Raw genomic sequence first — 71,219 nt, forward strand, 5'->3', positions numbered from 1 at the left:
TCCAAGACCCAAAGACCCACTGAAAATGTCCCTAGTTTTCCGTTCTGTACAAAGCATCACTTCATTCTACAGATGGGGAAACTGAGGCAGAGAGGTTGACCGGCCTGGGAACCAGCAGAGTTGGTTTCCAAACCCACACCTTTAGCCTCCCTTTCCTTGCAGCTCCCTTTGGCTTCCGATGAGGGAGTGTTAGGTGACAGGAAACAGGGAGACAGACTGACTTTGAGGTGTGAAAGCTGGGCCTGCTCCCTGTCTCCTGCTTGCTTTTGCTAGTTGTCCCTTCCCCTCAGGACTTCAGTTGCCTTATCTCGTAAGGGCAGATAATTATAGCAAGCGCTCTCCCGGGGTTGACCTGTGAATGAGAAGAGCCGGTCATCTGTCACACGCTCGCTCAGTGCACTGGGAGAAGACACTGACCAAGTGAACAGCCCTGTTTAGTCACTGTGATGACTTGAATGTAAAAGATCCCCTAGAGACTCATGCATTTGAACCCTTGGTCTCCAGCTTGTGGGAAGTTGTGAAACCTTCAGGGCATTGTACACACAGGTCACCAGGGGCAGGCTGTTTAAGGCCACAGCCAGGCCATGTCTCTAGTTTGGTGGGACTTCCCGATTCACCAAGATACAAACAAGCCACTTTCTTGTTTGTGTAGCTTTTCATTCAGGCACATCAAAACCTTCCTCTGTGGTGGACCCTTGTCCCGGATGAAATCAGCAGGCACACTCAGAGATGGCCAGGTATGTGGCAAGGATCCGGGGCCTGCTGCTCTTCATCGGAGACAGTAAGAGATGGAGGGGTCACCAGCCCCCAGCCTGAAGATTTATTTGCTCCCCTCTGCTTCCCTTGAGTTCATAGAAGGAAGGGAAACTGAAAGCGGGATTCTATAATCTTGTGAGGCCAACCCACAGGGATGTGGGACTTTCTGGTGACGTAGCTGAGTCATCCCTGTCTGTGAGTTTCCCTGCACTGTGCTCCTGTCAGGAAGTCTGAATGGCCTGCTGACCTACCAAGCTGGACTCTGGGTGACGCTTTCTTCCTTTCCTTTCTCTCTTTTTTGTGTGTTTCTTTTGTTTTTCAATACAGGGTTTCTCTGTGTAGCCCTGGCTGCTCTGGAACTTACTCTGTAGACCAGGCTGGCTTCAAACTCAGAGATCCATCTGCCTCTGCCTCCTGAGTGTTGAGATTAAAGGCGTGCACCACCTCGTTCTAGCTGCGACTCTTTATTGAGTACCTCATCAGTGGCCTCCCTTGTCCCAGGAAAAGCTGAGCCACCATGACACACTTGTTTGCTTTCAATAAGCCCATGTCTATGTCTCCCCCATACGTGTTGTAAAGGATACAGTCGGACTGGAGAGATGGCTCAGTGGTTAGAGCTCTAACTGCTCTTCCAGAAGTCCTGAGTCCAAATCCCAGCAACCACATGGTGGCTCAGAACCATGTGTAATGTGATCTGATGCCCTCTTCTGGTGTGTCTGAAGACAGCTACAGTATACTCACATACATAAATATTAAAAAAAATACAGCCATAGGTCTTGACATTAAGTCCCTTGTGTAATCTGAAGCACCCAGATATTGCTTAGCCTGTTTCCCACAGCACCTAGCCCTGTATCCTCACTGGCTTCTGAAAGAATGACAAGACACATGTCTTACTTCAGTGAAGGCAGTTCCTAAAATGTCACATCTTTTGGCAGAAGTGAGCCTAGAGCATTACCAGACACACCAACACAGCCTATAGATCTGTAAGAGACAAACAGAGCCCCAGAGAGAAATAGGGGCTTGCTCAAGTTCACCAGCAAGAGCTGAAACAGGTCCCAAGTTCTCACACCTGGACACACTGTTCCTCCACTTTCTTCTCAAAAGGAGACTGGCTCAGGAAAACTAGAACCGTTAAATGTTTAAAGACGACATCCATGGGCTGGAGAGATGGCTCAGTGGTTAGAGCACTGACTGCTCTTCCAGAGGCCCTGAGTTCAAATCCCAGCAACCACATGGTGGCTCACAACCATCTGTAATAGGATCTGATGCCCTCTTCTGGCCTGCAGGCATACATGCAGGTAGAACACAGTATACATAATGAACCTTAATTAAAAAAAAAAAAAAAAAAAAAAAAAAACCAACAAACCAAACAAACAAAAAACTACATCCAGGATGGGAGATTCATTCCTGAAGAAGTCCCCTAGGAAGGCCAAATGTTTTGAGCCCTGAGCCATAGATAGTACTGGCCATGGACCAGTGGTTTTGCCTAGTTGTAGGATAAGAACAGCATTTACAAAGGGTTTGTCTCTATGAGCCTGGGTTCAGCTCTTGTGATTGCACTTGACAGGGACAGGCTGTGGGGTTGAATGAAAATGACCCTCCCCCACACCCACATAGGCTTCAATGTTTGAATTCTTGATGCTTAATTGGTAGGACTGATTGGGAAGGATTAGGAGGTGTGACCTTGGAAGGAGTGTCACCAGGAGTGGGCTTTGAGGCTTCAAAGATTCATGCCATTCCCAGTATCTTGCTCTGCCTCATACTTTTGTGGATCACGATGTAAGGTCTCAGTGGTTCAAGCTAGCCAAGGCTACATAGTGAGATCTTGTCTCAAAACAAAACCAAAAATAACTAAGTAAACAAGACAAAAATGGCATGAACTGAGGATGCATCAGGTGGCCTGTGAAACTGTCCCTGGCTTCTGTGACTTCAGCCTTTTTACCACACATCCACAAACAGCCAATAGCACCCAAGGCTCCAGACTTTTCTACCTCTCATCCTGACTTTACCCTCGAGGGAAACACTTTCTGGCAAGAACTACTGTCCTATAGAGTGTGGAAGCCATGGCATGTGGCAGAGATGACAGAACACTCAGATACAGGATACTTCCTGCCACCTAATATGGGTTGAACCAAGGCTTAGAGGAAGAGGTGGGCTCTGGATTTGACAGACAGAACCCACATCCACCCAGTGAGCTTCTCAAGTAGTGAGTTTCTTCAGCATGAAGCTACGAACTGGAGAAAAATGGGTAGAGCTGGGTGAAACCCAGGGAAAACTTGTGAGGAGGAGAGAAGAACCCTCCTGCTTCCAGGGCAAAGGCAAGGTGAGAGCGTAAAGAAAGGGTTTCCTGAGAGGATGGGATGGGGTGAATGTGCGTGCGCACAGGAACTGAGTTCAGGGTCGTCCTTGGCCGTGCAGCAAGGTCATGGTCAGCCCGCTTATGAGACCCTGCCTAAAATAGTAACAGTCAAAAGGAAAGATAATGGGACAAGCACAGGAGTCTAAGGACTCCATAGTTTGTCAGCTCTCTGTGGTCAAGCAGGGATGAGGCGCCACCCAGTGGACAAATCTGACGACAGCTGGGACCAGGAAAGAATGGACAAGCCTGTTCTTGGGACGGTGCCAAAAAAAAAATTTGGTTGCTTTGTTGAAATGTGCCATTTGACAATGGAATAACACTAATAAATGAGACAGGATCTCATTATATTGCTCTTTGGCCTGGAACCTTCTATGTAGATCAGGCTGGCTTCCCACTCACACTGGGCTGGAATACATTCTCAGTGAACGGCTATGCACAGTGTGTCTCACCTTACGGTTTATACTAAGGTCTCTGTTTAATTCATGAAGACAGTATGGAAATGATGCTAAACAAAAATCCAAATTCTGGTAATGTCTGTGTTCAGAAACAGGCCAGGAAGTGACGGTTTTGAGATGAGTGCCTTGAAGATGTGGACCTGTGCTAACACATCCAGCTCCACTGAGAAGCTGTGTAGCCAAGGACTGCTGTTCTGTCAGGCTTCAGTTGAGAAGAAAGCAAGCTCATGAACTGAGAGGTCAGTTATAAATGCTCCAAACGTTGGGCTAAACAGAAACAAAAACTAGCGGCCGTCACTGGTTTATACTGGTAGTCGGCATTCTAGAAGCTGAACACTGCTTCTCCTGTGCCATCCGGGTAAAGTGTCCACTTGGAAGAACATGGAAAGTTCTGCACATGAAACTATTTGTTTCTCTGTGTGGCCCTGATTGTGCTGGAACTCACTTGGTTGACCAGGTTAGCCTTTTAAAAATTTCATGTATTTTGCCAGCATCTATGTCTGTGTGAGGGTATCTGATACCCTGGAACTGTAGTTACAATCAAGAGCTGTCCTATGGGTGCTGGGAATTGAACAGCAATTCTTCCAACCACTGAGCCATGTCTCCAGCCCAGCCCCTGGTTTTTTTATTTCCCCTTTAATGTTAACAAAATATATTATGAATTATATGAAAGATTCATTTACAGAAAAAAAAATTACTAACGAGAAAGCTGTCTTTATATGTGTAATTTAAGTTCCTCTTCCTAAAATTTCCCACAATTTTTTCATTGGCCCTCTCCTGGTCACCCCCTCCCACAATCCTTTCTCCCTTTCCCCCTTCCCCTCTCCTCTGAGCTGATGCAGGTCCAGATTCTTCATCCAGGGATTCTGAAGAGTGTTCCAGATCCCAGCCTGGTCTACTGAAGTCTCAAGTGTCTTTTGATTAAAAGCCATAAGTAACAAAATACCCTTAAGCGTTCCTGAAATTCAGATGTGGGCATTTTGTATTCTAGTTTCATGTGTCAGAAATCACAATCAAATTTACCCATGCCTCCAAATACTCAGCTCAGACTTCTGGTATCACAAACACCAGCTAATATTTCTGCCTCACCCCTCAGGTCCACCTCCAAGTTCTGCGTGGGAGTGTGCCAGGCCCTCCACACCTGAGCACACCAGACACCCTGCCTTAACCAGCCCTGCTTTTGCTGGTGAATAGGCCTCTTCCCACGTACCAAGAACACACCACACATTCCCTTGCTCCAAGCAGTTAAAGTAAGAAGGGGAGAGCCCGTTCCATCACTTTCTTTTTTCCCTGTCCTTCCAGAAGGTGAATTAAAATGAGTGGCAATGTTCTTAAATTTAGAAATTTATTCTGTTTAATCCACAAGCTTTATATAGCTTTAGTTAAAAAATAAAATAAAATAAAACAAGTGAAACCAAGACACTGCCCAGGCCCCTCCAGTCCGCCCTCTAGCCAAATACAGAGCTTTTCCTGTGTGTGTCTAACTGGAAGAGTAAGAAAAACATAAATGGGAGCCACAATGTTTCATAAAACAAATTATGTAACTGAAGGGTCCTTCCTGGGTCTAGTAAATCGCCTTCACAAAAGAGGAAGGGGGGGAAGGAAACAAAACAACACAACCTGAAGGAGAAAACCCAGAGTTCTCCAACCCAGGGCAGCCTAGAGCCCGAGCTCTGCTCTGCTGCGCTCTAGAGCTGGGATCCCGCCCCACAGCAGATCCACAGACAACAGAGTGATGCTCACCCTCTCAAAGCTTTGTGGTACTTCAACAGTGCTCTCGCTTCTGGGCAAGCTCACAAACCTATACAAGGCTGGAAGCATAATTTACATGGGTGCTAAGATTCAAGAGAATGGGGGGAGGGGGAAGAAAAACAAAACAAAAAAACCAACCTCTTGGGAGAGGCAAGGGCATTTAAAGGAACCACAAGAATGCCAACAGTATTCAAACCCCCTTTTTTAAAAAAGAGATTTTTTTTTTTGGCTTAAAATATTTCACTCTAAATGTCAATGGAAGAATGTCACTAATACACCTTGGACACCTTTGTAATGTAAATCCATGCCCCTCTTTTTTAAACATGGTGAACTTCAACCTAGCAATTATTACAACAAATGTTATAGTCTAAAGCTCAAACACATTTTAGCAATTTTGAAATTGAATTGAGTACAAACCAAATAAAATTTACAACGTAACAAACATGTCCACCTAGGACGGTGGGGACACTTGAGCCTTCCGCATGGATCGTAGGGCCTTCTCCCGAAGGTGCCTCTCTAAGTCATCAAGGTTGTCATCTTCAGCCTCACTCTCGGTCTCCTGAAATACAAACCCAAACCAGGCAAATATTAAGTCTTAAGACATAGTAGGAGACAGTGAGTACAGACCAGAACCAAACTGCACCAACTGCACAGCTTTGCACACACAAAACTCACACAAAGCTCTTGAGACAGCGTTGCTTTGTAGCCTAGGCTTGTTTAGACCCTGAGCTTCTGATCTTTTCGTGTCAGTATCCCAAGAACGGGGCTTACTAGCACGCACACCACTATAGCAACTGATCTGGAACTTGAGCATAGTTAAGAAAGCCCCCAACCAGCTGTGCTCTATTCCTATGCTTACTATGCAAGTCTGAGCACCTGAGCTTGGACCCCCACCCCCCGGTGGCAGCACAGCTCCATGCCCAAGTGCCCAGGAGCTGGTCTAGCTGCGGTCCAGCAGCCTATCTCAAACAGTGAGCTCCAGGCAAGACAGCTGAGAAAGCTTGCCCCCAACCCTGATGACTTGTGTCCCATCCTAAGGAATTAACTGCAAATTGCCCTGACTTTGTAAAGTGCAATAAAAACATGGAAGAAAGAGACAGACAGATACCAATGGCATCTATGTGCACACTGTTGGGTGAGCACACACAGATCTTGCCAAGATCACATTTTCCCATTAAGTGAAGTTTTTTTCACTGCACTTATTTCCTGTATCTAGGAGTATGACTCAGTGGTAGCACACATGCCTGATCTACAGCAAAGTGCCCTGTGCTCAGTCCTTTAATGTAGTTTTAAGAAGTTGGAACATTCCAGCATTAAGCTTTACAAAGCCATCTATACTCGTCTTGATACTAGCAGGTCACCAAGAGACATCAAGATGCTACAAAGGAACAGGCAGTTGCTAGAAAAAGCACAGCCACTTCTCAGACAGCAGGCAGAGCGCTGTGAATACCTTCCTGGGCTCTGGAGCTGTTGCAGGCTCCTCCTGTGCTGATGTGGTGGCGGCAGCAGAGACAGCTGCAGGGGCTGCAGGAGTGGGGGTGGCTACAGCCACAGCCTTCTCCTTCTTGTGTTTTTTGTGCTTCTTGTGTTTCTTATCCTTCTTGTGTTTCTTGTCCTTCTTCTTCTTCTTTTTCTTTCCACCTCCTTCTTGATCAGAATTCTAGAAACCCAGAAACAGTGAAGTAATTGAGCTGATTAATGCATGTCTCACAGGAATGCAAAGCATTCTCAGAGAAGACAGACAGACACATTAAAGCCAGGGTCCACTCATACTCAGTTTGAGAGTGTCTCATTGCTCCCAGTTTCCTTACCAACTCTCAGCCAAGTTTCCAGCTTTAGGTTGTGAGTGGGGTGTCAACAGCTGGGGTCATGAGCTAACAACACAAGCTGCCTTCCAGCTCCTACGCATGAGCATTCAATGAGGAACAACGATCTATCTCTCACAGCACTAAGCTAACACACAACAGGATTTAATTTGCAGTGCCATGAGCCCAAACAATGCCAGGACAAACCACACATATTTTAAGAGTGAGAGAAGTTTGTTTCACTCCTCTACAGAGACGTTCCTCTTATAGGAGTTAGTCTTTCCAATCTACCATGTGCATCCCAGGGCCTGAACTCAGGCTTGGAGGCAGGTCCCTGAATTAACTGAGCTATCTCACTAGCTCAGATATTCCATCACAACAGGACAGCATCTTCATAAGCCCTTAAGTTACACCCTCACCTATAAGATATCCAGACCTACCTACTGAACACTGTGTTATTCAAACTGCAACCAACACTTCAAACACAAACTGACCTACAGCCAGGCAAAGTCACCTAATACAAAAGCTGACTGTAAAAATGCTGACTGGCTCATGCCATTCACTGAGTACCAGTAGCAGTTTTTGCTGTTCAATAGCCTAGAAAAGAGAATCAAATCTCAATTCAAAGTACAGTTTCTACTGAAAATCAACCACTCCCGTACTACAGGAATCCAAGATTATCTAACTAGCAGGGAGGTGGTGGTGCACGCCTTTAATCCTAGCACCTCAGGAGGCAGAGGCAGTGGCAGTCTAGAGTTCAAGACAGCCAGAGCTACACAGAAAAACCCTGTCTTGGGGGGTTGGGAGAGTATTTAACTGAACCATCATACACTAGATACTGATCTTTACACTAAACTTATATAAATTATTTTAACTAAATCTAACTTGTAACACCATTGTTTTTGAGACTGTGTAGCCCAGGGACACCTTGAAATAAGACACCAGCCTGCTTCATCTCTGTCTCCAGAGCATATGCCACAGCACTGGGCCTGCAACTTTCTGCCGTCCCCTAAAGATTTTATTATTTATTTTATATAAACACACTGTAGCTGTCTTCAGACACACCAGAAGAGGGCATCAGATCCCATTACAGATGGTTGTGAGCCACCATGTGGTTGCTGGGAATTGAACTCAGGGCCTTTGAAAGAGCAGTCAGTGCTCTTAACCACTAAGCCATCTCTCCAGCCCTGCAAATTTCTATCTATTTTAAAATTTCACCTACTAATTAGTTTTTATGAGGTATAATTTTACAAGAACAAGGCTGAACTCATCTTGAACTCCTGACACTGCTTCTGCCCACCAAGAACTGGGATTGTCAAATACTTCCCCCACCTACCCCACCCCTGGCAGCTTATTTATAAAAGATGTCCAAAAGCAAGTAGGTACATACCCTGGCAGGGGACGGGCTTGGAGTTGGGCTTTTAGCCTTTTTGGCTGGTACTGCAGGGGACCAGTTTGTAGAGGGTGACTGAGACTGCACGGGAGAGGGAGGTGCTGGAGGCTTTTTAGCTGCTGGCTCAGGAGATCCAGAGACAGATCGGGAAGACGAAACCCTTCTTACGGACTGAGGGCTTGGTGAGGCAGCCCTAGATAAGGAGTGGGGGGAAAAAGGCAAAGCTGAGAACATACATTCAAAGGAGAACACATACTTCAACCACCCAAGTCTTCTACAGGGTCATTCATGCCCCACAATTCTATTACTTCCTAATGGCTCATCCTGTAGAACACTAGTGACATCAGCCCCTTAGTTTCTTAAAGCCTGCTCTGTATCAGTCTTGTGAGCTTGTCAGGGGCTGGAGAAATGGCACCAACTCATCTCACAGTTAACTACGAATACCATTTCAAGACATCCGACACCTGCTTTTGGCTTCTGTGAACTGCTCACAAAAAGTGTACAGATATACATACAGACAAAATGCCCATTTATATAAAACAATAAAGAGAAAAAAAGCCCATTTCACTTGAGATTCAGAAACAGCTCTCAAATACCCATTGCTAAGAACGAAGTAAAGCCCTCTGGAATTTATGCTACAAGGAGCTAGGTCCAAAGTCGGAAAATACATGAACAGTACCTAAAGTTTGCTTATTACTGGCTTTTTGAGACGGGGTCTCTCTGTGTAGCCATGACTGTCCTTGAACTCAGACCTGCTGTTCTCTCTGCCTCCCCAGTGCTAGGATTAAAAGTGTGCGCTGCCACCAGCTTTCTTATTATTTCCGTAACTGGTCAATAAAAAAGAGGATTTTACATGTTATATAACTACATATTCCTAATAACAGAAGCATTAGGCATGTTTACTTTTTTATCTTTTTGGGCTCCGGAGTCCTGGAGACTCTCCTAATAGGCCTAGTACTTGGAGATGGGGACTGCCGTCCTTGGGGTGATGCTGAAGCTCCTCTTCGAACAGGGGGAGGGCTTGAGGTCTGAGGAGCCCGAGGCCGTGGTGAGGGCGAATGCCGTTTGTTTGGTTGCGGTGACCGGGCCTCCCGGGTGGAGCGGCCTGGGGAAGACCCTTTCCTATGCTTGGAAGATAAGGAGGGCGAGCGTCTCTTGGTGACTGGGGGGCTTCTTTGTTTAGGAGGTGGAGAGTGGGAGACCCGTCGCTTTGGTGGTGGAGAAGGTGATGCCCTTCGCTTGGGCGGGGGTGGGGGCGAGGTGGTTCTCCTCTTTGGAGGTGGGGAAGGAGAGTATCTCCTCTGGATGGGAGGAGAGTATCTTCTTGGAGATGGTGAGCGGCGGCGTGGGGGAGGAGAAGGGGTCCTAGAAAAAACAACAAACCATTAAGATGAAATGGACAGTATCCAAATGCTATTATTATTGTTGTTGTTTGTGCATGTCCACACATCATGAATGATCACGTTGGACATCTTTGTGAAAGCAATTCTCTCCATCCACCTTTATGTAGATTCTGGGATCAAACTCAGGTCACTATAGTTTTATGGCAAGCACTTTCACCCACTGAGCCATCTTGCTAGCCAATCCAGAATCAGAGAAATTAATTAAATAAAAAGTAGCTAGTCATAACTAATCTGTAGGTAGCATTATACAGGAGGTATAACACACACACCACCATGGCTGACAATAGGATACTGTATTGAGTTTAATGAAGAAAGTTAAAAATTTCAGAAACAATTTAAATTCATCAAACCAAGAGAATTCATATAATTATACAAAACAAAGTGGTTTCAGAAGAGAACCGTACACTGTGCTGTGGTAACTGTCAGCATCAGCTGTTCCCAGGCAATCAGTTAAAGCAAATAGGGCCATAGGGCAAAGCAGACTGAAAAAGTCTGCTTTATGAGTTCTCTGTGATAGAAGCTAGAAAGATGCCCCCCACCCCCTTTCTTTTTTGGTGTTTTCCAGACAACATTTTCTCTGTGTAGCCCTCGTTGTCCTGGAACTTACTCTGTAGTCAAGAGCAGCCTCAATCTCAGAGAGATCTGCCTGCCTGGAATTAAATGTATGTGCTGGCATTGCTTGGATTTGGCTCAACTCCCAAGAGCACTTGCTGACCTTGCAAAAGACCTGGGTTTGGTGCCAAACACCCATGTGGTAGTTCACAAAAGCTTGTAATTCAAATTTAAGAAGGATCCAATGCCATTTTCCGGCTTTCATGGTCATTAGGTACAACAGCGCCCACAGTGCTTTAAACTAGCACCCCAGTTTACTGAGAAAGCTTTCAACAGACTTGCCTAGTCTTCTGTCTCAAAGGATCATTTTCTTAGTGTAAATTCACTGTCAGACAAAGGTACTTCTAAAAGCCTTATCCAGCTTTTCTGTTCAAGCTGGGTTTATCACACAACAATCTTTAGGCAAAGTGGTAAAAGAGAACTGAATAATTATTTAATAACTCTGGCTAGGCAGGGGATCTAATTTGTAATCCCAGTACCTCTTGAAGTATCTGAGACAGCCTCAAATCTGCGGCTTGTCTGCTATACATACCAAGATCTTATTCAACAAGAATAATATCCACCTAGAAAGACATACTCAACTAACCAAAACAGAAGAAGTACAGTGAGTACTCGCATGGATTCACCTCCACACATAAAATGTATCAGCTGACCTGGAACTTGTGATATCATTCAGGCTGGTTCCAAACCAGTGTTGATCTTTCTGCCTCTGCCTCCTAAGAGCTGAGATTATGACCGTGTGCTGACACACACAGCACATGACAGACTTTCTGCAGAGTTCTAACCTCTCCTTTGGAATACCCTTTTGATTTGGGACTGACAGCACTTGTCAGACTAAGGCCCTACAAAATTGGTAGGAGCATCACCAAGGCTTTTGAAATGTGCAAAATGCCAACAGGTCAACTCATGGTCAGTGTGCACAACTTGACGGTTTCACAAGACTCCAGCACTGCAGCCACGGACACTCCTCACTCTCCTCACCCTAGACAGCCATCTATTTACTTCTCCCATTTGTTTTTCGTTGGGCAAGGGTCAGCTTCTCTATACCCAGGCTGACCTCCAACTCAAAATTTCCTAGCCTCAGCCTTTCAAGGGTTTAGATTCTGATCATAATATATTTGGCTCCTATTTTTCTTTTTTTCGAGGCAGGGTTTTTCTGTGTGGCCCTGGCTGCCCTTGAATTAAAAAACCTGCCTGCCTCTGCTTCCTGAGTGCTGGGATTAGAAGTCAGCATCACTACCGCCCTGCCCCATTTTCTGTTTCTACAGAGTTCTGTCATAAAGGAGCTCACAATTATGTGACCTTTTACAACAGGAGATGCAATCTCTTACAAAGCAACTTCCATGATAATGACCCCCAGTTATCATAAATCAACTGGACACAGTACCTTCGTCGTGGTGGTGGGGTGGGAGATCTGCGCCGCCGAGGAGGAGGCGGGGGAGGAGGGGGGGGGGCCGGAGAAGGAGATCGTCGCCTTCGGGCAGGAGGTGGGGAGGGACTTCTCCTCCTTCTACTATTAAACAAACAAACAAACAAACAAACAAAAATAATCAGAGTTATCCTCAGTCAGTGACATTTATAATTTAAGTCTCCCCAGGAAGCATATTTCCAGCGGTTAACTAACCCAGAGCAGAAACATAATTATGTTTTGCTTTTGGCTTGAGTAGAAGACGGCTCTGTGATGTTAGCTTCAGACAAAAACACACATTTGGTCATGACATAACCCACCCAACAGAGGAAGAGGAAAAAATTCAAAAACTGTCACTAGAACATTTATTTTTAGTTGGGATATACATAATAATCAGTTGGGAAACTTATCTGAGACTTATGTGAACCACATCAGGGCTAAGTTCAGCCAAGCTGTGCTTTGATAAGGCTTTTCAGTTGACTCATTCTTATGAGAAGCATTTCCATGTTAACAGACACCAAATCCAGAAACCCTGTCTTAGAGCTGCCCTTCTTCCTTCACAGCACACTTAGGGCAGAACAGAGGGACCGACTGCTCACACTAGGTGGATGTTCTCTGAGCTGCATTTCCAACCTTATGGTCTCATCTCTAAGAACTATATTACCACCATTGAAAAGGGACTGGGTGCCACACCTACCAATACCCTAAAGACAAACTACAAACCTGTCTGAAGTACTAGAGCTGCCATGGGGTAGTGTGGTTACGAGTATATTCAAGAACCAAATACCCCCTCACTCAAGTTCTGTAATACCTGTGACACAAGCCACAGACCAAGTACCCTATATTAACAAACTAGAAACTACCTCACAAAAGACTTAAATGAAAGTTAAGCCAGTTTGTCACCCTTGACACACAATGAGAAAGAAGTCAATGTAAACAGTCCTTAGCTCCTTGTCCAGCCAGGGCTGACACTGTGAACCTAGCTCAGTTTCTCAAGCTTAACTGGTCTCCCAACTCTTCCGAATTCACTACCAACATTTGATTTCCAACCAGATTTGATTTAGGTTTACTGGTAATGTGTGATTAGTACTTCCTATCAACACTTTACATAAATATTCAAAATTATACTTAAATATATGTATTTAAATATATGTCCCTTAACATATGACACTGAGCCAGGTGAGTATGGCACATACCTTTAACCCCACCACCAAGACAGAGGTAGGTGGGTCTGCATTTGAAAGCAGCCTAATCTACACAGCAATTTCCAGGATAGCCAGGGCTACACATAAAAAACCCTGTCTCAAACCCAAAAAAATCCAACAAAGGGGGGTGGGGTGGGTAGAGGGAGAAAGCCAGGGCTGATTAAGATGAGCCCAGCAGATAAGGCACTTGCCAGCGAGCCTCAAAAACTGAGTGAGTTCGATTCCCAGGACCCACATGGTGAACACAGGGAACCAGTTTCTACAAGTGCACTGTGGCATGTATGTACTCACACATCTCTATGACAAATAAAAATACAATGAACACTTGTTTAAAGTAACTCCCTACCTAGTCTAAGGACCCATAATTAGCAGATCAGAAAAGGATCTAAAGACAACTCCTCACACAGCTCTGTGTGTCATTCATCTGACACGGTAAAACATAAACACACACGAAAGCAACTTAAGACTCTCTCCACTGACATACTGTGTTTGTAAAATGGAGACAGTTACCTGAACAGGAAACTAAGTAAACTTGGTATGGAACCCTAATTTGCCAAAACAGTATCTAACCAACCTTTTAGTCACTGGTGACTGCCATCGCTTTCCCATCTGCATCCTGAGAGCAGTGGAGAAAAACAAATGTCAAGAATTCCACTCATGCAAGTTAAATCCTTCTTGTGGAAGCATTTTTTAAAGCTTCAAAATCTCTGGAATTAATGCTATGATTTAATCATGCATTTATTCATGCATAAGGCAGTCACTCAAAACTTGTCTAGTTTTAATGTTAACCACCAACAGCAAGAAAAACCAAACTAAACAAAACCCAAACCCAGCCATCGCCTCTAAGTTTTCACATGAAGAATCTACCCAATTCTAAAATAATTTTGGGGCCTAAACTATAAATTACACTTTCAACCCAACCACAGATCAATCAAAACCATTAATGAAGACTGTTACCGAGGGGAAGTCTCTTTTTGGCGCTTTCGAGGTGATGGAGAGGCACTCCGAGAAGGAGAATGTCTCCGCCGCCTGCCTACCTCACCATTCTTCACATGAGATCTCTTGGGCCGTTCATCTTCTGAGGTGGAAGAGGAGCCAGAGTCTGTAATCACAGAGCAAAGAACAACAACAAAATATCACACACACACACACACACACACACACACACACACACACACACACACACGTCTCTCTCTCTCATGCATGCACATGAGCGAACATACACACACACAGCCCCCTGCGCCCCTTACAATGCATGCTCAAGGTCCTGGGTTCTACACCCAGCACTGGGAAAAATGTTATTTAGAGGTTAAGACTCAACACACACACACACACACACACACACACACACACGTATATAAGCATATACCTAGTATGGCATAAAGCCATGGGTTCAATTCTCAGTACCATTAGGACGATCGAATCAGCACAATTTTAGTGACAGTCAACAGCCCACACCCAGCATAAAACTAGCAAATGTAAGAGTACTAAGACCTGTATGGATCTCTTAGGAAAGGAATCTAGGCATGTAAAATGAGGCTTGTTGGTGCATGTGCACATCTGAGGACAGGGAGGTGGGAGAAGGAGAATCTGAAGTTCAACATCAGCCTCAACAACAAAACTAAACTCTAGTGAAGTTTTCCCAATTAACAAAGTAAAACTTCAAAAGATCTGAGAGCTGATGGTGTAATTAGTGGTAAAGCACATGCCCAGCATGAGAAGGCTCTGGGTCATACACCAGCAGCAAAAGAACAACAAAAAATCAATATGCCACTTGAAATAGAAAATACATATGACTACTACAATAATCACAACTATAGCCTGAGGGACAGGGATGTGGCTGTTAGTAGAGAGCTTGCCTCAGCACGCGTGAGACCCCAGGAATCCATCCCCAGTACTGCATAAACTGGGTGCAGTGCTGCAAAGCTGGTCTCTCAGCAGCAGGACGGAGTCAAACAGACTCCAAGTATAAGGTCATTTTTGGCTACACAGCAAGTTCAAGACGAGCCTAGGTTACATGAGACTCTTTCTTAAAACCCAAATTAGTATCACAAGAACAGAGCCAGAGGTTTAAATATTAGGCTTTTGCGCCCTTTAACCACTAGTAATAAATGAAAGAGATTTACAAAAACAAGTATGATCTTCTAAACCATAGACTTTTACTTATTATATAAAACAAAAATTGCAGAAATGCTTAGGAGTAGACTCAAATATTAGGGAATAATTAGTCTTCCAATTTCATTTTTTGTTTTACTAATTTACTCTATAGGTCAATTACCTTTTGTTTATTTTTTGAGACAGGGGTTTTCTCTATGTAGCCCTGGCTGTCCTGGAACTCACTAGGTAGACTAGGCCCGGCTCAAACTCAAGAGATCCACCTGCCTTTGTCTCCTGAGTGGTAGAATCAAAGGTGTGTGCTACCACTGCTCGTGTCCAATTACCTCATTATATTTAATAACTGGGAATAAAGCTCAGAACTTTGTACACAGTAAGCTGTACTCTACCAGAGCCATACACATAGCCAGACTTATTACCTTCCTAACAATATAGTAATTTAAAAGCAAAATTTAAGGGTTTAAAACGAGATACTCAGGGTCCAAACACAATCCAAGAAGGCAAACACTCAGATCCTCAGCACTTAAAAAGAGTCCGCTGCTCTTCCAGAAGTCCCAGTTCAGTTCCCAGCACCCACATGATGGCTCATAATGTCTAATTCCATATTCTCAATGGATCTGAGGTACTGTATTCTGATCTCCTTGGAGACCAGATATAAACATGGTGCAGACATGCATGCAAATAAAACACAAACACGCACAAAATTTTAAAAGAGAGGGGAGGGTACACCAGGGTCTCATGTAGTCCAGGCTGGTCTCAAATATACCACATAGTCAAGAATAACTGAACTTTCACCTTCTTCCAGTTTGCTGTTCTGGGGACTCTCACTATGTAACCCTTACTGGCCTCATACAGGAACTCTCCTGCCTTAGCCTCCCAGTGCTGGGGTTACCACAGGCATGAGTGAAAAAAGTATTTGCTTGTTGTCCATACCAGATGAAGACTGCTGGTTCTGTCGTCTGTATTGTCGCCTCTGCTGCACAGAATCAGCGGCAGCCATTTTGCTGCCTTTGTCTTCTTCTGAAAGATGGATGCATTTAGAAAGTGTTGCTTTAGTTAGACACAGGGAATGTGACATGACAGAACACAACAAGCACTCAGCTCAGCCACTACAGGTCAGTCCACAAGATACGGATCCTGCAAACATCCCAGATAGCTGTCCAAACCCAAAATTATGTCTGTCCAAATACAGAAGAAAAGAACAAGGCTTAGATGAATAAAATAACCAGAGAGAACACATTTCAATGCCAGAGCTGGACTCTCAGAATGTGTCACTTTCAACTCTTCCCTACTGTGGTGCCCTGTACAATGAATCTCCAACCCCAGGGAATAATCACATATGGAAGGAAAAATAAAAAGCCAACCTCTAGAAGTCATTACGACTTACCAGACTCAGACAACTCCACTTTTCTAGGCTTGGGTGCTGGAGAAGGTGATTCTCTTTTCTCAGTACCTTTATGTTTTGTCACTAAAAAATAAAGTGAAGAAAAAACTCATACAATAAAAAGAACAATGTTTTAATAGTACTAGAATGTGTCAGACTCTTCACATGAAAAATTAACCTAAAATTTAAACACGGAAAGCTTCAAAAACTAGTTCTACAGGGCTAGCAAGAACCCTGCACTTGTGACCCAGCACTCCGTCAGCACAGTGGGAGGTGAGGGTGCAGAACTGATTTGCAAGTTTGTGGGCCACCTAGCTTGGAACACACATAGGAGAATAATCAACTCTCAAAAATTGTTTTGCAAACAAAAACAATCATGTTGCCCTCTAGGGACTGGAGGCCAGGCTCGGTGGTTAAGATGGAACTCTGCTCTTGTAGGAGAAGAGTTTGGCTCCCAGCACCCACATTGGTGGCTTACAAACACAGGTGACTTCTGTTACAGGGGATCTTCTAAGCAACTGTACATGCCCCACTTGTATATTAAAAACATTTTTTTATGCCCTGACATATACGTGCACACCAGACGTGGAAACATGTATGTTTGCACATATGCACAACTCATTCACATAAAATAATAGTAATAATTTTAAAAACCTTGGGCAAGGGCTGGAGAGATGGCTCAGTGGTTGAGAGTACTGACTGCTTTTCCAGAGGTCCTGAGTTCAAATCTCAGCAACCACTGGTGGCCCACAATCATCTATAATGGGATCGGATGCCCTCTTCTGGTGTGTCAGAGACAGCTACAGTGTACTCATATAAAGAGAATAAGTAAATCTTTAAAAAAAAGGAGAAACAAAAAAACAAAAAAACAACAACAACAAAAAAAACCTTGGGCAACCAGCTTCAAATCTTGAGCCTTTTCCAAGAGAACCCACAGGAGAATCCAGGAAGTATAATTAAGTGGAGCAAATGGGGGTAAGGTCTTAGAACCAGAGCATTTGTTTGTTAGGAAAAAGGAAACAGACAGATGACCGCACTCCTCCCTTAAGGCCCCTTCCACTGCCAAGAGCTTCTTTCTTAACTTCCCTTAAAGAATCTACCCCTGCTCTGCTTTTAAAAATAAAATTCACACAGGAAAAGGTAATTGGTCTGGAAAAGAATATTTAGCTATCTAACCAAGAGGCCAAAGACTCCTATGCCACAAAAATCTTGGGCATACCCAGGAGATTTAAATGATCTTAAAGAGTAAGAGTGAGCCCGAAAGAAAGAAAGGGGTTGGGACTGTTACCTCAGAAGTGCTGGTACAGCATAAGACAGCCAGGTCTTGGGTTTAAGCTCCCGTGGGAGGGAAAAGTTCTCCAAACAAGAATAACACTGGTGAGAGAACGAGCCACCCAAAGACCTCATATTAACTGGAAAATTCTGGCACTTCTTTTGAAAACTTCTGTGACATATGTTCCTGGGGTTTTTGTTTTGAGTCAGGCCTCACTTTCTAATCCTGGCTGGTCTCCAGTTCAGTGATCCTTCTGCCTCAAACTCCAAAGAACCAGGATTACACACATAAACCACCAAACCCAGATATGTATATTAAATACTGTTACTAAAATAAGATTCTACTCACTCTCATACCCCATTTTACAAGAGTTCTTTGGAAACGTAAAATAAAATTATACAACCACACTGAGAAACACAGAGACAACTGAACAAACTGAGAACAGAAACCCAAGATTCTGTGTTTAGGGTACTGATCTCAATCATTCTCTCTTCTTAGGAGCATCCATGGGGCTGTTCAGATAGTTCAGCCATGGTTAAGAGCATTTGCAGAGCACCTGGGTTTGGTTCCTAGCACCCAACAGCAGCTTACAATTATCTTCCAGGGGAGCTGAGGTCTACTGAACTGTGGACACCAGGCTAATAAGTGGTGCTCTTATAGATAAGCAGGCAAACTCTCGTGAGCATAAAATAAATCTTGAATACAATCAAGCATATAAAAATATACTCATTAGTTTTACCATGGATCAATTTCAAAAGCCACCTGAAAAGGCCCATCTAAGAAACAAACCCTTGAGACTCTTGTTTTATATGACTAACAAATTTTGATAAACTGATTAGAATACACTTATACCTTATACTATAAATTCTGTCATAGACTACCAGGATGTAGCCACAGGAACTAGATCTAACACTTCAAGCCCTGTATCCCTGAGCTACATTCTTGCACTTACCGATCCCATCTACTAAAGTTATTTAGACAAACTACTAAATTGGGCAGAGACTGTTTTAACACCTGAAGTGTACTCAGCAGTCAGGAGCACTTGCTACCCTTACAGAGAACTTAATGTGGTTTGCAGCACCTGCATGAGTAGCTCACTGCCACTTGCAACTACAGCTCCAGGGCTAATGCCTCCTTTGGCCTGTAGATACCTGCATAGTGTGTACATATGCCCTACCACAGAACATATGTAATTACAAAAAGAAATCCCAGCATACAGGAGGCTGAAACAGGACTGCCAGTCTAGATCACATAAAAAGGCACCCCTCCCACCCACATCAAAGTTACTATCTCAGAGGACCAAAGTGGCTTGTTGGGCTGTACTAAGAAAATGTAGTGGTTATCCCTACAGGATAAATTGGTGTATGTTACTAAATAAATAAAAGAACAAGATTGTAGCATTGCTTTTATGTATCTTGAGACAAGATCTGGCCTCAAACTGGCTATGAATTAAAGAACTACACCCTCATCTGATGGTGATGAAGCCCACCTTTATAATCCCAGTACTTGGGAGGCGGAAGCAGATGACTTTCTAAAGCCAGCCTAGCCTACAGAGTTCCAGTATGGCCAGGGCTACACAGAGAAACTGTTTCAGGAGATAAGGGTGGGGCACACCATTACATGGAGCCAACATTATATATTTTGCTAAACAGTGTGAATAAACATATGGGAGGGTTCATCCTGACTTAATGTCTCATTAAGTCTTTAATACTATTTATAACATATGCTTTATCCTTTAACTCTTGAGATAAAGCATTATTACAAGTAACATCTGTTTCTGTCCTTTGTTTTTTTTTTTTTTAAAGATTTATTTATTTAGTTTATATAAGTACACTGTAGCTGTCTTCAGACACACCAGAAGAGATCTCATTACAGATGGTTGTGAGCCACCATGTGGTTGCTGGGAATTGAACTCAGGACCTCTGGAAGAGCAGTCAGTGCTCTTAACTGCTGAGCCATCTCTCTAGCCCTTCTGTATTTTTCTAAATGAGATTTTTCCTTTTATTTACTGTTATGTTAATAGTGTTTTTAATAATTCAAAGAACAAATCGTTCTAGTATTAAGTCAGAAATCCAAGAGACAACTCTAAACCAGAATTTTAAAACATTCCAACAGTCCTATTAATTATTAATCTCAGATTGCCCAAAAGATAACTTGTAAAGTTAAGTTACTATAACCAGATATAATAGGAAACTACATGAAGCATTCACAGAGCACAATTTAACTGATTTAAAAGGGACAAGCTGTGGCAGGACACTTGACTCAAAACAAGTTCATGTAGTACCCAGATCATGACTGATTCAAAGTTCCTCCAAAACACCCTCAGAAGGGACTGTAAACTGTACTCAATAATTGCTTTCAAATAACCCTGCTTTTCGTTTCTTACTCCTAGTTCATTAGCCTGTTAACAACAACAGATCCTAAGATGACCAATTAACATCTGCTATAGGGAACACAATCAGGACTCTACATTACAGTAGTGCCACAGACCCTAAGTATCCAGAGACCCCAAGGTGGCCATTTCTGATCACAGAACCTAGTAGAGAAGCCAAAGAACTTCTTCATTCCACCTTCCATCTTCCTTCCTAGTCATCCGAAGTAGCAATTTACTGTAACTGGAAATGAACTCTTTTACTAACCGTGGTTAAGTCACGTCATGTAATCAAAGAACCTGACAACTGTGGCCTTTTCTTTAAGATCACTTCCACATAGCTTAAACCAATTTTGAGCTTCAGGGGCAATGAAACAACTAAAGTGCCCACAGTGCAATTGTCTAAAAACGTTGGTCCTCGCCTCAAGTCCACAAGAATACACAACAGGTCTCTGTTCCCCACAATGAAGCCTCTTGAATGCAGTTATCTTTACATGTGTACAAGACACACGTCAAAGCAGGAGCCTGGCACCTGTGCAGACTCATAAAAAGGTAACTAATAAGTTCTACAATGGCCCTATTTTAACAGTTAACTCCTTCTGTTCAGGTAGTTTAAAGTAACTTCTATATAATCTAAATGAAAAATGTATTTTTCTAAAATAATTGTGGGAACTCTTTAAAAGAGTTTTTCTCCTTCAGAGAACTCCCTAGCTCTAAACACAAGAAATATTTATGCATATAAAGTTCATAGAGACACAAGTAAGCTAGAGCAATGAGTATTAGATTCAGACATGGTGATGAACTCAGAGAGGCTAAAATATGTTCATTTTTGTATAAGATTAATACAACGCATGCTAAAAAATAGCTGTCTTAAGTATGTAAAAATTAAATAATGATTTGCACTTTACTTTTCATGGTTTGCCATTTTTAGCAGGTTCTCTCCCCACAGAACAGGTTTAGAGCGCACAGGTTGGCTCGGCCTTGGCTCCCTTGATATCTAGGCACTTGAGTCAATGGGCTCAGAACACCACCCTCTAAAATCCCAATCCTCACTCCATCCCCTCCACTCTCAGGCTGCCATTATTTCTCCAGCCCTAGCACCAAAGGCACCACCAGAATGGATCATACCCTTTTTCTTCATGTGTGCTTAGTGCAAAAGCAGACCCCAGTAAACTAGTCTTCACACAGACTAACGAACGTTTGACTTGGCTGGCACCATTACAGGCCTCCAATTCCCCAGAAACCAATCTACTGAACAGAGTAGGGACATCTTCCTAGAGCCAATCATCAATAAAATAAATCAACCTTTAAGGGGACACCATGTTCTCCCCTTGGGAGCATAATTGTGACAAAACCAAACAAAACAAAACCCCAGAGAACACAAAGCCCACAAGTAAGACGTCAAACAAAAAGCCTTAAGAAGTGTGGGGAGAAAGGTGGAAAATAGTTAACTGGTCTCAATAAAATGAATCTTTACAGTAAACACATGCTTCAATCTGTTACCCCAACTCGCACACAGCCTTGAGCTAGTGATCTGTGCCACCTGTGCATACAGGACACTGAGAAAACAAACACCTTTACTTATCCCATTTCAGCCACAGCCTAAGAAAGCAGGAAAGGCAAGACAAGCCAATTTAGTGTCACATACAAAGTACTACCCAGCTGTTACTGAAGAAGGGAAGGGACAACAGGGTTCAGCCATAAGCCAAAGGGAACAAAGTGCTTTGTGTTTGTACCTTTACCAGAGGTTCTTCCTGGAGACACAGAAACTCGACTTTTCCTTGTGCGGTTGGATTGCTGGGGAGTCGGGGAATGTCGAGCTTTGGGTGGTGGAGTCGCTGGAGATGATGGCCGGTGTCTTCGCCTTGGAGGACTTGCTGAAGGTGACAATCTACGCGTTTTCCGAGGAGGGCTGGATGTCCTCTTGGGAGGCTTCTTTGGCGGTGATCGAGAACGAGATGAAGAGGACGACGAGCTACTTCCAGACAGTGATGCGGAAGAACGCCTCCTTCTGTGAAATAAAGCATTCACTTCACTACCTGCAACCCTTCAAAGAGTGACTTCACAGTATATACAATATGCACAGAAACACAGCTATTTCTTTTAATCCAACTTTTGAGTTTATGTAGCTAAGTACATAATTACTTCAAAAAGATTGGAAACAAAACCATAACCTAGGACAGGAAACAGCTATTTCTGAGAGTAAATACACATAACTCCTGACTGTGTTTGAGCTGTGAATGCTATAATCCAGTAACCGAGCAGCCTCTTCCTGAAGAGTAATACTGGGGTCATGGAGTCTGCACAACATTGGGGAGAGAGCATTGCTCATTCAGAGTGATGTCAAGCAGCTTTAAGTTTCACTGAAAAATATGTGCAAGATTTGAAATTCATTTAGCTACATAAACTTAGAAGTAGGGGCCTCTCGAATTCTGCAGCAAAATCTGTGGTTAAGTTCTGTTGCAATTACGTGTACCTGCAGAATTCACCTTTGGCAGAAGAATTCCTGAGAACCTGAAAAAAAGAAACCCTACCTTAAGTGTGAGATTAAAAACTGGCTGAAAGGGAATCTTACACAATCTGCAAAATACCGTGACTGCTACATTGCTTATGCGCACTACTGAGACACGCTCTTTGTCAAACTCCAATGGAAGGAACTGGTCTCTCCCTAAGGGAGCACCGCCATTACTTCTTCCCGAAGCAGAAGGATCAATCTGAAAAGTGTGATGCCTGGAATTCCACCACATCGTCTACCCTGTCCACCAGCTGCAACAGCAACTTTACACACTTAATACTGATCCCTTGATAACAATCCCAAGTATGGGTCTAAAAGTCCTACCTGCGAAGATCTAACTCAAAGGAGCTTACTGGATGTTTTCCCATTTCTAGTTGATGTGGTTGTCTATAAAGAACATTAACTCAACAGCTTTTCTCAGGGCTAGGAGTGCACTTCCAAGGTGGAGCATAGGCTCAGGCTGAGTGAGGCCCTGGTTAAACCAGCAGCAACAAGGTAAAATAGACATCCAAATTCTGTCCAAAGCAGAGTTGAAAAGCAAGCAAGCAAGCCCAAGCAACATACCAATGAGGCAAAAAAAAAAAAAAAAAAAAAAAACAAACAAACTCTGTTCTTGTACACCAGGCCTCTACTTTGGGGTGAAATTGGGTTTATCTTATTGTGCCACTAGTAATGGCTTTATCTAAGAATGGAATTATAGGAACTTTCCTTCTATGTTTCCTGTCTGAGCTGTTACTAAAAGCTTCATTACAAAGTGTGCAGATGGTTAAAGCATTAATGTTGTTCTAAGACATTGGTTTCCCAGAACCATCAGGTGGCTTACAACTATGCATTACTCTAGGTCCAAGGGATCTAGAGGCCTCTGCAGACACCCGCACTCACACACACATACCCACATGCAGACACAAACCTACACATAATTCAAAACACACCTTTTTAGAAAAAAGAAAGATACTGTAAAGGTACTTGCTCTGCAAGCCTGGTGACTCAAGTTCAATCTCCCAGACCCACCCAAAGGGAGAGGACAGACACTATAATAATCCACTGACCTCCAGGCGCCAAGTCTTTGCATGTGTACACACATACAAAATAAGTTCTTAAAACCTGGGGACAACTGGAGATGAAGTTTTTAAATAAACAAATAAAATAACCTCATTAACTCCACTGCCTTTCAAAAGCAGTAGTAAGTTAAAAGTTGGATGGGAGAAAGGCAGCTCAGGGAAGGATGGCTCAGGGTTAAGAGCCTCTTTTTGCAGAGGACCTGGTTTCAGTTCCTAGCACCGACATGGTGCACAACCATCTCTAACTCCAGTTCCTGGGAATCTGGGACACTCTTTTGTCTTCTGGGGGCACTCCACACATGTGCTGCTGAACAAATGCAGACAAAACACTTTCACACACACAACAGCACACAGAAAAGTAGCCAGTTGTTATCATTTTTTTTTTTTTTTTTTTTGGTTTGGTGTGTGTGCACGTGTGCAAAACAGAGTCTACAAAGACGATGACTTTGACCTTCAGGGCCTTTTCCCTCTACCTCCAGTTGCTGAAATCAGTATGAAACACCATCTTTAAGACTGCACAGTATTGGGGAATAGACCCAGGCAGGGCAGGGATTCACCCATTCGCAGCAAGCATCTTAGCAACTGAAGTACATTGCTAGTTATTAGTTCTTATTCAGAAAAGATTTTTAGTGAGATCTTAGAAGGCTAACATACAGGATCTAGAAGACCAAACTATTTCTTTCCCAACATCAGATGTTTATCACAGATAAACGGTTCAACTTGAAGTGTATCAGGGTGCTTCCAAGACATTCCCTAATATAATTCCTGTCTTCCAGCAGACAAAAAAATTTCCCTCGGATATTATACCAAGAATTACACTAAGTTTCAGGCACCCAACACTAAGAGAGTCTCACCGTCTCCCTGGAGACCTACTCCTCCTGTGCCTTGGTGGAGGAGGCATTCGTCTTGGTGGAGTTCTTCGTCGGGGAGATGGTCGTCGTCTTGGGCTTGGCCGCCTTCTAGGAGAGTATGATCTGCCATAAGAAACAGAATTGGGCCTCAAATAAATTAAGGAAAAAAATGGACACTAATTTTCACCACTACAACCATTTCCACTAATGGACTTCACATAAAGAGGCTGACTAGATCAAATAGACAGGAACAAAGTCCAGTTGAGATAAGATTTCCTCACCCGCTCGACTACCAGTAATAATCTTCATCCTTAATGTTTACATAACTTTGACACTTAAATGCTACTTTGAAAATCAGCATATACAACTTAAAATGTATACTAGTCCGAGGGCTAACACACCTTGATCGGGATCTATGTCGCCGTCTTGGTCTAGTATGAGAAGGTGATCGAGAACGGGTCCGGGACCGTGATTTGGAACGTGACCGAGACCTTGGTCGAGTCTTTTCCTTTTCCTTTTTGGAATTTTTTTCTGGAGATGGTTCTTTGGGCTCTGGTACAGGTTCAGGCTTGGGAGCTTTCAGGATGTCACTGTGAAAATAGCATTTTGTTTTTTTCCCAACTCTCCTCAGAACTCTAAGCCAATTTCAACAATACTGGCTATCTTTAGTAAAGTATTTATGGTCAAGCTTAACCACCTCTGTTCAATTCCTTGGAACCCCACGGTGAAAGTTAAAGTCGTACTCTTAACAACGTGACCTGGGGCTAGAGAGATGGCCCAATGTTTAAGAGCACTGACTGCTCTTCCAGAGGTCCTGGGTTCGAATCCCAGCAACCACATGGTGACTCACAACCATCTGTAATGAGATCTGATGCCCTCTCTGGTGTGTCTGAAACCAGCTACAGTGTACTTAATAAATAAATCTTTTTTTAAAAAAAGTGACCTGGCCCTCACTACTAACAACAACAGATGTAGATCACCATATTTTTTTAAAAAAGTTTTAAAAACCTGCAAATACATCCTGGTTTCAAAAGATAGGTATGCATGCTAATTCACTGAGCAACTAAGAATTTACATCCCATTTTTGTGTGTGGTACAAGAACTGTGTCACTGTCAACAGCGTGAATTCAGAAAGCCCGATCTTCGGGAGCCATTAGAGCCATAAAGGTGAAGAGGCTGACTAGATCAAATGGCCCACAGGCACCAAGTCCAGCTGGGGTGGGATCTCCTCACCTGCTCAACTACCAGCGGAGCAATCTGTGGACAGCAGTTTGTAGTCACCACAAATGGGTGCTTTGTGAGCAGTGCACACAACCGCAGAGGCTGCAGTGCTGTGGACTGCATGCTATGTAGCCTTGTCAGCTACGAAACTCGGGATGCAGCACATGCATCACACTCGCGATTAACACAGGCACGGGACACAGGGTCCCCGGAGAGGGAGAGAGGAGCTTTACTTGCTATATTTTGTACCCCAGTTAACAGAAGTGAATAAGTCTCTTTACATTTGGGGGTAAAGATGTTATATAGGACATAAGTCAGTGACAAAGAATACACAAAGCTCTGGGTTATAGCCCTCTATTACAAAAACAAAACAAAACAGGAATTTGTCCACAATATATTGCAGCAAGCAGGTAGGAAAATCAATAATTACAATCTATAAATTTTTTGAAAATATGGCCACCTGCCTTTGGGGCATTTTCCTTATTTTCCACATGCATACTTGTGCACACACACACAAATTTCAGCTTCATTTCTAACATTAAGTTTATAATATTAAAAAAAAATGTAAGAGAAAATATCCAAAAGGAAGACAAGTACTTTGCTCTAAAGTTATCAATGCACATTCGGTGCGAACAGCCTAAACAAGAGTATGTTAACAGTTAGGAACATGCCTCGTAGATGTGGCCTCTTGTACCGAAGAGTCTTTCATTCTCACTGATGGTTCTGGGAGCTCTGGAGATTTCTCCTTCTTTTCTGGGGCAGGGGAAGGGCTCCGGCTCTTGGTTCTGTGACGGGGAGATCGAGAGTGACTGCGCTTTCTCTCTCTCCTGACAGGGGAAGATCGTCTTCTAGGAGAAGGAGATCTGGATTTGCGTCTAGGATGAAAGCAATTTTTTCAGATTTTTTAATAAGGTGGTTTAGAGTAGACAAAGGGAAAATCAAGGATTAATCTTTTAAGTTACCCACTGTTGTCTGTATCTGAGAAGTTTCACATGGAAACAAGATATCCATTTCATCTACTTGAGAAGGAAAAGGCCAGAGAGAACTAGAAGGACAAGCAAACAGAGGTAACAGCCTCAAGTACCAGTTAGAAGGGGAGGCATGGAGTTGGGTTGGAGGCATTGGTTCTCAACTATTCCCTGTGATCATTCAAAGATCAATGCCTCAGATGAAAGCTCTTAAAGCAACTGCTTCCTTAACAATAAATCAACCCTACCAATATGCAGGGATTAGGTACAGGTAGCTCATATCAGAGATGACAAGGCAGAGCCTTAAGATGCAGAAAAACGGATGGTGCAATGCAAGTAGTATGCTCTTTACAAGAAAAGAAAAAAAGCCAAATTTTTATTGACAGGAGCCCCTTCTTCCCTTTTATGCTGTAGTGAGCCTAATCCAAGTGTTTATATTGTTTTTTAAAAATTGTAAAGCTAAACAGCGCAGTGGCCGGCTTACACTTAGCCTCAGAGGCACTGCTTCTGTGAGTTTTCAAATTCAGTACAAACTAAAGATTAAAAATATTACCTCTTTTCTTTACAAATCCCCACAGATTTTTAAAATCCTAAAAATGAAAAGCCTAATGGAATTCTCACCTTTCACCACAAATATAGCAGAAGCTGAATCGTGGATTTAAAAATGTGAACCTAACAATAGTCTCAATGGAAGAAAGAAGAAAACAAATAAATGATTGAAGTTTAGGTTCAGTACAATCATCTAAGAAAAGCAGAACATGGAATTAGGTAAGTATATGAATGCTAACGAGCAGATTTTTAATAAAAGGGAAATGGAAATAATCAGAATACAGTAACAACAAAACCCCCAAATCTCAATGCTTTATTTAAGCAAAGCAACATGAAATCCAACTTTCTACTAAAAATGAATAATTCACCTAAATGACAGAAATGATCATTGGCCCAATCATCTGGCTTTTGGGGGGGGGGGGTTTAAGTATTACAGTGTTGCCTGGAATGGCCTAGAAGCCACCCCTACACCCCCACTGCCTCAACCTCCTGGGTAGCTGTATAAAAAGAGCATGTGCCAAAATGCTAGCAACATAGCAAACAGCAATTCTCCAGTAATACTCCTCGGGTCTTCTAGCTGGGGGAACCTCTGTGAGAGCACCCCTCAGGACCCAAGGCACCTACAAAGCACTGTACTTGCAGCTGCTCTGCCATACCTTCTTGGGCTGCGAGACCGATCCCTTTTCTCTCTGCTGCTTTCTTTTTCTTCCTTATCCCTCTTATCTTTATCTTCATCTTGTTTTTTCAGAGATGCCAATTTTTCTTGTTCAATCTGCAAGCACACAGTTGAGCACTAAGAGCATCCATCCATCAAAGCATCCCACCCTGGCATGGCAACTACCACTCACAGCCACAGCTCCATGTTCTCAACTTTACTCTTACAATGCTCTTTCAGTTAGCCTTTATCATTAATACATCATTTAATAACGTCACTCTCCTGTGACCTTGTAATTACTGCCTATGTGGAAATTTGTGCATACTTTTTAGATACTTTAAACTCTCTTTTAAGGTAAATGCACTTGTTTTTTAGGAATTGAAAAAAACGAAACAAAAACAAAGTACTGTGCCCAATCACTGGGAAATGGGCCACTCTAATTTTCAAATGAGAGGTGGTAAACCACAACTCAATGTAAAAACTCATCCAGCCAACTGTAGCCTAGCCAGATCACAGAAGTTAAAATAGCTCAAAGGAAACAAAAGTCCTTAAGGTAAACCATCAGTCCACACACTACTTCTCAAGTCAGTATAAAAAGGATTACTTGTCTCTGTTTTATCTCTTCCTTCTTCAACTCTAGGAAAGCAGAAGGGATTCCGGCAATATTTTCTTGTGCACTTAACAGCAGGGGCCACAGTTCTCCCATGAATTCTCTAGCATTCTTCCCATTCAAAAATCCAGTCAGGTTGATTTGCATCATTTTGGAATCTGGGTTCTGCGAAAAGACATGACAGGAAGAAAACCAGGTTACTTCGAAACCAACGAACCAACGTGAAGCTCATTTAAATTAGTATTTAAGTCTACCATAGGGGCTTGGGTACATACATATGCTCTACTACTGTAAAAATAGTTTTCCCTAGTTTCTTGGTAATATAATTTCTAGATAATCAATTTCTCCCTAACTGAACCAAAAGCATTAGAGCAGCCTTTGTGGATTTCCTATGTATTTAGACTGTATGGCTGTTAGTGGGCCTTATGTATTTATCAACTTTAAAAACAATCATGAAACATCTATAAATTCTTGCATTTACTAACAATATTTGCTTGGCTGGAAAACTTGCCCCAACAAGAAAATGTACATAAACCCTTCTCTTTACACTACAGGTAACTTTCTATAATACCTGCTATCTAGTGCTCAGTTACAAGAACTAACAAGTTATGCATGCACTCTGTACCATCTCAAGACTAAGCTAGAAGCCTGACGACTGCACATGAAAACCTATTACTAACAATGCCACAGATGCTCAACTGTCCACAAAACTAAGAGTCAAGATTTCTAAGAGGAATTTGGGTTTTTAAACACTAGATCTGTTGGTCAAGCAACAAGGTCCGTATAACAAGCACAGCTCAATAGCACAAAGCAAGTACAGATTCCAGGTGTCTTCAGTTTCTTCTTGGAACCTTGGGGGTTTGGAATCGCCAAGTCCCCTGTAGAGAAAGATGTTCCCTTGGCTTGCTTCCGACTCCCTACTGCAACTCAACCACCTTGAGTTTAATGTTATATCATTTATCTAAATTGCAAAAGACGAACAAGCAATAATGAGTACACAACCACAAAAAAAGAAGATTGTTTCAAAAGTTCTAAACTTTAATCTCATGCTCACTACATGGGGAGTACTACCAGGTATTTAGGTTTTAAAGTGCACTAAAATCACATCAGTAAAGCATTTCTCCAATAAAATTTACTATTAAGCATTTAAAAAACATTCTCCCATGTTTCTGGTTTCTAAATAAAATAAATATACTTAAGTATAAAGTCCTTTCTCAAAATTAAGTCTTAAGAAACATTCAAAGCAAAATAAATAATTATCACATTGTTTTAAAAGTGAAATACCTTATCATTTGGAACGATAACTGTCCTGTCAAAATTCAAGCATGAACTCTTGGGAAGAGGAGTAATGTAAAAGTAAATTCACATCAGTGATTTACCAAAAGGCTTTATGGTACATCTTTACTGTCCTTTGGGATGCCATGACAAAATAGCAAACTATGTTACAATAGAAACAATTTTAAATATCAGTTGTATTATCATGTATTATCTCATATTGGAAGATAGGAACAACTATGTTAACTGGCTTTTATAGGACTGTCAATTCATCTGCCTGAGATTTTTAACTATAATGTAAATAAAATCCTGTGTCTCAATTCTAACTGGTAACCAGCTGACTTGCAACTACAACTGAAGTCTTTAGTTCTTTTAAAAGCAACATCCAATCAAATCAGAATCGCCCCTCATGCTTCAAATAAACGTCCATCTCAAAAGAGCAGTATACAGCTTTACCAATTGCTCTTGTTTGTGTTTTTGTTGTTGTTGTTGATGTTCGGCCACTTTACACAACTCACCTCCAAACACACACTGCGTCATCAAGGGAGTTGGGTCAGAGCGACATTGGGACACTCACTCTGCTGTGACCTAATAAGGTGATGGTGCTATACTTCAGACGCAAGGAATAACTTCCATTTTGGTTCAGGCCTTTTAAATCATAAATCACATTATCATTAGAAAATTGCTGTCAAAGTAACTTAACATGTAACAGCAAAATTACAAACAGTAAGTTTGATTTTTCACCTGTGTAGCTTTCAAAACTATGCACCTTCACTAAACTTCCAGCCTTAACAGTTGTTTTACAAAGTGAATTCTTTTCACAACAAACATTGTAAAATAACCCTTCTATATTTGTATTCCACAGAAAACCTGAGTTTCCACAGATTCACAAATCATGTCACATATTCAGAAGAGCCATCTGTTGTATATTATACCTTCACTTCCAGCTGGTTGAATATGAACTCAATCACAACATCATCTTCGAATCCAAGGATCTCAGTTACTCTTTTTGTTATCCAAGGCTTTATAACCTCCAAATTTACTTTGCTCATGTCCACCTGATGAAACATGCAAGCCAGTAAGAACAAGTTCATTGCATTAAGAGCTTGTGTTACTTTGTCTAAATATTTCCTTTAGCTTAAGAACATTTTAAAAAATTATCCCATTTTGTTTATACTGTGTATGTGGTAGCTAAAGGGTGACAAATTGTGAATTGTTTTTTGAAGAAACATTTCATCTCCCAACCTTTAAAATGCAACATCATGGGCCCACCCAGAATACCTTTTTTTCTAGGCATTCTGCAAATTTCAGCTGCTTGAGGAGTTTCTTCTGCTTGTTGCTGAACCGATTATCCTGCTCCGCACTTGTTCCCTGAAAGAAGCAAACACATGACCTAAGAATACAAATGAAACTTTCCTGTTTCAGTTAAAAACAGTGCACATATGAAGAGGTCAGAGGACAACTTTTGAGAGAGTTCTCTCCTTCCAACATGTGGGCTCCAGGGATGGAATTCAGTTCATCAGGTTTGGCAGGTACCCTTTCCCACTAAGCCATTTTGCCAGCCTTTTTTAAGAATAAAATTACAATGAAAACTTAAGTTTCATTCATTAGCCCAGGCTAACTCTCAAACCAACAGCAATCTTCTGCCTCAGTTTCCCAAGTAGTGGCTTGAATCATACCGTTTATTAAAAATGCTTCCATTTTATTTGTTTTAGTTGTATTTGCTCCCTTCCTAGCTCTTACACACAGTACTATGCAGTACTAGCTGACCTAGAATGAGACCAGGATGACCTCCAGCTCAGAGATCCACCAGCTTGGAAGGTGTTGGGATTGAAGGCATGTGCCATTAACACAGCCCAATCCCTTCGCCTTCAGAGTATGTGTCCGTGTCCCACTTCTTCCTTTATTTACTTTACCACATTATAATGCTTTTCTAGTTTTCTGAGATTAAAAAAAAAATGTCTGTTTATGTCTTGCCTACATTGTGTCTGAGCCATCTATCCAGAACACAAATTAAAATTAATAGCCAATAAAGGTTGCAACTTCTACAGTCAAAATAATTGTTTAGAAACACTGACATTTAGATAAAATGAGAAAACTGAAACATTTCAAGTTTTCATCCTTACATAAAAGGTTTTGCATAATTGCAAGATTATAGTGGCAGGAAAATATTGCAGACAATTGTTAGGCTTGCCACAACTTTAAGAATGTGAAGAGACAGAAGTATGAAGACTGCAGCAAGTTCCCGTCATCATAGAAAAACATTATCAAGACTAAAACTGGAGGATGGGGATACACCTCAGTTGCAGTGTTTACCCAGCATGCAGGAAGCCCCGGGTTTAATCCTAGTACTACATAAACCAGGTATATCAGTACTTGTAATCTTTGTCCTAAGGATTTGAAAGATTAGAAGTTCAAGGTCACTCTTGCTCCACAGCTTGAGATACAGGAAACCCAGTGTGCTGGAGGGGGTGCATTCCAAGAACCATGTTGGGGGCATAGTTGTGCACACAAGCATTTGGGAGTTTAAGGAAGACAAGTTATCTTTTACTGCATACTGAGTTCAGGCCTCTCCAATTATGTCTCAGAAAGGAAAATAGATGGGGGAGGATGAAGAGGAAGAAAGAGGGAGAGGGGGAGGAGAAAAAGAAGCAGAGAAAGAGAAATGTGAATTTATGAATTTAAAGTCAGGAGAAAAGGAATGCTCTCATAATTCTCAAATTTAAGACAAAAAGAAAGGATTAGGAATTCAAGACAAACTTGCAAATCCTAAGGTCACCTGGACTACAACAAAACCCTATGTGGGGGAACACATTTCTGAGTACACCAAAATAAAACTTCACCAAAGAACTCAGAACAGCACTACATCAGTTCTTTTTTGTTTTTATTTTATCCTTCCTCCTGGCTCAATTAAACATGGAAGTAACTGGCTCTAACTTGAAATCTACAGATTAGTTTGCTGACTGGCTAGTCCTTTGAAAATAGATCAAGAAACCTTATGTCTGTGTATGTATAACAAAGCAGCAAGAACACTCAGCTAGCATATACAACACCCCTGTACGGTTCTCAGTAAGGTACCAGCAGCACAATGTTTTGGCTTGGGTATGGTATCCAAAACCTCTAATGCCAGCACTCAGGAGAGTCTCTATGTGTGTTCTCAGGACATATGGTAGACACACAACCTAATCTCCGAGAATGTTTTACTCACACATAAAATTAAGGGTAATGAAGCAAAAATTAAAGATGAATGTCTGGGGTGATAAGGCATTTGATTACCCTCATTTGATCATTGCATGGCATTATTATATATAATTATTAGATGCAGTAAAAAGATCAAACCTAATCAAGTTACCTGGAAAGTGATCCAAAAAGGCTGTAACTGAGTGGCAGCCCTTGGCTAGCATATACAAAAGCCCCCTGCACCAGCCCTAGTACTGCAAAACCAAAAATGTTTGAAAGGAAAAAAGTTTTGGGCTGAGAGTGTTGGCCTATACCTTTAGAGATAGGCCACCTCTAAAGAGTTCAAAGTTGGGACTGGAGAGATGGCTCAGGGGTTAAGAGCACGGACTGCTCTTCCAGAGGTCCTGAGTTCAATTCTCAGCAACCACATGGTGGCTCACAACCATCTGTAATGGGATCCAATGCCCTCTTCTGGTGTGTCTGAAGACAGCTACAGTGTACTCATAAAATAAACAAATCTTTTTTAAAAAGCCTGGTCTGCATACCACTATCTCCTCAAGGGAAAAAAATACCTTGTAAGGCTGTTCAGTAAATCCTATCACCAGTTCTTAAATCCAACTCTATCCAGAGTCAGACTGTACAGATGACTGATCTAACCTCCGATCCCACTCTGCCCTTCTCCCCTTTTTTGTTTGTCTGAGTCAGGGTTTCTGTGTAGCCCTGGCTGTCCTGGAACTTGCTCTGTAGACCAGGCTGGTCTTAAAGTCACAGAGATCTGCCTGCCTCTGCCTCCCCTTCCAGACTGTTAGAATTAAAGGCCTGGCAATACAAACTTTTCTAACTCACCAGAGTTCAAATACTTCTGACTCCCCTATTTTGCCAGGTGTGTAGCCTATGGCTGAAATTCTAGTATTAGGTCAAGGTCAGACTGGGTTAGAGAACTTATTAGTTCTAAAACAGTTTGAATGCCCTCCCCTCTAAGACCCAAACCTGAGACAACAAAACTGCTTCACCTTGGTAAGTGTAAAGAGAATATTTTGAAAACTGGGCTCTTTCTCAGATTCTGTCCATTTCAAAGGACAACCTCCCCTGAAAATTGACATATTAATGTTTTCTTTCTTCAATCTCCTTTCCACTAGAAATAACCGACAAGGCCGGCACTGGTGGTGCCCCCTTTAATCCCAGCATGCAGGAGGCAAAGGCAGGCAGATATCTAAGTTCAAGGCTAGCCTGGCCTACAGAGTTCCAGGATGGCCAATTCTACACAGAGAAACCATGTCCTGAAAACTTAAAAAAAAAAAAAAAAAAGAAAAAGAAAGAAAGAAAGAAAGAAAGAAAGAAAGAAAGAAAGAAAGAAAAAGAAAAGAAAACTGAAAGAAAGAAAAAGAAAATAATCTACAAGTGAAAGAAACCTTTAACTGTTTTTTCAGTGTAACGCCTGGGGGCTGGAGAAATGGCTCAGAGGTTAAGAGCACTGACTGCTCTTCCGGAGGTCCTGAGTTCAAGTCCCAGTAACCACATGGTGGCTCACAACCATCTATAATGGGATCTGATGCCCTCCTCTGGTGTGTCTGAAGACAGCTACAGTGTACTATTATAAATAAAAGAACAAAGAGATAATAATGAGTATTGACTACAAAACATTAAGTGTCTATTTTGTAGTGCAAATACTGGGGTGCTGGAAATAGAACCCAGTGTCTTGTTCATGTTAAAAAAGCTCTCATGAACTACATGCCCAGTCACAAGAGGCATCCTTATTATCTTCCTTTTTTTTTTTCTTAAAAAATGCATACAAACTGTAAGCTATATGCTCGACCCAGGAAATGCAAAAAACTAAGCCTCATGACAGATACTTGGGGCTTGGACTTTTACCAAGCATTCTCTAAGGCTCTACTGTGCGTTTAAAGAAATCAGAATCCCTAAAGAAGATCACTTTTTAATCCCACAAGTGTCCGTTCCCACACACCTAGATCTCGACCTGCACCTAATTTCCTTCAAGAGTGGACCCAATAAACTACCTTAGTGTGGGACACGTGTACCAACTCCAAAGTACCCGTCCCCTGCCTGGACTTGAACAGAGTAGAACCACCAGCTTCCAAACATGGTTTGGAAGGAGGGAAAGGGTGCTAGCGAAGAGCGGGAAGCGCTGTGGATTCACACCGTAATCTGCCTCCACTCTCGCACACACAGCTCACTCTAAAAGCCTCCGATTCAAATGTTCCAACTACAAATTATCTTAAGTTCCCCTCCCCGAAGAGCTATCAAATTGGGCGGGAGCGCCCACGAACTCTGACCCTGCGCCGCCGCCAAAGCTTAAGACCCAGAGGGTGGACGCTGTACGTAGGAGTGGGGGGGGCGGCACTCGCTTTTTCCAAAGCCACCGCTAAAAAAAACCCCTCTCCTCAAAAACCCCTCTCAGGACGTATCCCCAAGCCGTACAACCGGTACCCCGCAGCCGCCTCAGGCTTCCCACAGGCCTCCCCCTAGTGACTTCCTCCTTGGGGCTCCGCTAGGCCCCAAACCCCAGCGGCTGGCGCGGTTACCCGGCCTGCAGGCCTCGCCAGACGGCCGGTGAGGTTCGGCTCTAGCCCATTCCCGCCGCCATTTTCCGGCCACCGCCGCCGCCGCGTAGGGGGGACGATCCCAGAGGAGGAGACTGCGCAGGGGCGCACCGGTCTCGGCCGCAACGCCGAGGATAGGGTGCGCTGGCCACAAGCCCCCTCGGGGTCTCTAGGGCCTCCCTCCACGGGCCGTCCTGTCCCGAATTTTGAGCGCCCCCTCGGGTCTTACAAACGAGGCTCTCCCCTCTACCCAGATCCCCGCGCTCCTACTTACGCGGAAGAATCCCGCGTCCATCTTGCTGCCTCGCTCGGAGATCGCTCCCTATCCCAGTGTGCACCGCGCCGCCGCGACGGAGGGCGGGACCGGCAGAGGGGAGCCCAGCGCCGGGATGCTGCGCGCGCCTCTACACCCGCCCTCCTCCGGCGGGCATGCAACTGCGCCTGCTCAGTACGCCACCAGACCGACACGCATGCGCAAGCGCACTAGGGCGGCATCTTTTTGCAACGACTGGAGGCGAGCCCGGCGACTGCAACCAATGGAAACAGGAGGGCGAATCCTTGGGCCACCCCACCCTACAGATTTTTTTTTTTTTTTTTTTTTTTTTTTTTTTGGTGGCGCATAATGTGCGGTGTTCGCGCGACTTGAGTTGATCCTTCCTTTGATCCGTAGTGGGAGGAGGGGGTGAGTTTGAGGGGGGATGGGGGAGGCCTCAGTCCCGGGATGGATGGGGTAGTCATAGAAGAGAATAATTGCTTAGCGGTGGTGCTGATACGCCAGATAGTTGTTGCCATTGTGAAAGTTGAGATGTGACTATGCTTTAGGAGGTTGCCAGCGGGGTTGACCCTGGAGTGTCAGCTCGAATGGAGCCCGCGTGTTAGCCGGATGTGCGTCGCATCTGGCTTGTGCCTGAGGTGTCCATTGGATACCTTTCTGTACTTCTGGTGCGAAACCACGCTGTAGGGCAGGAAGTGGAAGAGGCCCAGGGCCGGCCCTCCAGTATGTCCACCAAGCACCTTTTTTTGTCTTTCTCAGAAAAGCTCTTCTGGGGCGACCTTGCATCACTCCATCTTTCAAAGATAAACGCAACTCGTCTGCTTTTTCATGAAAAAGAAAAAGTCGGGAAGTGGGCATGTGGGCCCTCGGAGTGTCACGTCTCCAGGCATTTCTCCCCCCACACACACACCCGCTTTCAAACTTAAAAGGGGTTGAGTTTCCCACTTGGACGCCCGCAGACCAGATCTGACTAGGTTCGTCCCCTCCAAAGTCATCAAATCAAGCAAAAACAGTAGGGGAAAGTCAGGGTCTCTGTAGATGGCAGTAGCTTTCCTTTTGTCTAGGACCAATCTTGCTGTTGAGAGTGCTCTTTCTTGCACATCCCACTCCCAAGCCATCAGGAAACACTCATGCCACCATGATGGAGGCCCAAGGTCCCTTATCCGACTTGAATTCCTGCACTAGCTCTGTAACATGTCCCTATTCCCGATCTTTTCACCCAGCATCCGTTCTGAACGAGGCCGGAAGAGTGATGCTGTTGAAAACTGTAAGTAGACTGTGAGTCTGAGGCCAATCTGGTCTACAGATTGAGTTCCAGGACAGCCAAGGCTACACAGAGAAATCCCACCTCAAAATACCAAGGAAGGAAGGAAAGAAAACCATAGGCACTCGTCTGCTGAGAAGTCTCCAGTGGTTCCTCGTTTTTTTTTCCCTCCAAAAGTCAAAATTGCCCTTGATCCCTGTGCCTCAACCCCACTTACTGAATTTCCTGCTGTCCAAGGTTTGTACCTGTCTCTGATCTGAATGAAACCTCTGACTGGGATCAGCAACAATAAGGTAACTTGGCAGTCCTCAAATTTCACTCAAGGTCCCCCAAGAAGGAGGCTCACATACCCTCCACCCCCGCTTTTATCACCTGATACTTAGGGTTGTGTTTTTTTTTTTTTTTTTTTCCTTTTTGTTTTGTTTTCATGAGTCCTCAAACTTTTGCTTCTCATGAAGAATGGCACCCTCTGGTCAATCCTTATACCTCACAGCTGCCAAATCTTGACTTCTGTTTCTCTTGATATTTCATAGTGGATGTGGTGGGGGCAAGCCTGAAATCCCAGCGCCTGGGAGGTAGAAGATGTCTGAGGATTCTGAGTATAAAGAAAAACCCTGTGTACAATGCTGGACTTGATGATTCAGGCCTTTAACCCTGGCACTAAGGAAATAGGAAATATATGAATTTCAGAATACCCAGAGCTACACAGTAATACTTTATTCCAAATGTGTGGCCCTGGCTGTCCTAGAACTCTCTGTAGACCAAGCTGGCCTTAAACTCACAGATTACAGCCTAAAAAACTGCCAAACTGCCAAACTGCTTGGGATCAAATGCATGTACCACCACTATCTAGCTTAGATGTATTTTTAAAAATATTTATTTATTATGTGTAAGTACACTGTTTCTGTCTTCAGACACACCAGAAGAGGGCATCAGATCCCATTACAGATAGTTGTGAGCCACCATGTGGTTGCTGGGAATTGAACTCAGGACCTCTGGAAGAGCAGTTAGTGTTCTTAACTGCTGAGCCATCATATATATATGGGTCTGTTGCCTGCATGCATGTCTGGATGCTACATGCATGTAGTGTCCAAGAGGGACAGAAGAGAGCACTGAACCTCCTAGAACTGAAGTTACAAACTGTTAGTTACCATGTGGGTGCTGGGAACTGAACCTCTACAAAAGTAACCCATGTTCGGTGCCACTGAGTCATCCCTTCCTTTTTTTCCTTCCTTTCCCACCCACCCCCTCCCCACTCTTTCTCTCTGACACAGGGTTTCACTAGTAGCTCTGGCTGTCATGGACCTCACTATGTAGACTTGGCGGTCCTAAACTGGCGAGATCAGCCTGTCTCTGCCTCCAGAATGCTGGAATTAAAGTTGAGCCACTACTGGCAGGCTGGTCTTTAATACTGGTCTTTGGATTACTGCCTGGATTACTGTCTGGATCTGTGTAAGACACATTATCAAGTTTCCTTGCCTTCAGGGTTGATGTCTCATTCCAGTCATAGTCAAAGTGACTTTCTAAGATAATTATCTGGAGCCTGTCACATTCAATTAAAAACCCTGAAGTGGCTTTCTCATTTCCTCCAGATGACACCCAGACTTCTCTCTGTGACAAAGCCCTTTATGATTCTGCTCCATCTTCACTCCATGGGCACAGTCTTCTCTTCACATCCCTCAGAGCTTTAGGCTGTAATACTTGAGCTGTATCCACGGCCACTTCCCCCATCCCTGCCCCCAACCAGCCCCTGCCATTTAACCTGAAGCTGTTCTAAACTACAAACATTTGACCGATGATGAACGGGTTAGACTTGAAAAGGCAGTTTTTTTTTTTTTTTAGCCTGTAAATCTGTAAGCCTACAGTGACTAAGAAGTCACGAACACGGAGATCCAGGCTGGCCAGTGCTACTCAGTGAGTCCCTGTCTTAAACAAAGAAAGGGCCACTCAGGCCTCCTTCCTGTAAAGTCTTTTCTGGCCAGCCTTCCTGAAGTGGTAGATGGCCCCTCCATGCTGCTCATTGGACATCGCTATTTTCTTTACATGCTTATGCATTTGCTGACATCTCCTCTTTCTTTTTCATTTTCCTTCCACTTCAGGATTTGTGTAGTCGGCCAAGCACTCTACCATCTAAAATGAGGTAGGGTTTCATCTTCAGCCCCCCTTTTAAATGTTTGTCCTTGAGCTGGGGATGAGTGGTGCACAACTTTATTCCCAGCACTTGGAGGTTGAGGTGTTGTAAGACCCCAGGAGTGCAACTCACGGAACACAGACGGTAGACCGCCGCAGTGGCAAGAGGCCTTTTCCCATGTACATGGGGTTGTTCATCCTCGCAGGGAGAGTCAACCCCGAACTTAAAAAGCATCCATCTTTTATACTTTTTTGTGAGGGGGGGTGAACTACTACTTTTCCATTGGTCAACAGTATAATTTTCAGAAAGAGGAGAGGAAGCGGGGAGAAACTTTGGCAGTAAGGTTGTTGACAATTTGCATTCTCCTTGGAATTCAGTACAGGGAGGGGTAGGGGATCTGCTCCTAAAGCAGTCATTTTTGTTTTTTCTTAACTTAGCTTGGTCAGTATAGCTTGACCTGTCCACTAAAACTTTGTTTTTACATATTCAGAACCTTGTTTATATATTTCAAAACTCTGAGGGGTTTTGTCCTTGTTTTGTTTCTCAAAATTGGGTGATTAGAGCATGAGTCTATTATGACATGTGTCAGGACCCTATCTAGGGCTTTCTAGAGGGCCAGGTGGCTATCAGTCAGTATATTCTGTGGTTTTTCTGAGAATTACTCTGGGCCATTGTTTTTATTTGTCAGGCACAGACAGGATCTCACAGCCTTGGGGTGACTGGAAAATCTCTGAGTCTGACTTTAACCATTTCTGTGTCTTTAGGGTCTCACAGTCTAAGAATGGGGTGTTTTGGAAAAGTCTCAGAGCCTCTAAAAACTTTTTTTTTTTTTTAACATCAGACGCAGGTGGATCTCTGAACCTTCGAGAACAGCCAGACTATGTAGAGAGACCCTGTCTAAAATGAATTGTTTGCTGATGAGCTGGGGTGTCAGATTGTTGCCCTGACTGGCCGAACTTGCTTTCTTATTTTTAGCCCAGCACACATGGAATAGGACCTTAGCTTCTTGAATAAATGTGGTTCTAGGCTGGCACCCCACATCTGGACTACCCCACCCGTCTACCCGTAGTTCTCCCTTCCTGTCTGTGGGTCTTGGGATATAGCTCAGTGGTAGAGTACTTGCCCTAGGTTCCATTCACAGCACTATAAATAAAAATAAAAAGGCTCTGTGAGCATCAACAAGGATCACACATAACTGATTATCCCCAAACGTAAAACAATAAATTGTCATCTCGAAGTTTCTGTGAATCAGGAATCTGGAGTTGCTCAGGTGAATGGCTCTGGCTTAGGTCTCTCAGGGTATTGGATATGATCCACATGGCTGTTGGCAAGAAGCCTTGGTTCTTTGTGCTGTTCCTGGATTATTTTCTTGATGTTGGTTGTCACATGGCTTTCCTCCAGAACAGGTGCTCCAAAAGAGAACACAAGCATGAAAGAACCTCAAAAGACACGTAAGACAGTTTTTACAATATCCTATTAGTTACAGTGATTACACAGGGTATGAACTCTAATGGACGAGAGCCAGGCATTGGACACAAGCCTGTGATCACCAGCCTCTTGGAACACCCAGGTAGGAGGATTATGAGGTACAGGCTGGCTTGGACAATCTAGAGACTGCCGTGAAGTAAAGTAGGAAAGGGTAGGGATGTGGTTCCACGGTCTTGAGAGTAGTTTCTTCTCGTCTGTGATGGACCATCCCCTCAAGACATAGTCTCTGTCACCTTGGTTTGAATTCACTGGTCCCTCCTGGGTGGTGGCAGCAGGTTTGTTTACTACCAACACTCAAAAGGCAGAGGCAGGCAGAATTCAAAAGTTCAAGGCCAGCTTGGTCCGGAAAGCTGGGCTATGGCTGCAGGCTGGAGGTTGAGCAGATTCAAGTATGTACGTGTCTTCTTGAGGACCCAGGTTTCTTTTCCTGCACCCACATCTGTAGCACACAACCACCTGGCCTCTGTGGCACCTGCATGCACGTGGTGGGAATAAACTCACTCAGGTGGTAGCACACATCTGTAATCCCAGCACTCTGGAAGCAGAAGCAGGCGGGTCTCTGAGTTTGAGGCCAGCCTGGTCTACAAAGTGAGTTAGTTCCAGGACAGCCACTATGCAGAGAAACTCTATCTCAGAAAAAAAACCAAACAACAATAAAAGGCTATCGACAGCTTAGTACCAGAGCGTTTGCCTCACATATCAAAGGCCCTTATTTCATTCCTCTATACAGAAAAACGGAAAAAATAAAGAAAAAAAAAAAAAAAACCCCACAACCTACCATGACTGCCAAACTGGCTCTGGGAATCTGGGGGCTTGCTGACAAACCTAATAATGGGCTGAGTTCAACCAGTAGAGCCAGAACCCTGGTGGAAACAGGATGAACTCCAGCAAATTGTTTTCTGACCTGCACACACGCACGCACGCACACACACACATACATACACATACTCACTGCATATACTCACAACATACAAATAATAAGTAAATATAACAAATTAAAAACTTGAAAATAGACATGAAAACAACCTACAAGTAAATTCCAAGAGTCACTAGATGGCGCTCTTCCCTCTGGGGAATACAGGCCTCAGCGCAGGGGGGGCTTGTTATTAGAAATGAGGGGTTGGATCCTTGTGTGCTGCTGGGCCCTTGCTACGTGTTCCTAAAGGGATGAAAAGGAAGTGGAAGGAGCTTCCAGAACAGCTGGGAGGATGCAGCAACAGGCACCAAGAAAGACAAAGCCATGTTTCCTGCTCTTCCTTCTTTTAAAGATCTGCATAGACGTTACAGTTGATGTAAAAAACAGTTTTTAGGGGCTCTGAGACTTTTCCAAAACACCCCATTCTTAGAATGTGAGATCCTAAAGACACAGAAATGGTTAAAGTCAGACTCAGAGATTTTCCAGTCACCCCAAGGCTGTGAGATCCTGTCTGTGCCTGACAAATAAAAATGGCCCAGAGTAATTCTCAGAAAAACCACAGAATATACTGACTGATAGCCACCTGGCCCTCTAGAAAGCCCTAGATAGGGTCCTGACACATGTCATAATAGACTCATGCTCTAATCACCCAATTCTGAGAAACAAAACAAGGACAAAACCCCTCAGAGTTTTGAAATATATAAACAAGGTTCTGAATATGTAAAAACAAAGTTTTAGTGGACAGGTCAAGCTATACTGACCAAGCTGAGTCAAGACAAAACAAAAATGACTGCTTTAGGAGCAGATCCCCTACCCCTCCCTGTACTGAATTCCAAAGGAAAAAAATATAAAAGATGGATGCTTTCTGAGTTCGGGGTTGACTTTCCCTGCGAGGATGAACAACCCCATGTGCATGGAATAAAAGCCTCTTATTACAGCGGTCTGTCGTCTAATTGTGCTCTGTCTGCTCTTCCAGAGGTCCTGAGTTCAATTCCCAGCAACCACGTGGTGGCTCACAACCATCTCTAATGGGATCCCATGCCCTCTCTGGTGTGTCTGAAGACAGCGACAATGTACACTTTCATATAAGGCAAACACTCATACACATAGAATAAATCTCTTAAAAAATGTATGCCATGAAACAAACAATGGAAGGTAAATACAAGGACAACCACCCTGAGGTTTATCTTCTACAAACTGTGGAAAACCAAAGATGAAGAGAAAACATGGGGGGCTGAAGAGATGGCTCGGTGACCAAGAGCATTTGTTGCTTTTACAGAGAACCCAAGTTCAGTTCTCAACACCCAAACAGCTGCTCACACCACCATCAGACCCCAAGGCATCTGATGGCCTCTGTGGCTTCTGTCAACCACAGGCATGCGTGAATCACACATACATACATGCAAGCAAGCGAACATACAGGCATAAAATAGGTTTTTAAAAGAAAGATAAAATGAGGAAAGCGGCCATAAGAAAACAGCTGCAGAGCCACAGGGAACGAATGGTGACAGTAACATCTGCCTCAGAGCTGGGAAACAAGAACTACATGTTCGGATGGGACCGGGTCAGGGCACCATCTCGGAGGCGGGGCAGGGTGTTGCAGTAGGAGGCTGTGGTGGGCTACGGCCAGGAGATGGGATTACTGTGGTTGCTGTGGCTACAGACAGTTGCTTAGCTTGTTTGCTTGCTGATTTAAAGAAGCAGAGTTTAAGCCAGGTGGTAGTGGCCCAGATCCTTAAACCCAGCACTCGGGAGGCAGAGGCAGGCAGATCCCTGTGAGTTTGAGGCCAGCCTGGTCTACACAGTGAGTTCCAGGACAGTCATGGCAGTTACATAAGAGAAACCCCGTCTCAAAAAGACAAAACGAAGCAAAACACCAGAGTTTGTTTTGAAGACCAGGTCTCCTGTAACCCAGATTGGCTTCAAACTCAATCTCCAGCCTCGGCTGTCCTTAAGGTCTTCACCCTGTGCCTCTCCTTTGGAAGTGAGTGCTGCTTACACGTGCACACCGCCAATCATGGCTGCAAGCATGTTTGCAGTGAGTCTCGTTCAGAGCAATCCACCACAAGGAAGGCAGTTCAGGATGAATGGGTGGAATTGGGAGACTAGAGTGGTTGGTGCTTTCTATGTTCAGAAAGACAGTCACCACGCACCGTGAGTTGAAGAGCCCAATGGTGCCAGACAGGCTAGGGACAGACATAAAGGTGCAGCACACAGGCGTGACCTTTCTGACATTCATTCCTGAGAACAAACTGTCCTAATTACTTTTCCATTGCTGTAATAAATACCCAGACAAAACAACTTGAAGGAGAAAGGACCTATCTTGGCTTACAGTGCTGGGGAACTGGGTAGACACAATCTATTAGGATTTGGAGAACTTGGTGGCAGAAGCAGGAAACAAAGATCATGAAGTGAGACCAGGCTAAGTGACATACTTCCTCCAGCAAGGCTTTACCTTGGGAAGGCGTCACAACTTTCCAGAACAGCCCTGGCAGCTGGGGACCAAGTATTTATACACATGAGCCTGTGGAAGACATTTCACATCTAAACTATAGCACTAACCCCACACCTTCCATTCTAGGTTGCAGACGCTCCTACACTGGTGCCTCCAAGAGAACCGGACAGCTAGAGAGGACGCACACACATAAAATAAATCTTTTCAAATGCTGTGCTTCCTTGAGGTCACTTGAGCATTGGGGAAGAGCATTAGGGTGAACCGAGCCTAAGAGAACATGCCTGTCCTCCCATCGATGACTTGAGGAGGGCAATGGGGACAACACAGTGGTGGGAGGCCACTTGGGTGACACAGAGAGATGCTGTCCCAAGTGAAAGGAAGCACTGAGAGATTCACGTAAGTTTTATTCATTTGAAAGATTGAACTTGATACCCAGGCTGATACAAAAGGCCTCCTCTCAGACACCCGAAGGACAGCCTCGTTCCACTCGAGTCCCTCAGAGGTGCCCAGACCACCAGCGTTCGGGGCAGCAGCTGCTGAGCTGTTGCCATTTGCTTCCTTGCCAGGACATTGCTGTGGAGGGAACGGGTATCCTGGGACAAAGGACTGCAGAACTGAGACAATGCCCCTGTGTGTGCTCCCATCCAGTGGGCTTCAGACAACTCTCGGGGACATTTTTGTTGGGCTGTTGTACGCCCACAAATAACTGCTTAAAAAAGAAAGAAAGCAAGCAAATAAGGATGACTTGAGGACTGTTTAGAACAGGCATTTAAAAACCAGAAGATACACAGATGTGCCTGCTGTGTCTTGCAATAGACTCTGTCTTGTTCCCTTCGCCTCCAGTCTCTCCCACACTGGCCCATTCTGCACATTGTGGCTGGACTTACAGCTCCGATCTGACAGTGGCATCTGTTGTCCCTAGTCAAGCACTTTGGTTTGTTTAAGATTTTATTGTTAATAAGTCTCCCCCACCATGTGTGTGTCCCCATGCCTCTGGAGGCCAGAGACATCAAATCCCCTGACACTGAGGTTACCGGCGGTGATGGACGCCTGACACGGCGCTGGAAATCACACTCAAGTCCTCTAGAAGAGCACCATGGGCTCTGAACCACTGAGACCTCTCTCCAGCCCAGCACTGTCTTTCCTTATTTTTTTTTTTAATTACATTTTTCCGTGACCTGCTTATCCACGCCAGAAGATAACACTGGGGCAGTTCTTTCCTTCTGCGTATGGGTCCTGGGGAAACAAATCACTTACAGTTTTGTCTGCAAAAGTCTCTCAAATCAATACAGAAAGAAGAACTAAATAAAAGAATAAATTGCAAGACTTAAAGGTAATTTTACAACAATGTTACCCAAGTGGCCACTGAACAAATGGAGGAAGCCCAGTTATCAGGGAGTACAGGCCAAAGCCACTGGAAGAGCTCGTTGCACACACACCAGATGACTGAAAATGTGAGATTGTCAAAACAGCCTGCGCTGTGAGGTGTACAGGAAACTAGAATTATTTATTTTGGTGTCATTGACACCGTCTTATAAATATTTATTTTTACTTTATGTGCACTGGTGTTTGCCTGCATGTGTGTCTGTGTGAGGGTGCTGGCTCCCCTGCAGCTGGAGTTACAGCCGGTTGTAAGCTGCCATGTGGTTGTGGGGGATTGAACCCAGGTCCTCCGGAAGAGCAGCTAGTACTGGGCCATTTCTCCAGCCTCAGAGACTTGTGTATTTTAGGCCTGCCTCCAGCTTGCTAGTTGAAGTTGCCCTTGAACCCACTTCAAAATGTTGGGATCACAGGTTGCACCACCACACCAGGTTTCATTTGGTGCTGGGGATGGAACCCTGGGCTTCATGTGTGTGAGGTAAGCACAGGTGAGCTACAGCCCCAGCCAACAGCCTGTATTCCTCCTGCCTCCGCTTCCCGAGTGCTGGAATTGCAGGTGTGCACTGCATGTCTGGTTCAGATGGGAACTGGAGAGGGTCAGAGGGGCTGTTGGGTCTGTGTGGCCAGTTGGTGTGTCTGGCACATGGTGGGAACAGAGTCTGTGGTAAAGATCTCTGCTGGTAATTTGAGGATTACACTGATATCTCCTACAACCCCAGTGATTTCAGGACATTGACACCTCAGAGCCTTTGGTGTTTAGCTTCAGGCTACAGAAATTCATAACTGGAGTTAGACAGTTGTGAGCTGCCATGTGGGTGCTGGGAGTTGAATTCAAGTCCTCTGGAAGTGCGGCCAGTGCTCTTAAGTGTCCAGGCATCTCTCCAGCCTGTTTGTATGAGACAGGATTTCTCTGTGTGGCCCTGGTCTTGCACTCCCAAAGATCTGCCTGCCTCCATTGGGATTAAAGTTGTGCACCATCAGCCCGCAGCAGAAAGGGCGTTTGTCAACCCTCCATGTAATCCAAGTGGAAAACACACAGTGGGTTTAAACCTTTTTGTTTCAAAACATATGCGTTTAAAATCTTTCATTGATCTCCATGGCCACTTGAAGGAGAAGCTGCCCAGGTGTGAGAGGGAAATAGACGGGACGGTGCCATCCCCTGGTGAAATTGGGGACCCTGCCTTTATGTACTGAGGAGCCCCTCGATTTGTACAGAGCCACAATGGGAGCCTTACTGGGTTGTCTTCATCTCCGAGAAGCAGAACAATAAAGTTGTCTCCATTGTTCCCACCCTGACTGTCCTGACCAGCCCCCCCCCCTGCTTCATTCCCATTAGCAAGAGAAGAGCTGTGGGCAGGGGAGGCTGGGACATTTGGGCTGAAGTTTTTTTTCCAGTATTGGAATGGAGGGAAGGGCCCTGAGGAGCCGTGTCTCCAGTGGTACAAGGGCTTTGCTTATTTGTTTTTGTTTTGCTTTTTAAAGCAGAAAGTGTTCAGGGAAGTGGGACACTTGGAGTGCGGGTGAGTTAGAGAACTCCATCTTTGCCACAGTCATGAAAGTCCACAGGAGGCCACCAGAGTGGCATTTTCCTACTCAGCTAGGAAGCCAGATCCCTGTCTCTACACGGGACAGGGACAAGACCACTTCATTCTGCATCCATTCCCAGAGGAGCTGACATTTTTCGGGAAGGGTGGGAAGAAGACCCAAGCTGCCAACCTGGGACCCACCCTACTTTGAGCTCTGTCTCTACCTCACCGGGTCCATGACTCCTGGCAGGTTCCTACTCTGTGAATTGGAACTTCTCATCTGAGAGTAGGAAGAAAGACGACCTCCCAGACTCACGGAGAGAATGAAATTCTGAGATAACTTAGTAGATGTCCTCCCGGTGCATGGAGGGTGATGGGCATTTAACACAGAAGGGAAAGATGGCTGAGGGATGATGAAAATTTCTTGGTATTTTCCACAGTTCCTCAAAGGAGGCTTCTTTCATTTGTTGAGAGAGGATTTCATGTAGCCCAGGGTGATCCTAGGTTTTCTGTGTAGCCAAGGATGAGTTTATCTTTTTAAAAAATTATTTATTTTATATATGTGAGTACACTGTAGCTGTCTTCAGACACACCAGAAGAGGGCATCAGATCTCATTACAGATGATTGTGAGCCACCATGTGGTTTCTGGAAATTGAATTCAGGACCTCTGGAAAAGCAGTCAGTGTTCTTAACCCTGGAAAAGCAGTCAGTGCTCTTAACCACTGAGCCATCTCTCCACCCCCCCTACTTACATTCTTTTTTTAAAAAAAGATTTATTAATTATATATAAGTACACTGTAGCTGTCTTCAGACACACCAAAAGAGGACATCAGGTTCCATTACAGATGGTTGTGAGGCACCATGTGGTTGCTGGGAATTGAACTCAGGACCTCTGGAAAGCAGTCAGTGTTCTTAACCCTGGAAAAGCAGTCAGTGCTCTTAACCACTGAGCCATCTCTCTAGTCCCCCGCTCCCCAACTTACATTCTTGATCCTCCTATATATATATATACCTCTGTCTACCTCTAAGTTCTGGGATTATAAGTGGGGCCACCATACCTGGGCTGGATCCACTTAAATATTTTAGCTGGGTGTGTGTGGTGGTACATACCTTTAATTCCAGCACTCAGGAGACAGAGGCAGGAGGGTCTCTGTTGATTCGAAGTCAGCCTAATCTACATAGTTTCAGTCAGGGCTACATAGAAAGACCCTGTTGTTTCTGTAAGACACACAATAAAGTTGTGTGTGTTTGTGTGTCTTTCACGTGTGTGGCATATGCTCCCTTAAGAGTATGCCCGGAGGCCAGGCAAGGATGCCAGCTGGTCTGCTCTCATGTCCTCTGTCTTACTCTTTTGAGATGGACTTTTTTACTGAAGCTGAAGCTAGGCTGTCAGTCTGCAAGTCACACGACATGACTCTTCTGTGTCTACCTCCTCACAGTGCTGGGGCTTACTCCTCACAGTAAAGTGCATTTTACTACATGCAGCTTTTTAGTTGGGTCTCAGGGCTTTGAACTCAGTCCTTATGCTTGTGCAGCAAGCCCCCTTAGCCACTGAGCCACTCCCTAGGGCCCCATGCAACCTTTTCTTTAAAGAATCTAATTACATTTAATTTGTTTGTCTGTAGAGATGAGAGAATAATTTCCAGGACCCTGTTCTGTCCTTCCACTGTGTGTGTCTGAAGGATCGAACCAGGGTTGTCAGGCTTGGCTGCACGTGCCTACTACATTGTCTCCCGAGATCACTTTTTCAAGGTCAGCCAGGAAGTAGAGCTTGAATGTAAATCTTTTTTCCCCCCACCCCGGCCCCATGGATTGTCTTCTGGCCCAGGATCAGGGGTCAGCTGTCACAGAGAACTAGTTGACTGTGTTGTGCTTTGACTCTGTCTCTGCAAGGTGACAAGGAGGCATGCAGAGAATACAAGATTTAATGGGTTCAAAATACTTGTCCCCAGAGGCAAGAAGAGGACTGCCAGGAAGCTTAGTGTCCAAGTAAAAGGGAACCAGAAAATGAGGGGTCAAGGTAGTCCACCTGGGGCAGCAGAAAGAGTCCTGAGCAGCTATCACACAGCCCAGGACCATGGACAATGGAACAGTTCTTATCTTACAGCTAGCCTCTGCTTCTCATCCTTGAGCTAGCCTCTGCTTCTCATCCTTGAGCTAGTCTTTGCTTCTCATCCTTGAGCTGGCTTCTGCTTCTTGTCCTTGAGCTAGCCTCTGCTTCTCATCCTTGAGCTAGCCTTTGCTTCTCATCCTTGAACTAGCCTCGGCTTCTAATCTTTGAGCTAGCCTCTGCTTCTTATCCTAGAGCTAGCCTCTGCTCTTCATCCTAGAGCTAGCCTGTGTTCCTCGGGGTATCTCTTCCTTCCGACCATTAATGAAGTAGAAACTTTGAAGAATACTGTTTATTCTGTAAATTTTTTTTTATAGAAACATCTCTGTATGTGGCCAGAGCTGGTCTTGTTATCAGTGTTCCTGCTTTTACTGCATGCTTCGATGGTAGGCACTTGCCACCAAGTCCAGCCTCTTGTACCCTTTGTTAAACGGGGAGAGCGCTGACCGGCCATCATGAGCTGGCTAGCGGCCATCTAGTACTGGAACAGTTAGACATTACCAAGTTGGTTTTGTGGTTAGTTGGTCCACGTTAGTTTCCCTGCACCTGGCTATGGGATTGAGGAAGTTATGGACATGTTCTTAAGCTGAGACGCTCCTAGTGGCTCCCTGGGTGACACTCTCATTAACATCCTGATCTCTGTCTGACCAGAAGACTCAGATGTCTGTCTGTCTGTTTTTCGAGCTGTCTAGCTGTAGCACTTGTGAGGTGAGAACCCAACTCACACCCGTCTCCCCAGCACAGTGCTTCTCGTCAGGTAACAAAAGAATGTCCTCGGCTTTGGCTGAGTGGCAGCAGGGACATAGACAAGGCTGGGGTGGCCAGAGCACAAGGTAGGTGAGGACGGCTTCTAGCTGCAGGGGCTGTATGAAAGGTGCCTCAGTTTACCCAACCAGAAAGAACTCAGTGAAGCTGCCAGCAGAGTGGACTTTCCGGTCATACAAGATCTTTGCAGAGGCAGGGATGGCACCAAGGCAGGGTCACCGAGTCTCCACATGGACATTGGCAGGGTCGAAGGTCACGGTAGCAGGCTGCTGGCTGCCATTGCTGTTTGGGTCCAGGGCAGAGGGGACAGGTGGCTTTGGGCTCTTGGGTTCCAGTTCCCTCCTGGTCCTCATTCTCCTGTAACAAACGAGATGGGGAAGAAAGGCTCTGTGAGGATGGCTTGTCATGAGGTCACATTGTTCAATCGCCATTGTTACAGTTGAGAAGGACCTTCAGCATCAGCCTGGCTCACTGTGAGATGCTCTGTTTAAATTAGACCTAAACTTCAATCTGTCCCTGACAATGAATGGGGTCTGAGCATGGCCGCACTCGAGGCTAAGGGACACCATTCAAGGTTTGCAGCATAATCACACCTGCTAAGAGTTTTGCTAGGAGCGTTTAAGACCATCTTATGTAATTGAGAAGAGAACTGACTTAAAATGTCTACAATTCCAGGACTTTCAAGGCTGAGGCAAGAACATCAAGATTTCAAGGCCAGGGCTGGAGAAATGGCTCAGTGGTTAAGAGCACTGACTGCTCTTCCAGAGGTCCTGAGTTCAAATCCCAGCAACCACGTGGTGGCTCAAAACTATCTGTAATGGGATCAGATGCCCTCTTCTGGTGTGTCTGATGACAGCTACAGTGTACATATATAAATAAATAAGTAAATAAAAAATAAATCTTTAAAAAAAGATTTTGAGGCTAGCCTGGGCTACGTAGGGAGACACTGTCTCAAATAAACTAGCAAACTGTATATTCTATCTTTGTTCTATATACCATAAAATGCAGTAGTTAACAATACTGAGTTCTTTTGTGATATTTCATCCACTGACAGATCTTAACTCCTTAGGAGACCCCAGAATTTAACGATGCTTCCTTGTTTCCAATAGTTTCACATGGTAACACCCCCCAAAGGCTTTAAAAATAACACTAAATGCTACTATTGTTGTTGGTTTTGAGACAGGGTCTTATGTAGCCCAGGCTGGCCTCAAATTCATCCTGTACACTTCTGGTCCCCCTGCCTTTATCTCCTGAGTGCCACCATACTTGGTTTATACAGTGCTGGGATCAAACCCAGGCCTTCACATATGTCAGACAAGCGCTCCACCTACCAATTGGCAACCCCAGCCCCTGTTATTATTACAGGTTATGGTGGGAACCTTTTCCTTGAAACCCCATGGATTGGTTTGGACCTTAGCTCTGACAAAGAGATCAGGAGGGCAGGGACACGCATGGCAGGTGAGCTGACACTCCACTCTCGGAATGGGTGAGACGTCTGTGTATGGGGGAGGGGAACCAGATGTCTGTCCCGGCATCCCATACCTGTTGTACATCTTCAGCAGGATCAGCACCAGGGTGACAATGATGATGACAACCACCACGATGGCAGCCACGATGGCCCCGGAACCTGCAGAAAAGAGGAGACTGAAAAGGGAGAAGCCCTTGGCAGACACACAGGAGTTCCCAGAGACCAGTGAGTCTGCATGGTGATCCCAGGGCTCCTGTGAGCACAGCAGGCAGACACGGGAGGACCCCCGAGAGTTTGCGGCCCCCCAGTCTGCTGTATGCGGGGTATGATGGAGAACAGAGACCGTGTGGAAACTAGGTAGATGGGCGGGACTGATACCGAGGGTGTCCACTGACCTCTCCATGTGTGTCAGGGCACACTTATGCCAGTATGAACACACACAACACACACACCAAACAAGGTAAATGAACTCAAATACAAAATAAGAGAACAGGGATGGTAAAGACAGGAGCTGACATGCAGATTGGGAGGAGCCCCAGCACACAGTTGTCACACATGGTTTGGGTTACAAGTGTCCGCCTAAACCTCAGACTAAAACCCAGGGGAATGGTTTGCTCCCCAGCTATTGGACTGAATCATTAATCACTGACCTTGATCTAATCAGATCTAGCCATTGAGTTTATAGTTTGATGGCACTATTTTGAAGGGACAGGAACTGCATGGGGGAGGGGCCTGGTGGGAGGGAGGGGCACTAGAGGCCCTTGAAGGTCATCTTATCTTGTTTCTCTCTATCTCTGCCTTCCAGCGTCATGAGTGGACACCATGCCTTCTCTGCCCAACGCTATCTCAGCTCAGGCCCACAGCTGGGGACTCAAGCTTCCGGGACTGAGACCTGAGCCCACACAGACCTTTTATTTAAGTTGATTTTCTTTCAGGTGTTTTGTTACATCAATAAGAAACTGAGTCTCATGTATCCCGGGATGGCGTTGCTTAGTAGCCAATGATGGCACCGAACTCCTGATTCTCCTGCTGTCTCTAAAGGGCTGGGATTTGCAGGTTTCTGCCATGTGCTTGCCTGTCTCCTCCCCTCAGCACAGCTCTAAACGTGTGCAGAACAGGCCAGTAAAACTTCCCTCTTTTTTGATAATGTGCAATTAATGTGATTTTTTAAAAAATGATTTTGAAAATGCAAAAATAACCGAAACATGGGAGAGGATGTTCACTGGTCATACATTTATACATTCATCATTTCGGCCATGCGTGTGCATACCAGAGTCTGTTAAGGTTTTAAGAATAGGGGCTGGAGAGAGAAGGCTCAGCAGTCAAGAGTACTGGTTGCTTCTACATGGGACCCAAGTTCAGTTCCCGGACCCACACTATGTCTTACAACCGTCTGTGACTCCAGTATGCCTGACGCCCCCTTCTGGCATTTTGGGGCACTACACTCATGGTGGACACGTAGGCAAAACACCCATATACACAAAATAAGAACAAATCTTTAGAACAGTGAGTCTTTTTGTCTAAAACAGGTATTCTAAGGAAATAGTCCTACGTATGGAAAAACGGGCAACTGTTAAAAAATGACACCTGGATTTCCAGCTGTGGTGGTGCACACCTGCAATCCCAGCATTCAAGGCAGAGGCAGAAGGGTCAGGAGTTCAAGGTCATCTTTAACCACACACATAGTTCAAGGCCAGTCTAAACTACGCGTCTCCTGTTCCCAAACAGAGTAAAGCAAAAAAGGGGGCTGGAGAGATGAATCAGCAGCTGAGAGTGCACACTCTCCTTGCAAAGGACCCAGTTTTTGGTTCCCAGTACCCATATCATGTGGTTCACAACCCCATGTAACTTCAGTTGCCGAAGATCTGGCACAAGAACATGAGCATGCACACACACACACACACACACACACACACACACACTATCTAGGACAGTTTTATATCTTATGGTATTATCGCCGTCACCTCTCCATGAGACTACATGTTCTCCACGGTTTCAATGGCCGCACATTACCCTGTTTTGGCTGCATAGTGATTTGTTCATCCTACAGAGATTGTTCATACTTTCAATCTTTTGCTCTTACAGACAAGACCAGTATGCAAGTCTTGTAGCTCGCCACGCACGTCAGGGGCTAATCTCAAGACACCTTCAATGGCAGACTCCCGTTCCAGGCCCAAGAACAACATCCTCGCCAGAGTTTTGAAAGCCTCAAAAACCATAAATACATTCATGCTTTGAGCCAATCTGTCACGTCAGAGGGGATTCCATATTTAGGCAACAACTAATCCTCGATGTTGAAAGGCTGTTTGAAAATGTCTGTTAAAAAAATTATTGATCTGCTAATTGGTTTAATAAGATATTGTAGACTAGCCCATAAAATATTTTGGAATGCTTTCACTTATGATTTTTGGTAACCATGAGTAACACAGGAACACTTAAGACCACCTCAGGCATGGGGAGTAGATACAGCATTACAAACAGTAACATACATGAATAGAAACATAAGGTTCAGCTAAAGAAAGCAGATACAGGACCAGAGAGATGGCTCAGTGGTTAAAAAGCACAGGCTGCTCTTGCAGAGGACCCAGGTTCCATTCCCAGCATCCACACTATGTTACTCTAGTTCCTGGATATTTGTCACCCTCTTCTGGCCACCATAGGCACCACACACACAACAAACGTCGGAAAACACTCATGCATATAAAAAGAAGCCAAGTTAAAGAACACATTTGGCTCTCTTTCTAGTCATACAAAACTCAAAACCATATATAACTAATCAATATATGTGGGGGTGTCCTTTGGGGAACAAGACCTTGGAGTCATTGGTATTCCTTGTTTCCTGGTGTCACAGTGCACCTTGTGAAAAGATCCTGTGGGACCTCAGTTGGGGAGTTACCTCCATCTGATTGGCCTGTGGACCTGTGGCTGCAGGGCCATTTTCCTGATTAATGATCGAAGTGAGAAGTCCTGGGTCATATCAGAAATCCGCTGAGCAAGCCATAGGAGCAATCCAGAAAGCAACACTCCCCCATGGTCTCTGCTTCAGTTCCTGCCTCAGGTTCCCATGATGATAGACTGTAAGCTGTAAGCTAAAATAGACCCTTTCCTCCCCAGGTAGCTTTTAGTCATGGTGTTCATTACAGCAATAGAGTCATAAACTAATGCAGGGTCTCATACAGCTCAAGTCCATCTCAAACTTACAGAGCTGAAGATAACCTTGAACTCTCTGCCTTCCTGCTTCCACATCTCTGGTGCTGGGACTCGAACCCAGGTCTTCGTGCCTGCTAGGCAAGCCCTTTACCAACTGAGCTACATTCTGGGCCCAACAGCTGTTGTCAGCTGTTCTTATCCCACGAACCCCTGGTCTTCGATAAACACTTCCCAGAGCTAGCCCAGTTCCACCTTCAATCATTTGCCCCTTAAAAAGTAGGCAGGATGTTTGCCTTTTAAAAAATAGTGTGTGGTATTGCCGGCCGTTATTCCTGGCACCCTGGAGGCAGAGGCAGGCAGATCTCTGTGAGGCCAGCCCGGTCTTCAGAATCAGATCCAGAGGAGCCAGTGCTACACAGAGAAACCCTCAAAAAAATAAAAAAAAGGAGGGGAGGCAAAAATGGTATATGAGCAGTTAATCTTTGATGTCATTGTTATCATGTCCAAGGCAGGATCTCGCTCTGTGTAGCCCAGCCTGGCCTTTGAACTCACAGAGATCCTCCTGCCTCTGCTTCCCCAGTGTTGGAATTAAAGGTGTGAACCACCAAGCTTAGCAAGCACTTGACTTTTCAAGGAGACCCATTCCAATATCTTGAAAGATTCAAACTTCCATCCCACCCCAGACTCCAGGACTTGTTGGAGGCGATCAGGACAGCAGCCCGTCGGCACATGGTGTGCTCAGTGTATCTTCCTTTCCACAGGGACCAGGCCCTTCCCAGGGCTCACTTACACACTCACAACAACCACCTGCAGGGTCTTCACTGCTCTTCTCCGTCATCCTGGTGAGGGAAATGAGACCCAGGACAAAGAAGCCGTGCACAGGGTTGGCAAGAGATGGAACCAGGAAGCTGACCCCCAAATCTGGCCCTGGCGACCTTCCCCCAAGTCCACCTTACTCTTATACAGGACGTCTTCTCCCCTGGTCATGTTCAGCGAGAAGACGGCGTCCCCCAAAGTGGTGGCTGTGGTCATCTCGACCCTGCTGAGAGCGAAAGAGAACTTTTGCTTAAAACTTGGACTGGTCTTCCCGTGTCTGTACAAAGCCTCTTTTGCTCGTTGCCTGGATGATTCTAGAATTCCCAAACACAGTTTCTTTTGGCAGCAAGTAAGAATGAGGCCCATTCCTAAAATCTATGTGTGTTAAAACAGTACCCCAGAATTATAAGGAACTTCCCTCCCTCCCTTCTTCCTTCTGTCCTTTCTGACAGGGTCTCAGAGCCTAGGCAGGCTCCTAACTCCATCTACAGCTGAGGATGACTTTGAACCCCACCTCCCTAGTGCTGGGATCACTGATATGCAGCACCATGCTTGAAACCTAGTTTTTCTTTTTAAATATATATATATATATATATATATATATATATATATATATATATATATATATTTACTTTATTTTTCGGATACAAGTCCTTTTACCTGTGTGCGTGTATGTGTGCCTGGTGCAGTGGAAGTCAGAAGAAGGCGTAAGACCTTTAGGGACTGAATTTACAAGATGGCTGCGAACTGTCCTGTGGATTCTGGGACTCGAACTTTCGAAAGAGCAGCCAGTGCTCTTCTGCCCCAGAACTTTTTTTTTTCAAAGCAGTGTGAATTCATTACACTCCTCCTAGGTCACCACTTGAAGACAAACTCAACCCAGTAAGGTTAGGGTGAGTTGGGAGGTGTATGATTAGATGCCTCACCACCAGGAGTGAATACCAGGATTGACCGAGAATGCCTCAGAAGCAGACTGGTGTTACAGATGGTTGTTTTGAACTACAGGGGTCATGAATAGGAGAGAAGTAAGTAAAATTTCCTGAAGATCTAGCTCAGTGGTAGAGCACGGTTTTAGTATGTGAAGCCCTGGGTTCTACCCCCATAGCTATAGATAGATATAGATACATAGATTAGCTAGATAGACAGATATAGAGAGAGTTGTACTATACACATACACTATACACACTAGCTCCACTAGCTTGCTGAGGCAAAGGAACCTGACCTCTTTTCAAGTTTCCTTTCTGGCTGCCTCAGGCCTCAGCCTCCTACTCTCTAGACCGGAGGTTCTCAACCTTCCCAAGGCTGTGGCATTTTAACACAGTTCCTCATGTTGTGCTGACCCCCAACCATAAAATTATTTTCATTGCTACTTCAGAACTGTAATTTGGTTACTATGATGAGTCGTGATGTAAATATCCAACATGCAGGATATCTGAAAGATGGCCCCCAGGAAAAGTGTCGAGGCCCACAGATGGAGAACCACTGCTCTACAGGAAGTCTCCCTGAGAACTTCTGAGACCGTTCTCCCAGCTATGATGGAAACGGGGAGGGCATCTGCCTGAGATATGAGGGACGCCATCTTCACTCAGTCAGAGGTTCTGGTACCTACTATCATAAGAAGGCTCTTGGTGGCCTGGTCCTGTTCATCTATAGGCTAGGCTCTGCCTTCAGTTTCTCTGCCCCACTGCAAGTCCAGGGTCCTGTCTCCCACCCTGGTTCCTGTGATTTTTTTCAGGGCTTCCCATGGCTCAGCTTTCCTCTCCAGGAAACCTACAGGACTCTACAGACCTCCCCTTGCACATCTGCCTTCTGTCCTGGGCTCTGGTCACCTTAGACTGGCTGGGGTGGGCCACGTGCTCTCCAGCAGGAAGAATACAGCCTGAAGCCAGCTACCCTTCCCTGAAGAATCCCACCCAGACAGAGTTAGCAAAGTTGTTCTCTCTTTCTCCACAGCCACTGTGAGTCAGAAAGCACAGCTAGTGTCCTTGTCTTGTCTTCGAACATTCCCTGTCATCCCTTGAAGAGACAGCCATGACTGCTTCTTCTTCAGCTCTGTCTGCCTGCCCCCAGATAAGGTACCCCCCCCCTTTGCAGATGGGAGGACTGTAGTAAGGGACAGAATTCCTCCCAGCTTCTGCTTGTCTGCAAAATAAAGGGCCTGGCGCTAAGGGAGCTGAGGGTTAAGAGCAGACCACAAACACTAATTTTTTGTTTTTTGAGACGGCACCTCCTCATGTATTCCACGTTGGCATCGAACCTACGCTATAGCTAGTGATGAGCCTGTCAGACCCCCTGGCCTCCGCATCTCCAGCGTCGGGATTATAGCTGTGTGCACTGAACCCAGGGCTTCACGCCTGCTAGGCAAGCGCTCTGCCTACCGAGTGACATCTCAAGTCTAGAAGATGTTATTAGGAGTTCAGTGACCTGGGTATGGGGAAAATGCCAGCATTTCCAGCACTGCAGATGCAGGCTGGAGGGTCAGGATCTCAAGGCTAGCCTCAGCTACAAGCAAGAGTTGAAGCTAGCCCAGGATAAGTGAGATACTATCTCTAAATAAATAAATAGGTTAAGGATAAGAATTCAGGATGGAAGGTTCCCTGCTCTGTTTTGAGGAAGGATCCCCACCTTTGCCCATACAGCCAGGCAGAGATACTCAGACACATTTGCGCAAACCTTCTGTCTAGCTCCACTGCTTCCAATATGAGATGCCACAGAAAACAGGGCTTCCTTCCCTATGGCTTCCAATCAGGACTCGAGGCTCAGAGCCGTGAAGTTTGCCCCTGTGCTCAGTTATCCTGAAAGCTCTAGGGCAGCCGCGTGAAGTTCGCCAAGTGCAAAGCCCGCATTCTGCCCACCTGCCCTGAGATGCACCCAGTAGGAACAGTGACCGGTCACTGTAACAACACTCAGATGCACACATACACACACATACCCACACCCACCCACTCCCCTATTCACACAAACACACACACATGCACATATAAACACATATACACACATACACCCTCATACCCATTTACATCATTACAAATTCATCCAAGCATGAATACACACAAACACACACACACACACACTAACCAGTGACAAGCCTCCCAAGGACACAGGACACAGGCTCCGCAGGTCTGGGTTCCCCTCCTGGGTGCTGGGTTCCAGGGTCCACTGACCAATCACTCCTCCTTCAAGAACAGTGAGCAATCCCAGAGCCGATCTTGCCTCATCCCGGCGGTGAGAGTTCTCAATGGTGTCTCTGTTCCTGCCACATCAGAGAAGGTGGGAGGAGGGCGGTAAACATCAGTGGCAAGGATGTTTTCATGTGTGGGGGGCCCCAGCAACTGTAGTTAACCAAGCCAGACCCAAGACGGGGGACACAGTTACTGTGCGTGCCCATGGCTGTGGGCTGCTGGGGACACTCTAGGGAGGGCAAGGCTGGCTTTCGAAGACCAAAGCTAACTTCACAACTACAGTATTGAGCATAGCTCTTGGGCTTCACAGGCAGGATCTCAGTCCACCCTCATCTCATTCTGGAGAAGAGAGAGCAGCCACTGTGCCCATTGTGCAGAGGAGGCATCAGAGGCTCAGAGCGGACAGGAGCCTCATCTAATGTAGCTATTAGCAAAAGCTGTACTAGGCCATAGGCTGGGCTCCTGGACTGCACAGATGGTCTCCATGAATCCCCTCTTAGATTGCTTCCCAGAGAGCACGAACATTGAGATCAACAGAAACACAAAAGGGCTAAGGAAGCGGACCCTAGCCTTTGACCCTGACTCCTACTTTACCCACACTCGGAATCTACCTTCATCCTAACTATTCACACTGGCCGACTCCACAAGGGCCAGCTGCTCCTCTGCTTGTTAACTGGTCCTGTGTGTGGACTGGGTTGGGAAGTGACGGAGGTCATGACCCTTTACTTACTGACTCATTCCCCTTTGGCTACCCCTGGGATCGAGCATAAGAAGTGTTCTCAAGAGGATAAATGCTGCTCCCCCCCAACACCTCAATAGAACATCTCCGCTCTTGCCCTCTGCCGTGCTTCCAAACTCCTCCCTGGATAAGACAAGACAAACAAATTCCCTAGGAGACAAATAACCAACCGAAACCCAGAACTACAGTAAGCCAAGAAAGCCATCCATCTTCCGTGGGTGGGACAGAGCCCTGTGGGTACTGCTCTTGCCTAACATGTGTGGAGCAGCCTTAGGCTCCGCCCTCAACACTGCGTGAACGGCGTGCATACCTGAAACCTGGAGGGTCACTGGCCCCTTGTCTCAAAATTTGCTGCCGAACCTGACGATCCGAGTTCAGTCCCCAGGACCCACATGATTTATGACGAGAGGGGACTTGTGCAAGCTGTACTTTAAGCTCTACCCATGCGTCATGCGTATATACAAAATAGATCATTTAAAAATTAAAGAAAGCCTCGGCTTTCCGAAATACTGGAGCTACAGACAATGGCTCTCAAGTCAGCACTTGGTCGTTTTCACCCGCTGGCTCTACTTCCTTCTGCCATCTTTTCCACATACCAACCCAGTCAGGGTCAGGAGCTCTGCTTTGTGTGAAACCTCACGGATCCCCTTCTAGGTCCTCACACAGCGGCGTGGTAATTCTACCTCTGTCCAGTAGGTGGCGATAGCAGCTAGCTGTAGGTCGGTAACTAGCTGGCCGAATCCTAGAATTTTTCTGCCCTGGAGATGAGTAATTAATTCTGTGGTCTCCGAATGTTTTCTTCTCTGGGTTAAATATCTTCCATTTCAGCAATTCTTAAACTGGGCTAGAAGGATCCAGAAATCTGTATAGTGGCTTTTTTTTTTTCCTTTTTGGGAACACAGAATTGTGAATCTGTGGCTGCCCCTGAACTTCTTACATAGACCAGACTGGACTCAAATTCCCGGACACCCAAGTGGTGGGATTAAAGACCTGTGTCCCCATGCTAGGCTCAAAATGACTTTTTTTTTTTTAAATGTTCCCGATCCCTGCCTGAATTTTGTCATTACAAGCTGGGTCCCCTCACCCAATGTCTTTCACAATTCCTGTTTGGACCTGTTTTCAGTAGAGCTTTTGCATTGTGGGGATTCGATTAGATGGGAAACGTAGCTGGGTGTGGTGGGTACGGCTGGGGTGTAGCTCACTGGTACAGTGCTTTCGGGGCATGCCCTGGGTGTAGTGGCACACATGTAACCTAGCACTGTGGGACACAGAGCTAGAGGCAGGAAAATCAGGAGAGAAGGTCACCTACCTGGGTTGAGATGTCTGCCTGAAGCAGGTAGGGAGCGAGGATTCTGCTAGCCAAGAACACAATAAAACAGCATACTTCTCACCCTGGACAGACAGGTGACTGACTGATCTGCTGACATTTCCTAGGCCTGCTACACCGGAAACCAAGTTCCCCACTAAGGCCAAGGGATCAACACCCCCCCATGCTTTCTCCTCCTCCTCCTCCTCCTCCTCCTCTACCTCCTCCTCCTCCTCCTCCTCCACCTCCTCCTCCTCCTCCTCCTCCTCCTCCGCATCCTCTGTGAGACCCTAGGAGGCAGCGGCTAGTTTGAACACTGTGGAGCCCCACTGTCTTCTCCTTTACAATCAGGGAAACTGAGGACCAAGCGAGCCCTGGCTGCACACAGAGAGGGAGTGTAGAGCAGACAGCAACAGCAAGAGAGGCATAAAATAATTAGCACGTGATCCGCCACAGACGGCCAGGCCTGGACAGAGCCCCACCCCATTTCTCTTAGTGCCCTGCTGCCGTGACGGTACAGTTCCCGTAAAGCACAGAGGACTTGGGGATGCTTCTAGTCACTTACTGAAAGCAAGACGCAGGAGAGATAGCTCATCAGGTAAAAGTGCTTGGAGCAAAAGTATAAAGACCCAAGTTCGATCCCCGGGACCCAGAGTAGAACGAGATCCGACTCCCACTCCTCTCTCATGTGCACACACACACATCATATGTGCACATAATAATATTTCCCTCTACCCCCACAGTCACATATGTGTGTGCATGTGCAGGACAGAGGTTAACCTTGGGTGTCGTTCCTCAAGTGCCACAAACGTGTTTTATGGGACAGGATCACTCGCTGGCCTGAAGTTCATCTCGTAGGCTAGACTAGCTGGCCAGCGAGTCTAGGGATCTTTTTGTCTCTGCCTGCCCAGCTCTGGAATGAAGGGCACTGCCGTGCTCCACAGCTTTGTATGTGGGTGCAGGGGACAAGCTCAGGCCCTCATGCTTGTGAGCCAAGCACTTCATTGACCGAACCATCTCTCCAGCGCCCCGCCCCCATTGTTTTTAGATTTATTGATTTTTATCATATGTGTGTGAGAGTTCTGGCTGTATGTTTATGCACCACGTGCTACCTGGTGCCCACAGGGGTCAGAAGAGGGTGTCGGATCTCCTAGAATTGGAGTTACGGATGATTGGGAGCCACCACGTGAAGGTTGTAATCAAACCTGGGTCCTCTGAAAGAGTAACCAGTGCTCTTAGCCACTGAGCCATCTCTCTCCCGCCTGTTTCTTTTCCTTTTTTTTTTTTTTTTTTTTGTCTTGAGAAACAAGGCTCGCCAGAAATGGTAGAACACTATAATAATCCCAGTTACTCTACAGGCTGCATTGCTACAAGTCTGAGTTCAGACCAGTCTTACTATGTAGCCTAGGCTGGCTCTAAACTCTACCTCCTACCTCAGTTTCCCAAGTGCTGGGCTCACAGACCCCGTGCGTTGTGCGTGACATTGTTTGGGCTCCTGCCTCTCCTTGTGCCATTCCTGAGGACAGGGCAGGCTCCGGGTGCTTACCATAGACTGCTCACATGGAGAAAAGCTTGCTGGAGTGGTGGTTCTTAATCTGTGGGTCGAGACCCCTCTGGGGTGGGTGTTTCATATCAGATGTCCTGCATGTCAGATACTTACCTCTCGATTCATAACAGTAGCGAAATTACAATTATGAAGTAGCAATGAAATAATTTTAGGGTTGGGGGTCAGCACAACATGAGGAATTGTATTAAAGGGTCGAAGCAGTCAAAGATTGAGAAGCGCTGCTCTGGATCCTCTCTGTGGAAGAGAGGATGTCCCAGGAACCCAGAGCTCCACTGTCTGGGCAGGCTCCTCTTTCGGGGAGCCCATTTCTTCTGATCTGTGGTCTCATGGCCATGTCTGTGCATGGGACCATGGGGGAGACCCTGACAGACGGAATGCTGGTCTGAGAGGGAGGGGTCATGCATTTCAATCTTACCTTTGTTGTTCACTTGCTGTGGGACTGTTCCAAAGTCACTTGTTCTGTCTAGAGTGCATTTTTCTGTCCTGAGGAACGGACAGCCGGGACCCACTGACCTTCCTCTCAGCTGCTTGCTACCTTAAGACTCTGGGCTTCCTGAGTGACTCAGAACGTGGCCCCTCACCCTCCCAAGCTGGCTTGCCTCCCACACCCTCCATTCCAGAAAGAGCACACCCCCTGTTTCCTGCCCAAGTCAGGACCTGGCAGGGCTGGGTAGCAAGGAGGACAGCGGAGAGACCAATCCCAGCTTCTGAAGCTGCCCGCGGTAAGCACTGGAAGGCTGCCAGTCACAATAGGCCTCGAGATACAGAGGGGCATTTGTCTGGGGACCCGGAGCCTCATGCAAACCTGTACTCTTGCTTTGTAAGCCACCTCCTTCTCTCCACAGCCTCTTGGGCTGCAACAGCAGCTCCTGTTTGGCTGTGAGGTGGAATGGGGTGTGTTGTACACATCCCTCTGTGGGGCTGGGAGCTTCAGGAAGAGAGTGGGTGGGAAGAGAGGCCGACCATCATTTGTACAGGATCACAATGAGGGTCACAGAGAGGGTAGAAGGAAGGCTCAGTGGAAGACAGGAAATGCTCTGAACATGGCCAAGGATGGTAAGGCAGGCCAGGGACTGGTTCTGGACTCCTTTACTGACAAGACAAGAGACTGGGCATAGAACTCCCTACTCTTTGAGCTTTGGTTTAGTGAATACCCAGTGGGGTTTAGTAAGGATGACAAAGTTTGGACCCAGATGGGCTTAGATCCAAATGCTAGCTCTGTGTGTGTGTGTGTGTGTGTGTGCGCGCGCGCGCGCACGCGCGCGCACGCGTGCAATTCAATTGGTTCTGTTTACCTGCAAGGCTGTAGGTTCGACCTCCAGTACAGCATAAGCTGAGCATGGTGGTGCACACCTGTAATCCCAGCACCCAGAAGGTGAAGTAGAAGGGGCGGGAGTTCAAGGCCATCCTCAGCTACATGAGGTCCCACCCCAACAAAAGAGAGTATTAGTTCCTTGCCTGCTGCTGTGACGAAACCAACGCAGGGAAGGGCTTATTTGGCTCACGGTTTAAGGGTACAACAGTCACGGTGGGGAAGGGCTGGTGGCAGAAGAGGTGGCTGGTCAGGTCAGGCCTGGAGTGAGGAAGGAGATTGCTCAGGAGTCGGTTGCAAGGTGGTAGCTGCTAGCATCAGGTGGCATTTTCCTACCCGGTGGTGCTGGTAGAATTTCGGTGGGTCTGCTCACTTTACTTATCCATAGTCTAGGGACGTCCTCACAGACGGGCCAAAGAAGCCTGCCTCTTGTGGGATTCTACAGCCTGGAAGTTGACAGTTACTATTTCTCACCACACCTCGAAGGACTTTTTATTTTTTAATATGGGGCTGGGGTGGGGGACAAGCACATTTCTTTCACCTTAAAAAGGATCCTAGGGCTGGAGAGATGGCTCAGTGGTTAAGAGCCCTGACTGCTCTTCCAGAGGTCCCGAGTTCAATTCCCAGCAACCACATGGTGGCTCACAACCATTTGTAATTAGATTTGATGTCTTCTTCTGGTGTGTCTGAAGACAGCTACAGTGTACTCACATAAAATAAAATACATCTTTTAAAAAGTTTCTTTTTTTCCTTTTTGAGACAAAGCCTTATGTCATAGGCCAGGTGACCCTGAAATTCACGACCCTCTCACCCCAGCCTCCTAAATTCTGAGATTCCAAGGGGAACCCCCACTAACTGTCCATGCCTCACCCAGGATGTGATTTGATTTTGATTTTTTTATTGGTTTGTTTGGTTTTGGAGGCAGGGTTTTTCTGTGTAGCCCTGGCTGTCCCAGAACTCATTCTGTAGACCAGGCTGGCTTTGAACTCAGAGCTCTGCAAGCCTGAGCGCTGGAACTAAAGATGTATGCCACCACCACCTGGCTTCCCTATCCTTGATTTTAAAATAAGCTATAATCTCACGGGGGGGGGGCTTCAAAATATTGTGGGTCTCCCTACAGTACCTGGTAGCTCTCACATGGGTTCAGGATTCCTGTCTGTCTGGGCATTCTCTCCCATATCTGCCAGACTCTGAGTCTTCATCTCTGAGGATTCTCTACTGAGCTCAGAGTCTGGGGACCTGATGCCCCACTCTCTGCAGAGCTGAGCTCAGGGCCCCGGTTTGTGAAAAATGTATTCTTTTCTGTGTGGCACATATTTTGGCCCCAGAGACTGCAAATATTCTGTTTCTAGAGGTTGATAGGGTCCCAAGAACTTCAGTCATGGGTGGGGTACCCTGCTGTGGCCAGGGCCTCTGTGTGTTTTAGCCGATCAAGTCCATGAGGAGGCTTGGCACCTCTCCCGTTCTTCCACACACCCATCCACCCACCCACGACACATGCTCCACCCACACCACCCACTCCACACACGCCACAACTGGACTCTTTCAGAACACTCCGTTTTTCCAGCAGGGTGACACCCATCTCTTGTGTGAGATGGTCCTGCCTTCTGTTCTCCATATCTTGGTGTGTCATGGGAACGACAGCTTTGGAACTGGTTTTGGGTTTGAATTCTGGTCTAGCTACATCCCCCGGGCCCATGACATTTCAAACCCCCTTTTCCCCCATCAGTTGGCTTGTGCTTTGTCATATCAGAGCTAATTCTTAAAAAAAAAAAAAAACAAGTGGCAACGACTTAGTGTAGCATGGACCCTGGGCCCAGGAGGAGTCTTGTCCCTTAGCCAGGGGCATTGACACCTAGCAGCTCAGCTGCAGTCATGGAAGAAGCCCCACACTCTCTCCCCTTGGGAGTCTCTCCCCAGGGGCTTGTTTTCACCTCTCCCAAGTCCCCTCTTGCAGCAGTTGACACATGGATGTCTTTCCTGTTCTCCCAGGTGCTCTTGGAGAACAAACCTGCCTCAGTCATCACTGTCTTGCAGTATCCAAGCCTGAGCTGCTTTTTGGAAGGCTCTGGAAGGAGTAAAGGGGGGAAGCCTGCAGGTGTGCAGCCTGCATAGAGCACCGAGGCCCGTGATGCACACGGAGGGACTTGTCTGACCAGGGTGAGCCCCTGAATTCGGGTGACGGCCAGGTGAGGGACCTCACAAGCTTCAGACCCTGAGTTTCTATTGTGTCTGGACTCAGATCAGATTTTTTTTTTTTCCAATCAAAAGCCAAGTGGCACAAGTCTTTAAATTCCAGTACCCGGGGAGCAGAGGCAGGTGGATGTCTCTGTGAGTTCCAGTACAGCCAGAGCTACATAGTGAGACTCTGTCTCAAAACCAAAATCAGAGCAAAGCAAAAAAAAAAAAAAAAAAGTAAAAGGACACTGGAGGCCAGGCAGTGGTGGCACACACCTTTAATCCCAGCAAAGGCAAATGGATCTCTGAGTTCGAGGCCAGCCTTGTATACAAAGAATTCCAGGATAGCCAGGGCTACACAGAGAAACCCTGACTTGACAAACAAGACTAAACCAAACAGCAACAAAACAGGACACTGGAGCTGGGTGTGGTGGCGCATGATCTTAATCCCAGCACCCATGACTTGGAGACAGGAGGGTCAGAAGTTCAAAGCCAGTCTCAGATGTATTGTGAGTCTGAGACCTTGTCTTAAAAACTCAGTTTCCAGGGGCTGGCAAGATGGCCTAGTGGGTAAGGACACTAGTCTATAAGCCTTACAACCCAAGTCTAACCTCCAGAACCCGGAGGATGGAAGGAGATAACCAGCTCCCCACATGTGTGCAATAGAGTATGGACCCCTCCAAAATAAATAACTGTAACAAAACGTTAAACACAAAAATGTATCTCTGTGTGTCTTTACACTCCATTTTCTGAGGCTTCCTGTATTTGCTTAGGAAAAACTTTTATGGTGAGCTCATGCTTAGAGGACAGTTTGGCTGGCTTTAGGGCTACAAATAGAAAGGCTCTTTTCTTCCCATTCCAGTGACACCTCAGCTGCCTTTGTCAGCCGAGTGACCTGCTGTCTCTCTGTTCTTGTCCCGCCTTTTACTTTTTAAAAGTCTGCATTCTGTAGGCACATGAAGACCAGAAGAGGACATCGGATCCCCTGAAGCCGGACTTACAGATGGTTGTGAGCCATCACTCTGGTGCTGGGATTTGAACCTGGGTCCTCTGGAAGAGTTGGCAGTTCTCTTAATCTCTGAGCCACCCTTCTGGCCTGTCCTAGATGATTCCAACCTCAGCTTCACTATGGTGTGTGCGTGTGCATGTGTGCATGTGTACGTGTGTGATTTCACTGTTGGCCATTCTGAGTCTTTAATATGTACTAATGCACTCTCCCAGTTGTTCTCAACCTGTGGGTCCCGACCCCCTGGGGTAGAACTACCCTTCCTTTCTTGGGGGTCGAACATCAGATATTCTGCATATCGGATATTTACATTACAATTCATAACAGAAGCTAAATTATAGCTATGCAATAGCAACACAATAATTTTATGGTTGGGGAGGGGGTCACCAAACACAAAGGGTCTTTGGAAGACCACTGACCTCTTCTCTCACTTCTGAATAGTAAACCTGAGTCCCCTTCTCAGTGATCCCTTGTTGATCTCTTTTTGGGTTTCTTTTCTTCTTTTTCCTTGAAAGGTTCTTACATAGCTCAGTTAGCCTTGACCTCTCTGTGTACCTATAGATGACCCTGAACTTCTGATTCTCCTGCTTCTACTTCCCAAGTGCTGGGGTGACAGATGTATGAATTTTTGAAGCCTCAAAGCCTACCCTGAGGAATACACCTACTCTAACAAGGCCACACCTTCTAATCCTTCCCAAACAGCTCCACTAACTGGAAACCAAGCATTCAAATGTATTGGAAAGACACAAGGCAGCCCACCCTCATCTCTGTGTTAACTCCTGTTGCTGAGAGTCTCACACTTGCTTTTGTGCTATCGAACAGCCAGCACTCCTCCCTCAGTGCAGATGTCTCCGGCCTTTGAAGGAGGCAGAAAATTAGTGCCCTTGGAGTGAGCTATGGGAAAGAGGCAACTAAGCATTCTCAGACAGCTGTGGCCGGCTTGTAAAACTCCACTAGCCTCTGATAACAAAATGAGTTATTTCTTCCCAGGTCAAAAAGGTCCTTTTCCAGCTGTATGGTCCTGCCTTGCTGTCTGAACAAACATCATTGGTTCTGAGGACACCATTCTTTTACCCCCTACACAATCATGTAACGCTAAAGGCTCCAAAGCTTACACACCTCTTGTATATTCCCCAAGCCCAAGCATTCCTAACCTTCAGAGCAGGGAAGGTTGAATCCCAGTCTCAACAATAAAGGCTCTTTTGTGTATCTGCCTCTTCCCCCCCTCCTCCACCCCACCTGAGCAATCTGAGCCTAGAACCATTCTCATTCAAACCACACCCCCAGCAACCTTACTGTTTGAAGACTTGGTCCCCAGCCGGTGTCACTGTTTGGGGAGGGTGTGGAATTTGAGTGTGTGTGGATTCCTCTTGTCCACCTGGTGGGGAGTCTCTCAGGTGGCCCATGAAGGTTACAGCCATCTCTGAGCTACTCCTCGATCCTGATCCTGACACTACAGACAGAGCCACCATCCCTTCACCATGGCTAAGTAGCTAGGTAAATATTATCAACCGCAGAAGCTGCTGAAGATGGACCCCTCCCTCCCAGTCCACACTGGACTCCACCTTCCATTTCCCCAGCCACAGGATTTAAGGTACCACATGTGAAGTGGAGTTTTATTAAAGCCCATTAAGGAAAAAAGTAGAATCTGAATCCCACCTCTGGCCCTTACATTCTAAACTACCCAGAACATTACACACAATTGCTCCTTCCTAGCAAGTGGTGAATTTTCAAGGAGACGTATGAAAGCCTCTGCAGTAGGTTCTGGGTCTTCAGGGTCCACGTGCATGGGCTCAACAAGTCACAGCTGAATATACTCAGAAATAGGCTGGCTAGATGGCTTGTGGGGTAAAGGGGCTTGCCGCCAAATTCTGACCACCTGAGTTTGATCCCTGGTTACCCACATGAGAGTAGGAGAGGAAAGTTCATCCCATCCGTGGAGTGCCCGAGGCTTTCAGAGGCACTGAACAGAGGGAGTGGAGCTGAGGCCTCTGGCTGCTCACAGAACCACTGCTGAAGTCACACTAAGACCGGATACCGCAGCTGGTTTAGGGCGGAACATAAAGGAATCTGCCTTTGTCCTCTGGGCATCCTTCAGGTCTGCAGCCAGAAAGAGAGCTGAGGCGTGGCTTCCAGAATGTTTGAGAGGACCGAAGGGGTGAAAGATCCCACCATGCCTAGTGGTAGGAAGAGTTTTAAAATTCCAAGGCAGTGTGCCCTAAAAGTTGTCACAGCAGGTCCCAGACACAAGGCTCTCCAACAGGGGACGCTGACATTAATTGCTGCTGATCTATAAATCAGGGAGTGGCAGCTCAGAGACTGATTTAAGCCAGATGCAGACTCGGGGCACAGGGTGGAGTAAAGTCCCTGCTGGTCTTCCTCTCCTCAGTCCCAGCTGGGTTTCTAGACCCTCATGATTCCCCAGGGTGCCCCGTTCTTACACCACCCACACTGCTGCCACTGGGACCCTGGCTTAGGGCCCCATCAACTCAGGCAAGCCTGGCCCAGACAGGCGTCCTGAGGACAGGCCCCAGTCTAACTGTGGAACAAGCCTGTCTCAGAGACAGACACACCCTCTTTTCCACCCTCAGACCAAGCTGTAAAGTTGCTGCAGAGCTTCAGACCACAGAACTTCTGGACCTGCTGCCCCACCTCCACACTAACCTGTGCCACAGTGAGTGGGGAGCAAGAAGCCCCACTACAGGCAAGTGACTCAGCTTTGTCCCCTCCCTGACTCCCCGCCTGTTGCCTACCTAGTGTCACTGTGGGTCAGGAACTCATCTGAGGACAAAGAACCTATCCCACCAGCTCTTAAAGCAAAGAAGGAATCCAGACGGGCCCTATCCAAGAGGATGGAGAACGTGCTGGGGGTGGGGGCTGGGGAAGCCAGGGGCATGGAAGTCAGCTAAGAAAACCCACATGCCACTGTTGCCACCTGGGTGCAGAGACCCTAAGTGTGCAGCAGAATACAGGTGTTTCTGCATTACCCCATTTGTTTGTTGAGACAAGGCACTACAGATTCCAGGCTGGCCTCGAACTCGGAGAGCCACCTGTCTCTGCCTCCTGAGTGTTGGGATTAAAGGGGTGTGCCACCACTACCCCATGTCCCAGGGCAGTGGGGTGGGGCCATCATGGCTACCGCATGACCTGGCCTCTCTTGAATATGCTCATGTCCAGCAGAGGGCTGTTACCTGAGAAGAGCCACTGGCCTGGGGAGGAGCCAGAGGTGACAGATGGGTGGGAGGGTGCACCCCTAAAGCTGGAAGAGATGGGATCTGAGAGTGAAGAAGTCAAGAGTGCAGGTCTACAGTGCAAGAAAACTCCCGGAGCGTCTGCATGTCACCTGCAGGGCTGGAGGTGGGAGCAGTGAGGGGGACACCCAGCGTCCCTGCTCCTCCCTGTTCACTTAGAATTCACTATGAGACAGAAGTGGGTTCGCTCTCTGTATATACATATCTGTGTTCTGCCTGCATATATGCCTGCACGCCAGAAGAGGGCGCCAGGTCTCATTACAGATGGTTGTCAACCACCATGTGGTTGGTGGAATTGAACTCATGACCTCTGGAAAAGCAGTCAGTGTTCTCAGCCTCTGAGTCATCTCTCCAGCCCTATTTATTTATTTATTTGTTTATTTTTAAGGCTTGTTTTACTATCTAGCCTGGGCTGGCTTTGAACTTGAGGCAAACATTCTCCCTCAACCTCCAGAGTACTGAAATTACAGGCATAGGTTAGCCCATGTGATAAGACCCAAGTAAAAATCCTAACAACTAGTAAGTGCTACAAGAGGCCTTGAACTCGTCTTTCGGGGGTGGGGGGAAGGACAACATGTCCCTGTGGACACCCGCACTCCCTCCAGTCACAATCATTCACATCAGGTCTTTGCTACTCACGACTTATTCACACTCACATCACTTTAGTCAATTCAGAGTGATAGAACCCTATCATGGCCAGCTAGAGGTCGCCAGAACCGGAAAGGCCTGGCATAGTGCTTACAGCGGCACACACAAGCCCGTGTCCAGCCTGAACTGGTTCAGATGGTGACGTGAGTCCAGTTAGGAATTAGGTGGTGGTAAGGCAATTCCAGCCACAGAGGCTGGGTGAGCCTATCTCCCTTCAGACCCAGCTGGCCACCGTGCCTGTTCAGCACACACACCAGGAGGAGCCCAGTTCCACCGGATGCAGCCCCTCTTTAACCCTTGGTTTACTAAGAGCCCCGAACTTTGCAGGAGCTGGTGAGGCAGTGGTGAACCAGACACAGTCCCGGTTCCCAAGGAGCTAGCCTGGCAGAAATGAATAGCTTACATAAAACCATGATTTAATCTGTCAAAAACAGTTTCACTTAGATTCAAGAAAGTTTCACTTAGGTAAGAAAAGAAGGGGCTGCCTCAAGGCGACAGCCAGCTAGGCCAAGGCAGGGACTCTGATTGGGTACCACTTCCGCTTCTTTG

At 45.6% G+C, this 71,219-nt stretch overlaps 2 protein-coding genes across 13 annotated transcripts in view; both read right to left on the minus strand.

Annotated features, from left to right (window-relative positions):
• Positions 1 to 4,896: 4,896 nt before the first annotated feature.
• On the minus strand, positions 4,897 to 36,081 carry SRRM1 (serine and arginine repetitive matrix 1). Of its 11 annotated transcripts, none has more exons than XM_080921726.1 (18): positions 36,012 to 36,080; positions 31,278 to 31,367; positions 30,932 to 31,054; positions 28,716 to 28,886; positions 28,113 to 28,228; positions 26,611 to 26,724; positions 25,120 to 25,308; positions 24,722 to 24,841; positions 22,028 to 22,302; positions 16,651 to 16,731; positions 16,197 to 16,280; positions 14,106 to 14,250; positions 13,723 to 13,764; positions 11,923 to 12,048; positions 9,424 to 9,885; positions 8,518 to 8,713; positions 6,773 to 6,982; positions 4,897 to 5,881 (listed from the first exon to the last, which is right to left on the minus strand). In XM_080921726.1, exons 1-18 carry the CDS (start codon positions 36,030 to 36,032, stop codon positions 5,774 to 5,776), a joined length of 2,673 nt encoding a protein of 890 aa, XP_080777852.1. In that variant the 5' UTR covers positions 36,033 to 36,080; the 3' UTR covers positions 4,897 to 5,773. The 11 variants fall into 11 exon arrangements, with proteins under 11 accessions (XP_080777852.1, XP_080777851.1, XP_080777846.1 ...); XM_080921725.1 differs by having other exon boundaries at positions 16,197 to 16,283; XM_080921720.1 differs by having other exon boundaries at positions 26,611 to 26,814.
• Positions 36,082 to 49,083: 13,002 nt separating this feature from the next.
• The window catches only part of NCMAP (non-compact myelin associated protein), a 22,737-nt gene continuing 601 nt past the window's right edge, over positions 49,084 to 71,219 (minus strand). Inside the window, exons 2-5 of one of the 2 annotated variants that reach the window (XM_080920691.1) lie at positions 58,560 to 58,734; positions 55,622 to 55,704; positions 51,590 to 51,674; positions 49,084 to 50,404 (exon numbers count right to left, since the gene is read on the minus strand). In XM_080920691.1, coding sequence (XP_080776817.1) covers positions 50,263 to 50,404; positions 51,590 to 51,674; positions 55,622 to 55,697 — 303 coding nt within the window. In that variant the 5' untranslated portion in view covers positions 55,698 to 55,704; positions 58,560 to 58,734 and the 3' untranslated portion in view covers positions 49,084 to 50,262. Of the gene's footprint in view, positions 50,405 to 51,589; positions 51,675 to 55,621; positions 55,708 to 58,559; positions 58,735 to 71,219 lie in introns of both variants that reach the window. The other variant, XM_080920690.1, reaches the window with a different exon arrangement.

The sequence above is a fragment of the Micromys minutus genome (assembly GCF_963924665.1).
Source record: "Micromys minutus genome assembly, chromosome: 9".
Lineage (NCBI taxonomy): Eukaryota > Metazoa > Chordata > Mammalia > Rodentia > Muridae > Micromys > Micromys minutus.

What these genes read in the sequence shown, in the direction of transcription:
- SRRM1 (XM_080921717.1), bottom strand. Translation starts at nt 36,032, where the DNA reads ATGGACGCGGGATTCTTCCGC. An exon ending in CGGTCTCGCAGCCCAAGAAG is followed by an intron (nt 26,815 to 28,112) that starts GTATGGCAGAGC and finishes CTTTCATCCTAG; the next exon opens with ACGCAAATCCAGATCTCCTT. An exon ending in CAGTCACCAGTGACTAAAAG is followed by an intron (nt 12,049 to 13,722) that starts GTTGGTTAGATA and finishes TTTGTTTAATAG; the next exon opens with TAGAAGGAGGAGAAGTCCCT.